At 38.3% G+C, this 72,089-nt stretch overlaps 1 long non-coding RNA gene across 1 annotated transcript; it reads left to right on the top strand.

Annotated features, from left to right (window-relative positions):
• Positions 1-23,745: 23,745 nt before the first annotated feature.
• LOC140010774 (uncharacterized) lies at positions 23,746-26,292 on the top strand. The gene is made up of 3 exons (XR_011817914.1): positions 23,746-23,940; positions 25,300-25,360; positions 26,085-26,292. It is a non-coding gene; the product is annotated as an uncharacterized lncRNA (long non-coding RNA).
• The last annotated feature ends 45,797 nt before the right edge of the window (positions 26,293-72,089 follow it).

Below are 72,089 nucleotides of genomic sequence, written 5' to 3'. Positions count from 1 at the left end.
CCTCCATGCCTTAGGCAAGCCTTGAAGGCTTGGCACTTGCATGGGGAAATGAGGTATTGGTCTACTAACGGTCCTAATTTTCTGCTAAAACATTATGTACAGTGATGCCTAATTGGTTGGCCGAGCACGGTCGCGAGCAATCATGCCCGCAGATAGGCACGGTCGCATGCGAATAGAGTGAGATCCATGTCACACTCCCCCACTCAACCATGGCTTCACCCCAATGCTTTAGCTAGCCTAATACGCCCGTATGAGCTCCTCAAATTGCCATAACGTTTTGGCCGGCTCCCAGCTTATCTCTGCTTTCAATAGCCCACACCATCGCACCAAGTACTCCTTTGACGATGCATGATTTTTGTGCTGAACAGTACGGTCAGTCATGATTTTCTCATCAATCTTGTCGTACTCGTCGCTCATGCTCGCGAGTGCTCTTATCGACACGTTTCTTGATAGATCGTGCGGATCTTGATAGAACGGTTTAAGCAAACTGACATGAAAAATTGGGTGGAGTTGGGATAGTGATTCGGACAACTCTACCTTGTACGTTACGTTTCCTACCTTCTTGAGCACGGTAAACGGCCTTTATCGTCACATCAAACCCCTGTGTACACCACGGACACGTCCGTGTTGGTAAAATTTAACCAACATTTGGTCCCCCTTCTTGAATTTGAGAAAAGTCCATTTACGGACGCCCCATTTCTCTATCTGCTACTGGGTCTTCTCTAAGTACAGTTTGGCCGTTTTCGCTCGTTCTTGCCAATCCTTGGCAAACTAATACATAGGAGGATTTGCACCCTTATAACCACCAACAATGTCCTTCGAGTTCGATAGTTGGAACCCAAGCACAATCTTGAATGGACTCTTGCCGGTGTTTTTGTTCCTTTGCAGATTAAAGCAAAATTGTGAACATCAAGCAACTTTGCCCAATCTCTTTGGTTAACTATCACATAGTGCCGCAAATAAACTTCTAACATACAGTTCACCCGTTTCTTCTACCCATCTTTTTATGGGTACATTGCCATTGATATATTGATCCCTAACCGAAACAAATAGAATAACTCCTGCCAGAACCTTCCAGTAAACCGCGAGCCGCGGTCACTCTCGATCGTTACTAGTAAACCCTAATACTTGACGACATTGTTCATAAAACGTTTAGCCATCACTTCAGCCATGCACATTGAGATAAACATTGCGTACTTGGATAGTCAGTCCAAAATGATAAGTATGCTCGTGCATCCCTCTAACTTTGGCAACCCCACAATGAAATTCATGGAAACACTCTCCCAAACGCGTCCTGGTATTTGCAGTGGTTGCAAAAGTCCAGTGGGCGATTCTTTCTTCACCTTGCCTTGTTGTCACACAAGACAAGTCCGTACGTATTCATCAACATCATCTCTTAATCTCGGCCAATAATACCGCTCACGCACAAGAGACAAAGTACGATATGTGTTGGGGTGGCCAGCATATCGGCTATTTTGATATTCCTTGAGGATGTCTCTCTTCAAGTGTCTCCAATCTAGCACATAAATACGTTGGCCTTTGATGTAGAGAACTCCGTCCTTAAGCCAGAATCATTTTATCTTTCCTTTGTCGGCTAACTCCATAAGCACTTGAGTTCGTTCGTCATGTTGTAGCCCTTCCTTGATGTGTTCCAAGAGAAGTCCTTTGGTCATATAAACGAGCGTGACGACGTTCTTGGAACTAAGAGTATCGGCCACGATATTTGTATTACCTGAGCTACACTCGAGTACATACTTGAACTCTGTCAAGTAGTCCAACCATCATGCCTACTTACTTGAAAGCTTCTTCTGTGATTGATGGTAGCTCACCGACCTATTGTCCGTTTTAATCTTAAACGGTGTGGCGACCTTTAGGTAGTGCTCCTAAACTCTTAAGTAGTGCACGACCGTTAACATATCCTTTTCGTGAGTTGGCCACTGTTTATCAACATCAGTAAGTTTGTGACTCATAAATAATAGGATAGTTTTCTTGCATCAAGACACCTCTAACGACCAAATTGGACAAGTCGGGTAGTGCCAACTGTCGCGCCCCATTTTTTGATAAATAAATAAATGGTTTAAAAAATGTATTTTTGTGATTGAAAAAATGAATTGTGATTTAAAAGAAAAGTGGGCCTAAATGGGGGTTTGAGAATGCGACGATTTGACCCAAAATTGTAGTTTAAAAAGGGTTTTTGAAATAATAAAATTGGAGTCGCCACTTGGTAATGAGTTAAGGTGTACCAAGTCACCTAAAAAATGAGCTTTTTAAAGGAAAAATAGGAAAAAGTAGTAAGAAACCCCTTTTAAACGACTCCTAGTCCACGTAAACCAACGGAAAAGGTTCGGGAGTCACATTTGACGAAGGGGAAGGCAAGGATAAAAATCCAAGGCACCTCTTCGACCTAGCCAAGGCTAGTTGCGTGATTTAATCAAAGTTTTTCTTGTTTTAACCAAAGAATTTATTACATTTGGATGCACTACATGAATGCAAAAGAAAAGAAAAAATGCAAACCTAAATTCTAAAATGTCTCTTGTAAGGTTTTTGGTCCCAACCACATGAATTGTGGCGGCCAATAAAGGAAAACCTTATAGAGGTCGATTAATGCAAATGATGGCTAAAGTACAAGTGTGCAAGTGTATAAAAAGGTGCACGTGTGAAATTGTATGAAAAGTTCAAGTGTTTGTGTGCAAGTGTATGGAAAGGTGCATGTGTGAATTTGTATGAAAAATCCAAGTGTTTGTGTGCAAGTGTATAAAATATAGTGATAAGTGCATATAGGTGTAATTAAGTGCAATTTTGTGAAGTAGAAATCAAAATGAACAATAAGGAAAGGAAAAGTGATGAGGGAATGTGAATTGAAAAATGAATAAGTGATAAAATGAGAATGAATGAACCTAAAGGAATGCATCAGGTCGGGTATGGGAATGACCCCTAACTTTTTCGACTTCGATTTTCCCTTTGATTAGAAAGCAAAACTAGCGTGCTAAGGCTATCGAGTAGCCACACTCGCTCGTTTCCCTTATCAAAAGGGGACTCTCACGCAAATGTACCCTATAACTAGTATGAGATGCAAAAATCCTAAAATGAGGGGAAAAGGGGTTCGAGGAGCATGCAAAGAGGATAAAACTAAAAAGAATGCATGACATGTAATGAACATGCAAACATGTACTAACGAGGGGAAATCCCTAAGGGTCTAGCGTTGGACTAGCCCATTCTATGAATTCCGACTAGCGTTGGACTAGTGGAAACGGAACAATGAACCACAACTAGCGTTGGACTAGTGGAAACGGAACAATGAACCACAACTAGCGTTGGACTAGTATGGTGACGGAAAGGGGGCCACAACTAGCATTGGACTAGTGTGGTGACGTCCATTCATCCATCACATTCATTCATGACTATAAAAAGCGAGTAGACATGCGAATCACTTATAAACACGTAGCACATAACACTTAGCATGCTTGACTAGATGCAAGGACTTAATAAAGCGATTAAACACGTAGCAACGAAAGCAAGCAATGAACTTATTACATTTGCTAACTAAAACAAAAGGGGGGGAAAGGGAAAATGGACAAGAAAGCTCGCCAAGCCCTATCTATTACAAGCCAAGAGGTGTACACATACCCCATAATGAATAACTTGAATAAAAGTAAAAGTAGATGAAATAAATGCAAGGAATTAAGGGAAGGCAAGAAAAGCGAAGTAGACATGCATATTCACTTAGCACGTTGGGTCACATAGGAGAGAAACAAAAGGGATAAAAGAAATTATACCGCCCCTTTGAATGGTGTCCAAATGAATGAAAAATGGCTTCAAAACAATAAAAAGGTCAAGGTACCTCAAATAGTAAAGTATAACAAAGTCATCAAAACTCTCTTAATTGCAATTTAAATGAAATCAAACTATACATAATTTCCAATAAAGGAATCCACCAAGGACCCAAATGCAAGCATTAATCAACCATTCAAAGCCAATGGAAACATTTTAGAAACTTTGAAAGTCTAAGAGCAAGAAAAAGGTCAAAGCCAATTTATTTCAGAAAAATTAAAGAAAATAGGCAAAGGCAAGCTCATTTAGATACAAAACTCACAAATTCATGCATTGGGTACCACCTAAACAAACATGGTAATTAGTGAAAGCAAATAAGAAATCAAGTTGAGAAATGGAGGCTACCAAGGACTCAATTGTGAACACTAATCAAGCACTCAAGCCTAATGAAACATTTTTAGGAACTTCAAGGGTCCAAAAGCAACGAAAAGGCCAAGTGATGATTGAAATTGCAAATATTTTAGGACCTAATTGCAAGATACTAGAACATGCTTGGGCTTTTGTGGAACAAAGAAAAACTTTGAGGGATCAACTTGATTAAATGTTTCAATTACTTGGGCCATAGCAGAATAAGAAGGGACTTGAGGGGTCAAAGTACAATTGTTGGAAGTCATTTCATGCATACATACGTAAAAGCTCAAGATTCTGCAATCTAAACAAAATCAAAGGTTGCTCCCTTTTGTTTTCCAAAACTTCAGCAAATTTCTAGTAACAAACTGTATCCATTTCATCACACAATCAAATTCCTCAAACCAGAAATTATTGACCCACAACAAAACATGAAATTTGGTTACAGGATTAAGATGGCAAATCTGGTTTGGATGGACAAAAAGAAGAAGGAAACTGCAGCAAGAACTTTCCTTTCGGCAACCATGAACCAAGCAAAACTGTTGGTTTCTTTTTGTTGCAATAGCATGCGCATGAAGACAGCTTATGACCCAAAATCATTATGTTTAAACATTAGAAAATTCAGACCAAAGATCATGTCAGCATTGAAATAGCATTCTGCAATTTCCAGCCACAGCTTTTACCCATTTCATAATGCAAGCAAGTTCTCCAAATTTCAGATTTCATACCTATCAAATATCGCCCAAACATACCATTTCATTGCACGATTGAATCAAGAAAGGGAGCTGATCATCAAGGGTAGAAACTAAACAGCAAAACAGCAATAAAAAGAGGAAAAAGTGCCGCAAGTTTTTGCAATATTCCTAGTCATGGCTTTCTACGTTTCCATCATACGAAACCAGATTTTGATTCAAACGCATGGCTTTGATTAGATATTTTCAATCCCAACAATACAACTTTGAACCAAGCTATCAACTACACCATCAATCATGATCCAAACAGCCAAGAAACTTAAAGCGATAACATGCACAATTCTGGAAAAACATGCGTGCAGCTCTTTGTCCATTGAGCTTGTATCGGCCAAACAGAAAATTTTCCATGACTTGCTTTCAAAACAAAACAGATTTTCAAACACAGTTGGATTTGGGCACACCATCTCTAACCAAACCTTTCCCCTAAAACATTTCTCAAAATATTTCAAATAACAAACAAGCGAAGTAATCCGAACACCCAACTTTAGAACCCAGAACAACCATGAACCCAGAAAGAGTCGAATGAAATGCAGCAACAAAACTTTGGACTGTGAAGTGCGGTAAGACATCAGATTATTTCTCATCTTTTAGAACACATCCGCATATTCTAGCTCATAACTTCCCTGTCAAGAGACCCAACCTAACACCAAACTTCCTACTCCAGCACACACAACACAATCATTCAACACAGGCCAACATAAATAAGAACTCAGAAATTCTAGTATATAGGCTAGATGTCATACGGACTAACGGAATAGAAAGCTACCTGTTCACAGCTTCGGACTAGACGCTTCAGCCTGGATTCAATGGAAGTATCAGCGGCCGATCTTGAGCCTTAAGTTTCAGCCCCGAATCTCCTTCTCCACTTGCTCTTTCCCAGATTGCTTGGCTATGTTTTCTGGTTCCTCTTCCTTGCCGTTTGTATCCTTTTTCTCTATCCCCCGTAACTCTCTCCTCTCCCCCCTTTTTTCTCCCTTTCTTGGTTACCCCTTTCCAGCCGTCACTAGACTCTCAGCCATTGTTACCAAAAACCTCCTTGCTTCCCTTGCCATCAGATACTCCCCCGTAGGCTCTCTTAATTTTTCCTTTTTTGCCGATCCTATCCCCTCTTCCAAATTTTTCCTGCCGTCACTTCTTTCTCTCTCCCCCCGACTCTCTCCCTTTTCTCTCTTGCTTTTTCTTTTCTTCCCCGTTGGCTCCTCTCTACAGCCGTTTCCCTTGGTTCAGATTTTTCCCCGTGGGTTTCTTTTGCTCAACCTTTGCTCCAATGCCCATCCCCCTTGCGGCTGTAGTTTTCCATTCTATTTATATGGGGCATCCAACCCTAAAACCCCCCAGCCACTTCTTTTGTATTTGCAGCCAAGGGCTGCCCGAAGCCCCTCCTTGCAAGCTGCAAAAAAAACGCAGCTTGCAGTCGCGTATCAATTTTTTTTTTTTTTTTTTTTTGGAACAACCTGATAATTACAGAAATGATAAAATAAAATAATAATAATAATAACAAATTGCCAAAACCATGTAATAAATAAAAAAAAACAAACTAAATAAATAAAAACAACAAAAATGTCCATTTTTCAAATTTTCTTCATTTTTCTTTTTTTCTCTTCTTTTTTTCAAAATAACTTAATAAAAATAACTAAAGTGCAAAAAGGTTGAATTTAAAGAAATAAACATATTTTTGTGAACAAATTTCCCTTTTTCTTTTTTATGACTTTTCTTTCTTTTCCTCTTTTTCTTTTTTTCTTTCAAGAAAGCATTGAATAAAAACAAAATGACTAAAACATATTTTTGATGCTTTTTCTTTTCTTTCTTTTCTTTTTCTTCAACAAATTCTATGATAAAACTTAAAAATAAAAATAAAACTGGAAACTAAAAACTAAAAATGAACACGACAAATAAATAAAAAAAACTAAAAATTACACCAAAAATTTGGTGTCTACAGTTTGCCCCTCTTTGTCTGAGTTTTGGAAAAACTTGAGACAAAGAAGTAGACACCAAAACTTACCTGTGTTATTCAGCTGCGAATGACTCAAACGATGGGGGACTGACCCCTGACGGGAAATTTTAAAAGCGGGACTGACCCGAGATAGAAATTTAAATGGGACTGATCCGAACAGAAATTTAAATTTGGGATAGACCCACAGGATAGACCCGGACAGAAATGTAAAATTGGGATAGACCCACGGGATAGACCCGGACTGGAATGTAAATTTGGGATAGACCCACGGGATAGACCTGAACAGAAACTTAACTTTGGGATAGACCCACGGGATAGACCCGGACAGAAATTTAACTTTGGGATAGACCCACGGGATAGACCCACGGGATAGACCCGGACAGAGATTTAAAATTGGGATAGACCCACGGGATAGACCCGGACAGAAATGTAAAATTGGAATAGACCCACGGGATAGACCCGGACAGAAATTTAAATTTGGGATAGACCCACGGGATAGACCCGGACAGAAATTTAAATTGGGATAGACCCGGACAGAAATGTAAATTTGGGATTGACTAGAGAAGGAAATTCAAATCATGGGACTGGCCCGAACAAGCTTTAATCGCGGGACTGACCCGAACAGGCTTTGAATTGTGGGACTGACCCGCATAAGTTTTGAATCGTGGGACTGACCCGAATAAGCTTTGAATCGTGGGACTGACCCGAATAAGCTTTGAATCGCGGGACTGACCCGAACAGGCTTTGAATCGTGGGACTGACCCGCATAAGTTTTGAATCGTGGGACTGACCCGAATAAGCTTTGAATCGTGGGACTGACCCGAAAATGCTTTTGATCGTGGGACTGACCCGAACAGGCTTTGAATTGTGGGACTGACCCGAAAATGCCTTTGATCGTGGGACTGACCCGAAAATGCTTTTGATCGTGGGACTGACCCGAATAAGCTTTTGATCATGGGACTGACCCGAATAAGCTTTTGATCATGGGACTGACCCGAAAATGCTTTTGATCATGGGACTGACCCGAATAAGCTTTGAATCGCGGGACTGACCCGAACAGGCTTTGAATCGTGGGACTGACCCGCATAAGTTTTGAATCGTGGGACTGACCCGAATAAGCTTTGAATCGTGGGACTGACCCGAAAATGCTTTTGATCGTGGGACTGACCCGAACAGGCTTTGAATTGTGGGACTGACCCGAAAATGCTCTTGATCATGGGACTGACCCGAAAATGCTTCTGATCATGGGACTGACCCGAAAATGCCTTTGATCGTGGGACTGACCCGAAAATGCTTTTGATCGTGGGACTGACCCGAATAAGCTTTTGATCATGGGACTGACCCGAATAAGCTTTTGATCGTGGGACTGACCCGAATAAGCTTTTGATCGTGGGACTGACCCGAAAATGCTTTTGATCGTGGGACTGACCCGAAAATGCTTTTGGTCATGGGACTGACCCGAAAATACTTTTGATCGTGGGACTGACCCGAAAAATGCTTTTGATCGTGGGACTGACCCGAATAAGCTTTTGATCGTGGGACTGACCCGAATAAGCTCTTGATCGTGGGACTGACCCGAAAATGCTTTGACAATCGGTCAGCGGGATTAAACCCGAGCCTGCCGTGATAAAATTTGTGTTGATTTTTGATTGATGATTTTTCTCTTTTGCTCTTCTTTTTTACTTTTGAAAATCTTTCCAAAAAAAATTAATTTGCCCCAGTTTGATGAATTTTTGCAATGTGAATCCAGAGTTGATTCTGTATCGCCATGCTGTAGCATTTTTGATGAAATTTGCTTGCAACATTTTCAATCTGCCTTTGTTCACCGGAGGACTCTTTCCGACACCGATTCCAGTGCAAAGTGTGCTTACTTTCATCTATGTATGCAATTTTCTGCAAAAAAGAGAAAAAACAAAGAAATTGCCACCATCATTTGATCCGTTTTCCTTTGAGAATCGTGTAAACATGAGTCTTTCAAGGCCTTTATCAACTTTTGTTGCGGCAGCCGATTGGGTTGGATTTTTCATCCTAAGGCCTTTCCGATTTACAAACTGATCAGGTATGTGCTTTGCCATATTGTGAAGTCTGCGTAACTGATTTTGTTGAATCTTAACCCTTTTTTTAAAAAATGACTGAACCCAAGTATGCTTCGAATAAACCACGGGGATTGTTATTCACCAAAATTCAAAGATAAAGAATGAAGTATGCAAGAAAATTCACATGTCATACAAGAATGCACACATAACCATTTGTGCTTAAATTCTACAAAAATGCCATGAATGCAAGTAATTTGGAAAAATGAGCTTTACAAAAGAATGTTTTACAAAATGACACAGTTTTGGCCAACAAATGTCATATTCAATTCTCTGGACATCTTTGTTCTGGAATTCAAAATTGACAGAAGTATGACAAAATGAGGAGAAATCTAAATGAATCAAATCACCAGCTGTTCTTCCTCGTGCTCGCTCGCTGCAAAATCCTATCTTGGTGCCCTTTCGGGTTCTTACCTAAGGAAGCAATGGAAGAGCTCAACCTTAATCGCCTCAGGAGTATGAGTTAAAGATTTCTGACATCAGTAAAATGCACTTCCCCTTGTAAGATTAAGCGAAGGCATTATGGACATCACTTGTCAGTTGATTAGCAAACTTTCCAATAGAAAATACGGCAAACGACGAAAGCCAGGACTTTGGGCTTTTGAAATGAAGTCAGGTGAGGTGTTTTTCAAGAAAAGTTGAGGCTTGAAAGCAAATTTTGATGAAAGGGGTGTGAAATAGCCTGAGATTGCATCATTTTGAAATTATTTCCCGTTTTGAACGAACCTGAGGAAAATTTTGCCTCAGTTTGATTGGATTTTCTTTCTTTGCATTTTCTTCATTGCATTCTTCTTACTTTTTGCATTTTTTTCAAAAACTAAATTTGCCCCAGCGTGGGGTTCTTTTTCCCTTTTCATCTCTTTCAAAGATAAATTTGCCCCAGTGTGGGGTTTTTCTTTCCTTTCTGATCATTTTCAAAATGAATTTGCCCCAGTGTGGGGTTTGCAGTTCTCAGGGGTTGCCAAACGAAAACTATTATTCTGATAGCTCAAAGGGGACGACTAGGGATGAAATGTTTTGATTGTAAAAGAAGATGGCCTGACTTTTGCCTCGTCCCTTGCGCGATTTCCAAAAAGAAATTTGCATAATCAAATAAAGAACTTCTTACACATGTCCGAGTTGATAGGTTGAGGGAACGTCTGTCCTTCCATCTTTACCAAAATGAATGCCCCGCCAGGTAACACTTTTTTAAAAAAACGAATGGCCCTGGCCAACTTGGAGTGAATTCGCCTTTGGCTTAATCTTGCATTGGCAAAACTCTTTGCCCTCCTTTTCTAAAGGACCGGTGGCGGACCTTTTTGTTATGAACACAGGCCATACGACATTCAACTGCTTTTCATTCATCAAAATCAATCGTCGGTGACGCTGCTTTAACCAATCAGCTTAGAACTTGGCAGAGGAGGGATTTCTCGATGAAAGGCTTTCTTAACGAAAGGATTTTCAATGAAAAGCTTTCTTAATGAAGGGATTTTTCAATGAAAGATTTTTAATGAAGGGACTTTTGGCCTTCTCAAAGAAGGGATTTTTAAATGAAGGATTTTTAATGAAGGGACTTTTGGATGAATGGTATTATCGGAATCCAGAACAGTGATATTCAAAGGGTCAAATAATTTCATCTTTGGCCATTTAAAAGATTTAAAATTCAGGACAATAAACAAATTGTGCATTTAATGGAAAAACTAATCCAAGCGGAAACAAGACAAAAATTTAATTGCGAAAGATGTTCTTATGAAGCTATTCACGTATGCAAGAAATGGGTTTTGTAAACTTTAGTAAATAACAACCCCTAGATTTATCGAAATTCCCTTCAAGAGGGAAGATACTCGGCCATCCAAATTGTGCGAAGCTCCTTCAGGATTTTCAAATTTCGTTGTTGGAGGTGGATGCCTCGAAGGTGTCCTGGTGTTCAGGAAAAGGATTTGTACTTATGATCGGCCCTTGTTCACCTCTTTTCCTTAGCACTATTTCTCCTGCCTCGATCATGTCTTGGACTTTGTGCTTAAGTGCCCTGCAATCGGCGGTTGAGTGGCCAGGTACTCCCGAATGATAGGCACAAATAGCATGTGGATTGTACCCAGCAGGCATGCCATGAAGGTAAGTTGGAGGGGGAATCACGCCTATTTTGTTGGCAACCTTCAATTGCTCATACAATTGGTCCAAAGGCCTGCCTAGGTTGGCGAAGGTTCGGGTACGGCTTTGATTGTAGGTTTCAGTGGGTCGGGGATAATTGTAGGTGGGTCTATTTGGTGGGGAAAATCTTTGGTGGTAAGGGAGTCGAGGACGAGTTTGTTGAAAGGTTGGTTGAAATATTTGGAAAGGAGTTGTAGGCGGGTTGGCATAATTTGGGCGAGGTCGAGGATGGGTGATATTGGTGTGGTAAACAGGATGAGGGCTTAAATAGTAAGAGTAAGGGTTTGAGTAGGTAGGGTATTGTTGAGGTCTGGGTCTTGGGACAGGGTTTTGACTCCAGGTGAAGGTAGTTTCCCCCTCTTGCTTTTTGAATTGTTGCTTCTTCCCATTACCTCCTTGGCTTTGCAAAGCTTCCACTTGAGTTTTTAGGGCAGACACATTAACAATTTTTCCAGCCTTCACGAAATCATCAAATTCCTCAAGCTTATTAACAATTGCGGCAAATGAGCATCCAGTCATACGAAAAATTTCTTCAAAGTACGGCGGATCATGTGCCTTAATGAAAGTACGTATGATTTCGTCTTCCGTCATTGGTGGCTCGACTTTTGCAGCTATTTTCCTCCACCTCTGGGCATAAGTCTTGTGATCTTCAGATGGCTTTCTCTTTGTCCCTTCCAACGTGGTTCGTGTTGGAGCCAGCTCGCAATTATACTCGTACTGCTTTACAAACGCATTGGACAGGTCCAGCCAGGTCTTTGCTTCTTCAGGTTTCAGCTTGGAATACCAGTCGAGTGCATCCCCCTCCAGACTTTCTGGGAATAGCCTCAAAGGCAGATTTTCATCATCTGTTGGCCTACCCAACTTGTTGGCGAACAGTCGGAGGTGTGTCTTGGGATTGCCCGTCCCATCATACTTGTTAAACTTCGGAGTTTTGAACCCCTCAGGCAATTGCACATTCGGGAAAAGGCAAAGCTCATCGTAATCCAGGACTCCTTGCTTGTTCACCCCCTGACTCTTCCTTATAAATTCATCAAACAATCAAGGCGCTTAAGCAGCTTCATATCAACGGGAGCGGAAGATTCCCCCATTTCTGGCTTGGTTTGAAAAGTATGGTCCGGCAGGAATGGCTCAGCAGCAGGGTAATAAAGGGTATGTGGCTCAGGTGGTATATTTGAAGTGATTTGGGGTTGTGGACCTCGCATGTGAGTAAGAAAAAATGAAGGATGAGGAGGGTAAGTGTATGGCAAATTTGTGGTGGGATAGGTGAAAGTTTCTTCAGGTGCAATAGGGAATAATGGAGTAACAGTGGCGTGGGCCGAAGGTAGGACAAATGTCTCTTGCTCAGGCTGTCTGGCGGGTACAGGTTCAGGTTGAACTCCGCTGCTAATTAGCTCATCATCCAACTTCCTTTGAGCGGCCATCTCAGACGCCATCTCTCCAAACTTGGTAAGCATCTCAGTCAACTGAATCCCCAAACTTGCAGTCTCGGGTTGAGCGGTAGTAGTAGACCTATCTGACTGTTCTGGTTGTGAACTCATGTTTACACGACTCCTTTGGACTTGACTACGGGATCGTGTTATGATGGGGCTTCGACGAGAAGCTACGTTTAAATATTACCTGAGAATTTTTGAAAAATTGCCTTTAGATTCAATCCTTGCTTAGTTATTCCAAAGAAAATAAAGAAAGGGAAAAGAAAAAGACAAGAGTTAGTAGATATCCAGAAAATTCGGATGCATGTCCTATGGGGGAACCCTTTTTTGTGCCAAGGGTAGGCCTAGAATGAGGATGCAATCCTCTAGGGTAGGCACTATACCATACCTGATGGATCCGATCAACTCATTGAGTGAGGAGTAATTTTGAAAAATTTGGTCAATTGAAGTGAGAAGAGACGTTTATCAAAATGAGGACAGCGTCCGAAGGGATTGATTGCTTTTGATTGATACTAGAATTTGCAAAAACGCACAGGTTTGACCTTGACGAACTTCCTATCGAAGAAATTGGAATTAGTTTTGACAACTTTTCTTAGTGGAGCACGGGTCAAAACTCCAACTGATCAAATGCAAAGGATGGTTTTCTCAAAATCGACTAAGTTTTCCATTTTGAAATTCGACATTGAAATCCTAATTGGTCAAATGAAATTAACAATTTATTAAAAATCGACCGGATTACCCTAAAAAGGGAAACATGTCAAATGAATTGAATGAAATTTAATTTATCCAAAATTAATCAGATCACCCTAAAAAAGGGTAAATTGATCAAATAGATTGAACGAAACTTGATTTATTCAAAATCGGCTCGGTTGCCCTAAAAATGGATAAATTGGCCAAATGAATGAAATTGAAATAGTGATTTATTCAAAAATCAGCCGAATGACCCTAAAAAGGGAAAATTGGTCAAATGAATTGACGATTTATTCAAAATCGACCAGATGACCCTAAAAAGGGTAAATTGATCAAAGGAATTGAATGGAATTGATGTATTCAAATATGGGTTGAATTGTCCACCCATTGGTAGTTTCAAAATTCTATTGCGATGCATTAGCCTATGAGTCTTCTAAAATCAAATTTTGGCCTCGATTTATTTATCGTCTCAATAGGATAAATCACTTGTGAATTTTCTTCAAATTAATGTCCTTTTATGCAAGGGAATTTTACCAATTTTGATAAAATGGCCAAAAAGTGATTATTAGATGCTCACATTCCAAAAATCACTCTTATGAAGATGATCGGATCCTACCTTACCTTGTGCACTACCCCTTTAGATGGTACAAAATGTAAACGTGCAAGTCTCACTGGATTAAATATCCGAGACACAAGGTGGCTTATTTCTAAACACGGAATTCCCTATGTGGCATTCCCTTTCTATGGTTTATGCATGATGCCATTTATTAAAGCGATATAAATATGCAATTCGAAATGAAACGTGACCTAAGGAACCCTTTATTTTCCAGGGTAGGCCTAAAATGGTATGGCATTATTAATTTATGAACAAAATGTACCACAATTTTCAAACGTGCAATAGCCTATCTACAAGGGTAGGTCCTAAAAGGAGGTCATGCCAGACCTCTTATTTCCTAACGTTTGTGAATGCAAAAGATAAGAAACAAGGAAACGTTAGTTCAACACATAATCACATAACACATTGGACAATTAGATGATACAAAAACAACAAAGAAATAAGGAAAGAGGGTGGGATCCTTCCCCTCGTGCATGGTGTCCCTAATAGGGTAAGGTCGACTCTACCCTAGGCAATTCTAAAATGGATGCATGAGGTTGGGGTTCACTAATGCATCTAGACTCAACAAGCTTAGGTCCCCAAGCCTTCAGACTTGGAAACCAAGGGTCATCACTCCCAAGGTTCCTTGTCGGTGGCTCGAGCGATTCCCCAGACGTTGCTACGCACACGTCGTGTTACGGCTACCCGTCTGGGCGAATCTAAAAAAAATCCTCAACCTTCGACTAAAAACTAATAGGTCATCAACCTAAAGTTTAAAGCGGAAGATCGAGTGACCCCTCGGATCATGCTACGCACACGTCGTGATACGATCACATGTCCAAGTGGGTCGCCTAAAATCCTAATAGGGTGGAGTGGCGTGACAAGCCACTAAAAGAAAAATAAATGAGGGGTAAAAATAATTAAAGCGTATGCGCGTATGCTAGTGCTCGTTTGGAGGGGAGGGATCAAGAACCAACGCGAGGCTCTAAGGTGACACACCCCCCCCAAAGGCAATGCGAGCGCGAGGTAAGCAAGTAAACATACATTCAATCAACCAATCATGCGAGCGAGGGAGTAGTTGGACACGCGTGAAATGCAAAATCCTAAAAAAAGAACAAATGCAACCCTAAAACACCCAAATATAATATATGAAAAGGTTAAAAGAAAAAAAAAGGTTGATTAAATCAAATTTGCTCGGACTCTCGAATGTCCCCAGTGGAGTCGCCAACTGTCGCGCCCCATTTTTTGATAAATAAATAAATGGTTTAAAAAATGTATTTTTGTGATTGAAAAAATGAATTGTGATTTAAAAGAAAAGTGGGCCTAAATGGGGGTTTGAGAATGCGACGATTTGACCCAAAATTGTAGTTTAAAAAGGGTTTTTGAAATAATAAAATTGGAGTCGCCACTTGGTAATGAGTTAAGGTGTACCAAGTCACCTAAAAAATGAGCTTTTTAAAGGAAAAATAGGAAAAAGTAGTAAGAAACCCCTTTTAAACGACTCCTAGTCCACGTAAACCAACGGAAAAGGTTCGGGAGTCACATTTGACGAAGGGGAAGGCAAGGATAAAAATCCAAGGCACCTCTTCGACCTAGCCAAGGCTAGTTGCGTGATTTAATCAAAGTTTTTCTTGTTTTAACCAAAGAATTTATTACATTTGGATGCACTACATGAATGCAAAAGAAAAGAAAAAATGCAAACCTAAATTCTAAAATGTCTCTTGTAAGGTTTTTAGTCCCAACCACATGAATTGTGGCGGCCAATAAAGGAAAACCTTATAGAGGTCGATTAATGCAAATGATGGCTAAAGTACAAGTGTGCAAGTGTATAAAAAGGTGCACGTGTGAAATTGTATGAAAAGTCCAAGTGTTTGTGTGCAAGTGTATGGAAAGGTGCATGTGTGAATTTGTATGAAAAATCCAAGTGTTTGTGTGCAAGTGTATAAAATATAGTGATAAGTGCATATAGGTGTAATTAAGTGCAATTTTGTGAAGTAGAAATCAAAATGAACAATAAGGAAAGGAAAAGTGATGAGGGAATGTGAATTGAAAAATGAATAAGTGATAAAATGAGAATGAATGAACCTAAAGGAATGCATCAGGTCGGGTATGGGAATGACCCCTAACTTTTTCGACTTCGATTTTCCCTTTGATTAGAAAGCAAAACTAGCGTGCTAAGGCTATCGAGTAGCCACACTCGCTCGTTTCCCTTATCAAAAGGGGACTCTCACGCAAATGTACCCTATAACTAGTATGAGATGCAAAAATCCTAAAATGAGGGGAAAAGGGGTTCGAGGAGCATGCAAAGAGGATAAAACTAAAAAGAATGCATGACATGTAATGAACATGCAAACATGTACTAACGAGGGGAAATCCCTAAGGGTCTAGCGTTGGACTAGCCCATTCTATGAATTCCGACTAGCGTTGGACTAGTGGAAACGGAACAATGAACCACAACTAGCGTTGGACTAGTATGGTGACGGAAAGGGGGCCACAACTAGCATTGGACTAGTGTGGTGACGTCCATTCATCCATCACATTCATTCATGACTATAAAAAGCGAGTAGACATGCGAATCACTTATAAACACGTAGCACATAACACTTAGCATGCTTGACTAGATGCAAGGACTTAATAAAGCGATTAAACACGTAGCAACGAAAGCAAGCAATGAACTTATTACATTTGCTAACTAAAACAAAAGGGGGGGAAAGGGAAAATGGACAAGAAAGCTCGCCAAGCCCTATCTATTACAAGACAAGAGGTGTACACATACCCCATAATGAATAACTTGAATAAAAGTAAAAGTAGATGAAATAAATGCAAGGAATTAAGGGAAGGCAAGAAAAGCGAAGTAGACATGCATATTCACTTAGCACGTTGGGTCACATAGGAGAGAAACAAAAGGGATAAAAGAAATTATACCGCCCCTTTGAATGGTGTCCAAATGAATGAAAAATGGCTTCAAAACAATAAAAAGGTCAAGGTACCTCAAATAGTAAAGTATAACAAAGTCATCAAAACTCTCTTAATTGCAATTTAAATGAAATCAAACTATACATAATTTCCAATAAAGGAATCCACCAAGGACCCAAATGCAAGCATTAATCAACCATTCAAAGCCAATGGAAACATTTTAGAAACTTTGAAAGTCTAAGAGCAAGAAAAAGGTCAAAGCCAATTTATTTCAGAAAAATTAAAGAAAATAGGCAAAGGCAAGCTCATTTAGATACAAAACTCACAAATTCATGCATTGGGTACCACCTAAACAAACATGGTAATTAGTGAAAGCAAATAAGAAATCAAGTTGAGAAATGGAGGCTACCAAGGACTCAATTGTGAACACTAATCAAGCACTCAAGCCTAATGAAACATTTTTAGGAACTTCAAGGGTCCAAAAGCAACGAAAAGGCCAAGTGATGATTGAAATTGCAAATATTTTAGGACCTAATTGCAAGATACTAGAACATGCTTGGGCTTTTGTGGAACAAAGAAAAACTTTGAGGGATCAACTTGATTAAATGTTTCAATTACTTGGGCCATAGCAGAATAAGAAGGGACTTGAGGGGTCAAAGTACAATTGTTGGAAGTCATTTCATGCATACATACGTAAAAGCTCAAGATTCTGCAATCTAAACAAAATCAAAGGTTGCTCCCTTTTGTTTTCCAAAACTTCAGCAAATTTCTAGTAACAAACTGTATCCATTTCATCACACAATCAAATTCCTCAAACCAGAAATTATTGACCCACAACAAAACATGAAATTTGGTTACAGGATTAAGATGGCAAATCTGGTTTGGATGGACAAAAAGAAGAAGGAAACTGCAGCAAGAACTTTCCTTTCGGCAACCATGAACCAAGCAAAACTGTTGGTTTCTTTTTGTTGCAATAGCATGCGCATGAAGACAGCTTATGACCCAAAATCATTATGTTTAAACATTAGAAAATTCAGACCAAAGATCATGTCAGCATTGAAATAGCATTCTGCAATTTCCAGCCACAGCTTTTACCCATTTCATAATGCAAGCAAGTTCTCCAAATTTCAGATTTCATACCTATCAAATATCGCCCAAACATACCATTTCATTGCACGATTGAATCAAGAAAGGGAGCTGATCATCAAGGGTAGAAACTAAACAGCAAAACAGCAATAAAAAGAGGAAAAAGTGCCGCAAGTTTTTGCAATATTCCTAGTCATGGCTTTCTACGTTTCCATCATACGAAACCAGATTTTGATTCAAACGCATGGCTTTGATTAGATATTTTCAATCCCAACAATACAACTTTGAACCAAGCTATCAACTACACCATCAATCATGATCCAAACAGCCAAGAAACTTAAAGCGATAACATGCACAATTCTGGAAAAACATGCGTGCAGCTCTTTGTCCATTGAGCTTGTATCGGCCAAACTGAAAATTTTCCATGACTTGCTTTCAAAACAAAACAGATTTTCAAACACAGTTGGATTTGGGCACACCATCTCTAACCAAACCTTTCCCCTAAAACATTTCTCAAAATATTTCAAATAACAAACAAGCGAAGTAATCCGAACACCCAACTTTAGAACCCAGAACAACCATGAACCCAGAAAGAGTCGAATGAAATGCAGCAACAAAACTTTGGACTGTGAAGTGCGGTAAGACATCAGATTATTTCTCATCTTTTAGAACACATCCGCATATTCTAGCTCATAACTTCCCTGTCAAGAGACCCAACCTAACACCAAACTTCCTACTCCAGCACACACAACACAATCATTCAACACAGGCCAACATAAATAAGAACTCAGAAATTCTAGTATATAGGCTAGATGTCATACGGACTAACGGAATAGAAAGCTACCTGTTCACAGCTTCGGACTAGACGCTTCAGCCTGGATTCAATGGAAGTATCAGCGGCCGATCTTGAGCCTTTAGTTTCAGCCCCGAATCTCCTTCTCCACTTGCTCTTTCCCAGATTGCTTGGCTATGTTTTCTGGTTCCTCTTCCTTGCCGTTTGTATCCTTTTTCTCTATCCCCCGTAACTCTCTCCTCTCCCCCCTTTTTTCTCCCTTTCTTGGTTACCCCTTTCCAGCCGTCACTAGACTCTCAGCCATTGTTACCAAAAACCTCCTTGCTTCCCTTGCCATCAGATACTCCCCCGTAGGCTCTCTTAATTTTTCCTTTTTTGCCGATCCTATCCCCTCTTCCAAATTTTTCCTGCCGTCACTTCTTTCTCTCTCCCCCCGACTCTCTTGCTTTTTCTTTTCTTCCCCGTTGGCTCCTCTCTACAGTCGTTTCCCTTGGTTCAGATTTTTCCCCGTGGGTTTCTTTTGCTCAACCTTTGCTCCAATGCCCATCCCCCTTGCGGCTGTAGTTTTCCATTCTATTTATATGGGGCATCCAACCCTAAAACCCCCCAGCCACTTCTTTTGTATTTGCAGCCAAGGGCTGCCCGAAGCCCCTCCTTGCAAGCTGCAAAAAAAACGCAGCTTGCAGTCGCGTATCAATTTTTTTTTTTTTTTTTTTTTTTAGGAACAACCTGATAATTATAGAAATGATAAAATAAAATAATAATAATAATAACAAATTGCCAAAACCATGTAATAAATAAAAAAACAAACTAAATAAATAAAAACAACAAAAATGTCCATTTTTCAAATTTTCTTCATTTTTCTTTTTTTCTCTTCTTTTTTTCAAAATAACTTAATAAAAATAACTAAAGTGCAAAAAGGTTGAATTTAAAGAAATAAACATATTTTTGTGAACAAATTTCCCTTTTTCTTTTTTATGACTTTTCTTTCTTTTCCTCTTTTTCTTTTTTTCTTTCAAGAAAGCATTGAATAAAAACAAAATGACTAAAACATATTTTTGATGCTTTTTCTTTTCTTTCTTTTCTTTTTCTTCAACAAATTCTATGATAAAACTTAAAAATAAAAATAAAACTGGAAACTAAAAACTAAAAATGAACACGACAAATAAATAAAAAAAACTAAAAATTACACCAAAAATTTGGTGTCTACACCAACATCAACTCCTTCGTTATCACATCTTTCAAGGTCTTGAATGCTGCCTAACATTCAGACATCCAGCTCCATATCTTACCTTTGTGCAGTAGATCGGTTAACGAAACAGCAATGGCCGAGTGCTCTACTATGAACCGTCGATAGTAATTTACTAATCCAAAGAACAACCATAGTTTCGTGAGCAATGTCGGTGCCTTCCATTCCGCAATTGCCTTAGTCTTCTGGAAGTACATATGAATTCTTTTGTTTCCCACAATGTGGTCTAAGAAGGAGATTTCACGTAAGTCAAATTCACATTTCTTCTTTCATACATATAACTAGTTAACCCTTAAGACAACAAACACTTGTCTTAAGTGCTCAACATGCTCCTCCATGTTGCTTCTATAAATGACGATGGCTGTCGTCAAGGTAAACCATGATGAACTTGTCCAAGAATTTCTTTCAGCATCTCTTGCATGAGCTTGCAAAATGTGACAGGTGTGTTGGTTAGCCCAAATGACATCATGTTGAACTTGTACGACCCATACCTCGTAATGATGGCCGTTTTGGACTCATCCCTCGCCTTGATTCTCAGTTGATAGTACCCCTTGCGTAAGTCAAATTTAGACAGAATTTTTTTCAGTTGAAAATGGTCGAACAAATCTGCGATGAAGAGCACAGGATACTTGTTCTTTATGATTATCTTGTTGAGTGTCCAATAATCATTACACATACACAAGGTGTCGTCTTTCTTATGTTGAAAGAGAACCGGCATACAAAAAGAACTTTTGAAGGGAGTGATGGATTTGGACTCCAAAAACTCCCCAAACTGTTTCCGTAATTTTTTTAACTCTTCGCGCGATATGCTGTACTATGGTCAGGGAGACTAGTTTCACGCTCTTTACCAATTCTATCGCGTGATCCACTACACACCTTGGAGGAAATTCCTTCGATAGGTTCTCAAGCAATACATCTTTAAATTTAGCTAGGACCTTCTCAATTTCATGCGAGATTGGTATCGTTTCGTTACAATTGCATGTCAGCAGGTCTTCTTTCCTAAGGATGACCGTAAATATTGGCTCACCCCTCCACAGTCCTTGCTCAAGCTGACAGGGAATGAGTTCCGTCTCATGACACACATTTACCATCCATGGTTTGCCCCTTTGCGTAATGAATATGGTGTCTTTATGTGACACCATAATTGATCTCAAATAATTGATGAAGCGCATCCCAAATTACACCTCATAATTGTTAATCAGGATGACAGAGAAATTGCCCATACCCGTCCATTGGCCCAACTTCATCGGTATTCCCTTGGTCTCTCCCACAAGCTGCATCCATTCATTGTTTATACCCTTAAAACAGTCCGATGCCGACTCCCACGTAAGCCCTATCCTATGTGCAGTGTTTTGATTTATATAATTGACATCCGCTCTAGTGTCCAGTGGTACCATGACTCAATGCCCATTAATATTGGTGTCCACATACATGCGACCCCTGTCATTTGTTGCCTGCATGACCTTGAGGTGTCTGATGCATGCAACCTTTCATCAGGCCAGCCTCTTATGCGACTGCTGCGAGATAGCCATGACTCGAATAATCACAAGCGTAGTACTCCTTACTTTTTCAAACGTAGCACCCTTCGAAATTTTTTCCCAACTTATGATTGTTAGGGCTCTTTTCCTTCTACCGCTAGTTCTTATCAGTCTCCGATTGTTAGGTTTGTTTTGGCTTGTCTTTCCTACTCTTTTCGTTGCTGGGTTTCTTGCCCTTGTTTTTGGCCAAATCCTTCTATTGAAATTCAATGAATCATTCGGTAACTTTCATGGCTTGAAAAATATTTTAAAGATCCTTGTCTTCCACTCATTGTTTAGCCTACAGTCGCAGGCTGAGCAATGCGTACTAGGGTACCATGTTGGAAATCTCTAACAACAAGTTGGAGAACTCGTTGATAGACTCTTCATATACTTGTCTTTGTACTGGAGATAGTGGACCCTGGCCTGTGCCTCATATTCAGCATTGGTCGGGTCAAATTTGTTATTAATCTCGATCTTGAATGCGTCCATCATCGTACTTTGTCCCCACCATATCAACGCAGAATCTTTAAAATATATTAGAACCGTCCTCAAACGAGCATCATCTCCCATGATGCCAAGAACATCGAAGTACCGTTTGAACCCATAGAGAAAATTCTCGATCTCTCTTGCATTCGTCGCTCCTTCGTAAGCTTCCAAATGCGGAACCTCTACTATTAGTGCGGTCACGGTCGCACCTACTATTTCTTGTGTCTGCAACGCATCAACCTCAACCTTATGTTTTGTAAGCTCTTTTCAAATGATTGACTGTTCTCCAACTTTTTCTTGAGTTGAACGACTTCTTTTCGCAGAGACTCGATCGAATCCCGAATAGCATTATTCCCTTTTACCAATTGATTTACGGCCTCATTGAGCGCCCCTTGCATGCTTTCGTGCAGCTCTTCAATGTCAAGCTGCTCCATGCATTGGTCCTGCCTATCCCATCGATCATGATGATCAGCTACGATTAGTTCTACCCTCACTAACCTCGACTCCAGGGTTGCTATCAGGTTCGGCACGGCCGACTTGTCTCGCTTTTCCTTGCCATGAGTAGGGACGACCCTTTCCGACTCGCTCCTCTTGCAGTTCTTTTGTTACGTCCGAAACTGTTGCCATCGTCACCAAGACCTTATGACAGTATCAAACTCTAATATCACTTGTCACGGGCTATTTAAATTTCTCTAAACCAACACACCGTGCAGCACTAGCGACTGTTCAAAATTTAATCTATGAATGGTTAGTTGGTTCAACCTTATGCCCACATGCAAGAAAATATGTGGTAGCTAAAATAGTGAGCAAAGAAGGAAAATGTTGAAGGATAAGGAAAGTTTGTATTGCACTTGTGAATATTTGCACAAGATTGGTTACAAATGAAGGGTTTGGCCTATTTATAAACAAGTCAAAAAAGCTATACAAATCTCTAGAACCATCTATATAAGACCATTCTTATGTGCAAAATTTTTAAGGTAATTCACAAGATTTTTAAACAACTTAGAACATTTTGGAAGACTCTAGGACCTACAACATACTTCTACCAACGTATGGTGTAGCTTTCATGCCTTAGATGTAACATCCCGAATATTAGGAGGTTGTTTGTGAAGAAAATATTAAAGTGTATTTCTTTGGGTTTGATTTAAAACCTAATTTTGTTTTAAAAAAAAAGACTAGAAACCCTAATATGGTAGCCAAAAACCCTAGTTTACTTGTGACTAACCGGTTTTCCTAAATCTCTCATATTTTAATTGAAACCCTAATTTTAATTACTGGAATTGGAAAATTCCTCACGTCTTCTTAAAAATTTCCTTTTATTTGAAAATTATTATTTATTAAAGCTCTACTATCCAATTGTTCAACTATAAGAGTAAATAAACCTAGAAAATAAGGTTTTACACTTCGGTTTCAAGATTTGAGCAAAATTAGGGTTTTGTGATTTTTCCGCCGAATGAATTTTCGGTACTGGCCAAGGATCAATTTGATGATTAAAAGTGACTTTTAAGTGAGAAATAATATGTGAGTAGTAGCAATGAGGTAAGGTTAGTGAATGGAAAGTAAAAACTCTAGTACGGGTGTTTTTAAGAAAAACGGCGCGAACCGGCGGGTCCCGCGCATTACCGATTGAACGCACCGCTTGACCACCATTTTTGCTTACCAAACAAATTTATTGAACTTGAACAAAATATCTTCCCCCTCATGATTATAGCTTGACCGAAATTGTGGCTCAAATACAAGGAAAGAAAGAGAAAAATTTTGTGGACAAGAATAGGCCAAGTGTTGGCCAAAAATTGTGGACACAATTACCCTTAACCTCTTACTTCCATATAAGACAAACCAAGCCTCATCTTCCTCCATATTTCTGCATAAGAACCGAGAGAGAGAGAGGGGAGGAACAACAAGAAGAAAAAAAAAAACTCCTTCATTTCATCTTCAATCCAACAACTTAGGGAGAAATCAAACAAAATAAACCGATTAAACTTGTTCTTGAGTGACTAGCTAGTGAGTTGTGGTGTGATTCTTGAAGGGGAGAGCTTGTGCTACTCTTGGTGACTTTTATTCAAGGTAAGAGAGTTTATCTCTCCAAGTTTTACTTCTAATCTTGTTATATTAAGCCTAGTAACTTGATTTTATGGTGAGATTATGGATGATGAGCATGTTTTAGTAGTTTTCCCCAATTTATTTGATGAACTAGGGTTCCTGATTTTCTGCTCAAGTTCATGTATGATGCATGAATGTTGCAATTAAAGTTATATAAGGTTGTTTAGTGGTGATTGGAACCAGAAATTTGAGGAAACTACACTTAGAGCTAAAAATTCCAGATTTCTGGAAAATTTCCCAAGCATTCTGTCCGAAATTGTATCTGTATGTTAGAGGCCGAATTGGCCTTTGGTCAAAGAAGGAAAGTTGTAGAAAATGGTGTTTTATAGGTGCCTACAAATTTTCAGCTCAATCGGAGCAACGCAGAACGTGAAAAGTCCAAAATACCCCTACTGCTTTAAGAATTTCCCAGTAGTCCGTTTCTTCAGTTCAGTCCAGTTTATCACGATTTTTGACCAGGATCCATTCTGATTTAGCTCTGAACCAAAACATTAAAGTTGTAGTGCTCTGAAGTAGCTTTAAAATGCCTCTAAGAACACCTGATTCGGACTTGTGTACACTGAGTTATGTCCATTACAGTGTTCTGCATTTAAACAGCCGGTGAATTGATTTCTGGTTTGGTAATTGGAGAATTTGACCAATTTACATTAGAAACTAGACTAAGTGACCTTCATGAACATTGTAGCTCTGTGTCTTAGCTTCGAAACGGCATAGGTTACACCTCAATCCGATAAGCGTAGCCTCGGATATGTTATTTCCGCATTTGTACGTCAAATCTGTTTTGTGCCACATTGAACTTCTGTACTTGCTACTGTTGTGAATCTTATTATTATGATATTGTGAGCCTATGGAACGGCTCTTGACATGAATGACTGAGATGTATAATGTTGGGTTGTGTTTGAGAAAAACAATGAAGCCTAAAAGGCTGGAAAATTAGGTAAACACAAAGGGCATGCTGCCCAAATTTACGCTCGAAAACTAGAGAACTACTTGCAACTTGAGTAAGGGTTAAGAGTGATTACTGCTTGAACCATCTAGGGTACTTGAGTATTCTTGTTCCGAGGTATATAAGGAAGGACTTGGCCGAGCTTGTACCCTTGAGAAATGAAATAATGACTATTTGAAATATGTTTCTCTTGTACTTTCGACTCGCATGGCATTTTCAAGTATAAATGTTACAAAGTTTTACCGTTTAAAAAAAGTGAGCAAGTGTTTTACGACTACTATCCGAGTGAATTTCAAATTCTTGATTTTATTGAACGAAACGTCTAAGTTTCGAACTCTAGTCATGTTTCAAAGTTCTCAAACTGAGTTTTATCGCAGATTTGGACTCCGAACTCGGAATATAACCTGAAAGTGACCAGTAAAGGCACTATATCTTTTGGTGAGTGCTTTCAAATACTGAATTGAACTTGATACTTGTATTTGATACGTGCCAATATGATTACATGCCACATGCGTGAATTGTTAGGGCAAGAGTGTATTTTATCGCACTTGCCCTTACGTGATATACTTGTTTATTGTTGCAATTGACTTGATATACTTGTTTATGATGCGCGCACTTCCTGGAATTCCAGAAACCCTGTGGCGAGTTACTCTAGTCGAGCCGGCAAGGGCTTGGTCGATTGGGTAACGAACCCTGGGTCTCTTGTATTGTCGAGTGGAGTGATATCTCCTCGACTAATCGGTATACTCGAGTATTACCACCCGTGTTCTTGAGGATTTTGGGCCCAGCTGGGGGTTGAACGGTGGACGGAGAGTCGTTTAAGTGGTGTTCTACTGGATCGGTTTCTTTACTTGAGAGTTGACGGAGTGTCAACTACTACGTGATCAAGCTCCTGATGATGAATGGAAGTTGGCTCCTGAGAGCTATCCGTATCCTTATGCTTGAAATGATTATTGTTTATTGGATGATTGTTTCTTATGAAAATTTTTTGTACTCGCTCATTTTGAGATTGCTACTTGAAGTGTTATTGCTCACTTTTATGAACTCTTCATGCTCGTTACCTTGCTAAATCGAAAACTTGTATTTATAAATAATGGTCAATTTGCTATTTGGAACCTCACTGGGCTTTTAGCTCATACCACGTCATTTGTTCTCCTTACAGGGGGTACGAGCGAGGCATAAGAGATGTAAAGGCTAGCGTAGTCTAGTTACTTTAGACTGTGTTTTGAATTTTGGTTTTGTACTCGCGCTATTCCTCGAATGGAACATTTGTACTTGGATTGTATATATTTTGAACTAGTTTAAGTATATCAAGACTTTGTACTTTGGTTTCTATCAATGTAAATTATAAGCTGGGATTGCGGATATTATTAATGGTGCTTGGGGTGTGTGCACATGATTTTAGTGAGTGAGTCCTGGCGAGAGATGGGCAGGCGGTCCGCCAAACCCTCTGGTACGCCTTAGGGGGAGGTGGGGTCGTCACATTAGACGCTTAGCACTTGCTTGTGGGAATGAGATGTCATCAACTAACGGTCCTGATTTTTCTACCAGAATCCTATGCACATTGTGTTTGACTGGCTAGTCGGGCACGATGGCGCGCAGTCACGCGCGCTGAAGAAAATCTCAAAATAAGCAAGTACAATGGTTGGACTATTTGGTGGAATTCAAGTATGAATTCGGGTATAACTCGGGTAAGATGAACGTTATGGCTAACGCTTTTATTTGCAAGAACGTCATTGCGCCTGTCTATAAGACTGAGGGGCTGCTCTTGGAATGCATCAACGAAGGGTTACAATATGACGAACGAGTTCAAACTCTCATAAAATTAGCTGACAAAGAAAAGACGAAACGGTTCTAACTTAAGGACGGGGTCTTCTATGCCAAAGACCAACGTATTTATGTGCCAAATTAGGAAAGCCTAAGGAGGAACATCCTCAAGGAATGTTACGGCAGCTGTTATGCTGGCCATCCCAACACATATTATTGGCCAAATTTAAGGGATGACGTTGATGGTACCTTACCATCCTATTACCCTTTTTAATCTTAAACGGTGTGACGGTCTTGATGTGGTACTGTCAGACTCTTAAGCAGTGCATGACTGCTTGCATCTTCTTTTTGTGAGTTGGCCACCGTTTCTTAATTTCACTAAACTTGTAACTCTCGTGAGCAATAGGATGACTTTCTTGCATCAAAACACTTTCAACGATCAAATCAGATGTGTCAGTGTACATTTTGAACAATTTGGTAAAGTTGGACAGTGCTAACATCGTACCTTTCATTAACGCATCCTTCAACATCTCGAACGCTACATGGCAATCAGACGTCCAACTCCACATCTTACCTTTGTGCAGCAAATCAATTAACAGAGTAGCAATTGCCAAGTGGCCTATCATGAATCGTCGGTAGTAATTTACTAACCCAAAGAACGACCATGGTTCCATGGGCAATGTCGGTGCCACCCACTATACAATTGTTTAGTTTTCTAGAGGTCCATACAATCCTTCCATCCCTTACAATGTGGCATAAGAAGGAAATTTCACGTAGGTTAAATTCGCATTTTTCTTTCGTATGTACAATTTGTTGGCCTTTAATATAGCAAACACTTGCATTAAGTGCTCAACATGCTCCTCCATATTGCTGCTATAAATGACGATATCGTCAAGGTAAATCACAATAAACTTGTCCAAAAATTCCTTCAACACCTCTTGCATGAAAATGGAAAATGTGGTAGGTGCATTGGATAGACCGAACGGCATTATGTTGAACTCGTACATTCCATACGTCGTGGTGATGGCAGTTTTGGGCTCGTCCCCCGCCTTGATCATCACTTGATAGTACCCCTTACATATATCAAGTTTAGATAGAATTTTACCAATTGAAAATGATTGAACAAGTTCATGATTAGGGGCACCTGATACTTGTTTTTCACACTTATTTTATTGAGTGCCCAATAATCGTTGCATTTATACAAGGTGTTTTCTTTCTTGCGTTGAAAAAGAACCGGCATACCAAAGGAAACCTTGGAGGGAGTGATGGATTTGAACTCCAAAAATTCTCCAAACTGCTTCTGTAACTCGTCCAATTCTTCGGATGACATGTGGTACAGTGGTCAAGAGACTGGGTAAATATCCTCCACCAACTCTATCGCATGATCCACGACACACCTTGAAGGAAACTCCTCCAATTGATCCTCAGAAAATACGTTTTCAAACTCCACTATGACCTTTTTAATTTCGTACAGGATTGGTATCGTTTCTTTAGATTTGCACGTTGGCAGATCTTCTTTACCAAGGATTGTCGTAAACATCGACTCATTCTTTCGCAGTCGCTTCTCAAGTTGACGGGGACTGAGTTTCATATTACGACATACATTCATCACATACGGTTTGCTCTCTTGCGTAATTAATATGATGTCTTCATGTATTATCATAATCGGTCTCAAATAATTGATGAAGTACATGCCGAAAAACACCTCATAATCGTCAATCGAGATGATGGAGAAGTTTGTCATACCCATCTATTAATTTAATTTCACGGGTACTCACTTCACCTCTCCCACAAGCTATATCTATTTATCGTTTATGCCCTTAAAACGCCAACGCCGATACCCACGTAAACCCCATTCTACGTACGTTGTCTTGACTAATGTAATTGACATCTGCTCCTATGTCCAGTAGTGCAATGATGCAATACCTATTAATATTGATGTTCACATACATGAAATCCATATCATTCGTTGTCTGCATGATCTCGAGGTATCGGATGCATGTGACCTTCCGTCGTGTTAGCCTCTTGTGTGATTGTTGTGAGGCTATCATGACTAGGACAATAGCGAGTGTAGCACTCTTTGCTTTTGCAAATGGCACTAGGGTTCTTTCCCTTCTGTTGCTTGTTGTTGTCGGTCTTTGATTGCTGGGTTTGTTTCGACTTGTCTTTCCCATTCTTTTCGTTATCAGGTTTCTTGCTCTTATCCTTGGTCGAATCCTTCTGTTGAAACTCGATAAATCTTCGGACAGCCTTCATGGCTTGGAAAATGTTTTGTGGATCCTTATCTTCCACTCGTTCCTTAGCCCACGTCGTAGGCCGTCAAAAAATATGAACAATGCGTCCTTGGGTGCCATATTGAAAATCTCCCGTAACAAGTTGGAAAACTCGTCGATGTACTTCTTTATATACTCGTTTCTATGTTAGAGAAGGCGTAACCTGACCTGCGCCTCATGTTCGACATTGGCTGGCTCAAATTCGACCTTAGACTCGGCCTTGAATGCGTCTATTATCGCACTTTGGTCTCCACCGTATCAATATTGAGTCTTTAAAATAGAATAGAGCCTTCCACAAATGAACATCATCTCCCACGATGCTAAGGGCGTTGAAATATCGTTTGAGCCCAAAGAGAAAATTCTTGATCTCTCATGCTTTTCTCGCTTCTCCATAAGCTTCCAGACGCGAAATTTCTACTCTTGGTATGGTCACGGTTGAACCTACTGTCCCTTGTATCCACAATACATTAACCTCAATTTTAAGTTTCGCAAGTTCCTCCAGAACTGCTGATGGTTCTCCAGCGGTCATCCTAACACCCTGTGCTAGTTGGGCCTTGCACGTCTCCAATTTTCACTTGAGTTGAACAACTTTTTTCCGTAAAGACTCGACCAAGTCTCGAACAGTATCGTTCTCTTTTACTAGCTGATCCACAACCTCATTGAGTGTCCTTTGCATGCTTTCGCGCAGCTTTTCACCATTAAGCTGCTCTATGCGTCGGTCCTGCTCATCCCACCGATCGTGATGATCGGTTGCGGTTAGTTCCACCCTCGCTAGCCTCGACTCTAGGGCTGTCATCGGGTCTAACAGGATCGACTTGTCTCGCTTGTCCTTGCCATGAGTAGGAATGCCCTCTCCAACTCTCTCGTGACTTGCTCCTCTTGTAGTTCGTTTGTTACGTTCGAAACTATTGCCATCGTCACCAAGGCTTTATGACGGTATTAAACTCTGATACCACTTGTCACGAACTACTTAAATTCCTATAAGCCAATACACCGTCCGATGCTAACGATCGTTCAAAACTTATTAGTACAACCTTATGCCCACGTGCATGAAAATGTAAGGTAACTAAAGTAATGAATAAAGAAGGAGAATGTCAGAGGCTAAGAAAATCTTATATTGGACTTGTCAATACTTGTACAAGATTGGTTACAAATGAGGAGGCTTGACCTATTTATAAGCGAGTCAAGAAAGCTATACAAGCCTTTAGAAAATTCTACACAGTGTTCCTACACCTAATTTCTAGAAACTCATAAACAAGCAGTCATGATAGTTGGACTACTTGATGGAGCCAAATATGAATTTGAATATAGTTCGGGCAAGATGGACATCATGGTTGAGATTTTTAGCCGCAATCACAACGTCGCGTCTGTCCATACGACTGAGGGACTGGTCTTAGAGTACATCAAGGAAGGGTTACAATATGACGAACAAACTCAAACGTTCATAGAGTTAGCCGACGAAGGAAAGATGAAATGGCTCTGGCTCGAGAACGGTATTCTCTATGCAAAAGGCCAACGTATTTATGTACCAAATTGGGGACACCTGAGAAGGGACATCATTAAGGATTATCACGACAAACGTTATGCTGGCCAACCCGAGACATACCACACGTTGTCTCTCGTGAGTAAGCGGTAATATTGGCTGAATTTAAAGAATGACGTTGGTGATAGCTCACCGCCTTGTTCGTTTTAATCTTAAAAGATGTGGCGGTCTTGAGTTAATGCTTCTAGACCCTTAACTAGTGCACAACCACTAGCATTTTTTTTCGTGAGTTGGCCATCATTTCTCCACATCAGTAAACTTGTGATTCTCATAAGTAATAGAATGGCTTTCTTGCATCAAGACATCTCCAATGGCCAAATCGAATGTGTCGGTGTACACTTCGAACGGTTTGGTGAAGTCGAGCAGTGTCAACATCGGCTCTTTTGTTACTGTATCCTTTAAGGACTCGAACGCTGTCGGGCATTCAGATGTCCGGCTCCACGTCTTGTCTTTGCGCTGCAAATCGGTTAACAGAGCAGCAATGGTTGAATGCCTTATTATGAACCATCAATAGTATTTCATTAACTAAAGAAACGATTGTAGTTTCGTGGACGATGTCGGTGTCCCCCACTCCACATTGCCTTAATCTTTTGGATATCTGTACGAATCCTTCCGTCCCCCACAATGTGGCCTAAGAAAGATATTTCACATAGGTCAAATTCGCATTTCTCCTTCTGGAAGTACAACTTGTTGGCCCTCAAGACAACAAACACTTGTCTCAAATACTCAACATTCTCTTCCATTTTACTGCTATAAATAATGATGTCGTCGACATAAATCACGATGAGTTTGTGTAAGAATTCTTTCAGCATCTCTTGTATGAGTGTGTAAAACGTGATTGGTGCGTTGGTTAGCCTAAATGACATCACGTTAAACTTTACGTCAACCCATACCTTATGGTGATGGCCATCTTGGCCTCTTCCCCCAGTTTGACCCTCACTTGATAGTACCCCTTACATAGGTCAAATTTAGATAAAATTTTTACTAGTTGAAGATGATCAAACAAGTCCACGATGAGGAGTATGAGATACTTGTTCTTCATATATGCAAAGTTTCATGTTTCTTATGTTGAAAGACAACCAGTGCACCAAAGGGACTCTTCGAGGGAGTGATGGATTTGGACTCAAAAAACTCTTCAAACCGCTTTCGTAACTCCTCCAACTCTTTGAGAGACATACGGTATGATGGTTGGGAGGCTGGTTTCGTACACTCTACTAGTTCTATCGCGTGATCCATGACACGCCTTGGATGAAACTCCTTTGATAGTAATTAGTCTCAAATAATCAATTAAACGGATGCCAAAGAACACTTCATAATCATCAATCGGGGCGACAAAGAAGTTAGTCGTGCCCATCCATTGGCCCAAGTTCATAGTTACTTCCTTGGCCTCTCCCATAAGCTGCGTCCATTTATCGTTTATGCTTTTGAAAAGCTCCGATGTCGACATCTACGTAAGTCCCATCCAACGTGCGGTGTTTTGACTCATGTAATTGATATCCACTCCTGTGTCCAGTAGTGCCATGACTCGATGTCCATTAATGTTAGTGTCCACGTATATGTAACCTGTCATTTGTTGCCTGCTGGATGTCGAGGTACTAGATGCATGTAATCTTTCGTTGGGCCAGTCTCTTATGCGATTGCTGCAAGCTGTTACAACTCGAGTAATTACGAGCGTAGTACTCCTTACTCTTGCAAACGTGGCACTATTCAAAATTTTTTCCTGGCTTACGGTCATCGGGGCTCTTTTCCTTATGCTGCTTGTTCTTGTCGGTCTCTGATTGTTGGGCTTGTTTCGACTTGTCACCCCTACTCTTTTCGTTGCTCGATTTCTTGCCCTTGTCCTTGGCCGAATCCTTTCATTAAAAGTCAATGAACCTTTGGGCAACTTTCATGGTTTGAAAAACATTTTGAAGATCATTATTTTCTACTCAGTATTTAGCCCACGATAATAGATCGTCAAGAAATGTGAACAATGCGTACTCGGATGCCATTTTAAGAATCTCCAACAACAAGTTGGAGAACTCGTTGATGTACCCTTCATATACCCGTCTTTATGTTGGAGACGGTGGAGTCTGGCTTGTGCCTCACGTCTTTCAAATTCGGCTTTAATCTCGGTCTTGAATGCATTCTTTATCGCACTTTAGTCACTATCATATCAACATTGAATTTTGAAAATATAGTGGAACCATCCTCAAACGAGTATTGTTTCCCACAATGTTAAGAGTGTCGAAATACCATTCGAATCTATAGAGAAATTCTCGATCTCCCTTACTTTTCTCGCTCCTCCGTAAGCGTTCGGACTCGAAACCTCAACTCTTGGTGCGGTCACGGTCGCACCTGCTGTCCCTTATGCCCAAAACGCATCAACCTCAGTTTTAAGCTTCGCAAGCTCCTCCAGAATGGCTGACGGTTCTCCAATGGTCACCCTAGAACCCTATGCTAGTTGGACTTTGTATGTCTCCAACTTTCCTTTGAGTTGAACATCTTCTTCCTGCAGAGATTTGACCAAATCCTGAATAGCATCGTTCCCTTTTATCAGTTGATCCATGGCCTCATGGAGCGCCCCTTACATGCCCTAACACAGTTCTTTACTATTAAACTACTCCATATGTTGGTCCTACTCATCCCATCGGTTGTGATGATCGGCTACGATTAGCTCCACCCTTGCTAATCTCGACTCTAGGGCTGCTATTGGCTCCGACACGACCAACTTGTCTCGCTTACTCTTGTCATGAGTATGGACGGCCCTTTCCAGCTTCTCGCGACTTACTTCTCTTGCAGTTTCTTTGTTACGTTCAAAATTGTTACTATCGTCATCAAGACCTTATGATGGTATTAAGTTCTGATACTATTTGTCACGAGTTATTTAAATTTTTATAAACCAACACACCGTGAGGTGCTAGCGATCGTTCAAAATTTAGACTATGAACGGTTAGTTGGTTCAATCTTATGCCTACGTGCACGAAAATGTGCGGTAGCTAAAGTAGTGAGCAAAGAAGCAGAATGTTAGAGGTTAAGAAAAACTTGTATTGCACTTGTGAATACTTGCACAAAATTGGTTACGAATGAAGGGGTTTGGCCTATTTATAGGCAAGTCAAGAAAGCTATACAAGTATTGAGAAAATACTGCATAAAGTAGTTCTACACTTAATCTTTATAACCATCTACACAAGACCACTCCTATGTACAAAACTTTCAGACAATTCCACAAGACTCTTGAATAACCTAAAATATTTTGAATGCCTCTAGGGTTTACTACATACTTCTGCTAACATCTGGTGTAACCTCTATGCCTTATGCAAGCCTCCAAGATTTTGCACTCATTTGGGAGAATAAGGTATGTGTCTACTAACGGTCCTGATTTTTCTACCAGAACACTATGTGTCGCGCGTAGTCGCGTGCACGAAAGAAACTCTCAAATAAACAGGCATGATGGTTGGACTACTTAACTCTCAAATGGCTGACGTTTTTAGTCGCAAAAACATCGTCACGCCTGTCTATACGACCGAGGTGTTACTCTTGAAACACATCAGGGAAGGATTACAGCATAGCGAATAAGTTCAAACGCTTACGGAATTAGCCAATGAAGGAAAGATGAAATAATTCTGGCTCGAGGATGGGGTCCTCTGTGCCAAAGGGCAATATATTTATGTACCAGATTGGAGACACATGAGGTGGGACATCTTCAAAGAATGTTATAATAGCCGCTATGCAGGCAATCCCAACACACATTGCATGTTGTCCCCCGTGCCTGAGCAATATTATTAGTAGAACTTAAGGGACAACATTTATGGTAGTTTACTACCCTATTGTCCATTTTAATTTTAAACAGTGTGACAGCCTTGAGGTAGTGCTGCCAGATTATGTCGCACCCCATTTTTTATAAATAAAGAAAAATAAATTAAATTAGTTTAGAAAAATGATTTTTTGATTCATTTTTGAGTGAAAAATGAGTTTTTTGATTTAAAAGAAAATTAAAGAATATAGGTCTAAATGGGACTAAAAAATGCAACGATTTGACCCAAAATAATAGTTTAAAAAGGATTTTTGAATGAAAAAATCGGAATCACCACTTGGTATTGAGTTGAGGTGTACCAAGTCACCTAAAAAATGAATTTAAAAAAAAAAGTAGAAAACCCTTTTTAAACGACTTCAAGTCTACGAAAATCAGAGAAAAGATTCGGGAGATACATTTGAAGAAAGGGAAGGCAAGGATAAGAATCCAAGACACCCTTTCAACCTAGCCAAGGCTAGTTGCACGATTTAGTCAAAGATTTTCTTATTTTAACCTAAAGATTTATCACATTTGCATGTACTATATGAATGCAAACCCTAGACCTAAGAGGGTATCGGAGTCGAAATTTCTCTTCAAAGCTCAATTGGTGCCAATCACATTAATTGTAATGCCCAATGTGGACTGTTTGGAGAGGTCACGAATAATGCAAAAATATAAGACTCTAAGAAAAGAAAATGAAAATAAAATAATTATACAAATATAAGTGACCTAAAGGAATGCATCATGTCGGGTACGAGGAACTCATGTTCGTGACTCAATTTTTCCTTTAATAGAGGGAATACGAGCGTGTTAAGATTAGAAAGTCAAACGCGCCCATATCCCATATCCCATATCCAAGGGGTTTCCCCTAATCTAATCAAGCAGATGACCCTAATGACTAGAATGAAATGCAAAGTCCTAAAATTGTATTTCAATTGCGGGAAAAGGGGTGAAGGTTCATGTAAAAATGTAAAACTAAAAAGGAAAAATGAATGAAGATATAATGAAGGCATGCAAGTATGTGCTAGCGCGCGAGACGGCCCTATTGGGTTTAGCATTGGACTAGCCCTTTACTAATGCTCTCCCACAAGCATTGGACTTGTAAGGGCTCGAGGGGAAATCCATGACTAGCATTGGACTAACCACGGTAACGTGCATTCCATCCACATAATCATATATACTAATAAAAGCAAATAAACATGCAAAAGCACATAGTTTCACCGAGCACGTAGCACATAATCATGCTCATCTAGATGCAAAAACCTAGGAAAAGCAATTAAACACATAGACAGACAAACACGCAAGCAAAATGAAGCAAGTAAACAAATGAGCCCTAACTATTACATTGGGGAACCCAACTACAATCTAAAAGGGGAAATAAATAAATAAATGATTAAAAAAATACCTAACTATTACAATTGTGGCATTTAATTGCCTTCCCCAAATAATTACAAATTAAATTAAAATAAATAAACAAAATTGAAACAAATAAAGCGAATAAATAAATAGATAAAATAAAATATTTAAAAGGCATGCAACACGTAAAGTCACGTAGGGCACGTAGGGTCAAATAAAGTGAGAAATAAGGGATAGAGGTTACCTCCCTTACAAATGGTAATCAAATGAAGGAAATATTAGTTTCAAAACAATAAAAAAGTTCAAGACACCAATTAAATAGTAAAATATAAACAAAATCACCAAATCCCTCCCAATTTCAACTTGAATGTAATCAAATAATGCATAATTGCAAAGAAGGTAAATTATCAATCAAAACACTAAAATAAAAACTACTCAAGACCCAATAGCATATATTAACCAATCATTCAAGTCCAATTAAAATATTTTGGGAACTTCCAAAGTCCATAAGTAATAAAAAGGTCGAGTAATGGTTCAAATTGAAATTACTCTAGAACCTAATTGCAAGAAATTAGAACATAATTGGGCCTTTATAGCATAGATAGAAGCTAAGGGGAGTAAAGTGCAACTTTTGGAAGCTATTTTTCATGTAAAGCATGCAAAACACCATGAAATGTTCTGCAACAAGAAAACAAGAATTGTTGAAGCATGTGATGAAGGCTTTCTGCGATCCAAAAAACACAGCCGCAACTTTCATTTTTCACTTGCGGATTTAAACCTCAAAACACCACTTTGAGCAAAAAACCTTTTCAACCAAACATCAAAGCTTTATTCTAAACAACAATCGCATAACTACTACAAGCCAAACAAGCAAAAAAACTTGGAAAAGATGTCATGCAAATCTGGATAACAGAAGCTTCACTCTTTGGCAGCTAATGAAGCTTCTTTTCTGCAATTTTTTGTTGCGAGTTTTGCAGCTTCAACTCACGCAAATGAAATGCCAAACTCACACATCTTCAAACATCAACCTTAACATTGATCAAACATGGTTGCCTACCCCTAACTACTCCCAACCGAGAATAACAAAAAAAAATGCAGCAAAAGAAACTCAGCCGCAACATATGTTCATGCCACTTTCACTCAGCCAAAACAGACTTAAGACTCGACCAGAAAACAAGGAAAGAACAGGTTCTGCACACATTCTTGCAATATCTCAGCCCAGCCAAAACTTCAGCAATTCAAGAGGAAAAGGAATCTATTCGCACGGCTGCATCATGATCAAGAGCGACTCTCGGCTCCTCTAAACTCTGATATACTAACCTAGAAATGACCCAATACAAATTCTAATATATTCCAGCACAAAAACCTGGGATGAAGGGGAGAGGGAAGATTCAACCAGGCTCCTAAACATGAAATGCAACAAGGCCATGGAACGGGTTCAACCAAATCCCAACCGAAATGAGGGAACAATGCAAGATGATGTAAGCATCTACTTACCCCCGACTCAGGACTTCGAGAAAATATTCTAAAGCCCAACCGAGACAACAAGCAAGATACTAAGAATAATATGGAAGGGAAAACAGCAAGAAATCAGCAATAAAACCTTACTACACGTAAACAGCAAAGAGGAGATATCGATCAGAATTGCCCAAAAAGTTTTATGCCATTTTTGTGGATTTGCTTGTTCAAATACACAAAGATCAGCCATAAACATCAAACGAAAGCTTCATGGATTCATCAAAATACCCCCATAGAAAAGAAAAGGCATTCTAACATAGAACAGCAACTCCCAAACAACTACAGAGGAAAAAACGTTACCTTTAGCTTTTCACTGAAACTTGATGTGACCAAAACATGACGGCTTTGTTCTCCTTCTTTCTCCGCCGTCACTCTACTATCTCTCAGTTGTTACCTCCTCTGGTTACTCCCCTTTCTCCCTCTCACACGGTGGTTCTCGTCCGATTTCTTTTCGCTCTGCTATCCCGCCGTCAACTAGAGCCTCGTCCTGTTTTTCTCTCTACCTCAGCTCTCTCTTACTCTCCTCTGCTTTTTCTTATCAAGCCCAGCCGTCGTATTCTCTCAGTCGCCCCCCTTATTTTCATCAGCCGTCTCAAACTCCCTCTATCTATCAAACTCAGCCGCCTCACCAGATCCTTTCCTCTCCTCTAGCTAACCCTCTTGTAGCCGTCCCCTTTCACTCCCTCCTTCACGTTCTCCTTTTTTTTTTCAGCCGCTGCTCTCCTCTCCGTTTTTTTTCCTTTGCTGTTTTCTTTTGGCTCCGGCACACACACACTCCCTCTCGCTCACTCTTTTCTTTTCTCAACTCTCTCGATTTTCTCTCACTTTCCCTCAACCCTCAGCCATCACCAAAAAGTCCTCCTCCTCTCCAGCCGTTAAAAAGCCTCTCCTCCCTCACGCACTCCTTAGCTTTCCTTTTATAGCTACAAAGATCTCTTAGCCCTAACATCCGATGGTTCCCCTTACTTGATGTCTTCCTCCTGGTTTATAAACCCTTAGATGGTTTGTTGTCCTATGATGCTCTTAGGACAGCGATTAAAGCCAAGTGGACTGATCAAACGGATCAGCAAAATAAAAAGGAAAAATCGTGGAAAAGGAGTTGAAAAATTGTTTTGTATCTGCGTTTTTGCAGATGAAAAATGAGAAGGGGTTTTGATCGTACGCATCTCAGGTCCGTGAGCTTGCCCTCCTTTTTTTTAATTAACAATAATAATAAGGAAATGATTAAAATGACTTTTCTTTTTTTGTGGAAATTTTCTTTTCTTTTTTTAAATTTAATAATGAAAATGTCTTAAAAATAAAAAATAAAAATAAGAGACTGAAAATAAATAATAACTAAAAATAAAAATAAGAGTAAATAAATTAAATTAAAAATTTGGTGTCTATAGTTTGCCCCTCTTTGTCTGAGTTTCTAAGAAACTCAAGACAAAGACGTAGACACCAAATGCTCACCTGTGGTTGTTCTGCCTTGAACTGAAAATAGATAAATGTAAAAGTTCAGTTGGTGGGATAAAACCCGATCCCAACGAGGTACTAACGGTCACGGGATAAAATTCGGCCCTACCGAGGTTAGAAAACACGTTAGTGGATTGGACCCAATGCTAACGGATATGAACAAAACACACGTTAGTGAATTGTACTCAATGCTAACGGTGATAAAAGATAAAACACACGTTAGTGAGTCAATACTCGATGCTAATGGATATGAATAAAACAAAATGACACGTTAGTGAGTTGTACTCGATGCTTATGGTGGACACATTAGTGGGTTGAACCCAGTGCTAGCGGATATGAATAAAACACACGTTAGTGAGTCAATACTCGATGCTAATGGTGGACACGTTAGTGGGTTGAACCCAATGCTAACGGATATAAAAAAATAAAACACACGTTAGTGCATGAAATGGTTCTTGAATACTTACCTGAAAAATCTTTTCAGAAATTGCCCCAGTTCGAATCAATTTTTGTGCAACCAATCATTTGCTTTGCGTTGTGGTATTGTTGCTCCTCTTTAAGGCACTAGTTCGCACTTCCTCTTCTATTTAAACCCTGAATGTTTAATTTTTCCCAGTTTTGCTATGTGAAATAATTAAAATAATGTCACCACCATTTAATCCGTCTGACTTTCGAGAAATGTGTAAACATGAGTATTTTGATGCTTTTCCCTCAATGCTACAAAACTCCACTTTGCCCTGTGAATTATATCAAATTTCGTTGACTTCCAACACTGACGAAGTATAACATTTGGTGTCTAGGGACTTTCAATAAATCAAAGGGATTGCCATTTGATAAACCCAAAGAGATAAAAAAGACTATGAAATAGAAGAAAAATATTTTATTTACACAAAAATGATGAACATCTCAGTAACATAAATACAATGACTTATTTTTATTGAAAGAAAACTAATTTTTGAAGAATGAACCTGTAAAATCAACAATTTATGTTGGAAAAACCAAAACACTTTGATCTCGAACCAATTGCCACATTTGACCCCTTGGATATCATTTTTTCGGAATTCAATGGTGGCAACCGAGCCACAAGAAATAGCAAGTCCAATGAACTGAGTCTCCAGCCATTTCATTCCAAGCTCGCCTTTCATCATAAAACCCTGCCTTAGCGCCCTTTTGGGTTTTCACTAAGTTTATCACGTCACCTTTTATTTTCTTTTTTTTTCATTTTTCATTTTTCATTTTTTTGCTCTTCTTCTTTTCTTTTCTTTCTCTTTCTTCGTCTTTTACCCCTTTTCCTAAAGATGCCCTTTCGAGTTTTCACCTGAAGAACAAAGCCTACCAATAGCCTTTATCAATTCAGAAATATGCTTTAAGAAATGATGGCATCAGTTCGACAATTCTTCCCTTGCAAAATTGGTGAAGGCGTATTGACATCATTTACCATATGATTTAAAAAATTTTCTAAAGGAGGTGATGCAAAGAACGGATGCCAGGACTTTTAGTTTTTTGTAATGTGGTCAGGTGAGGTGTTAAGAAAAGTTAAGGTTTGAAAGCGGATTTTAAAAATGGTTTAAATGATCTGAGATCGCATTATTGTACCAAACCTATTTTAGGATTAAATCAAAACTTGTTTCAGTTTATTCTCAACTAAGGTTCTCTTCTCTTTCATTTTCCTTTTTTTCTTCTGTCATTCCCTTCATCCTTTGAAATTTTCAAATTTGCCCCAGTTTTTTTTTTTAACTGAGATTTTCTTTTGCTCATTTCTTTTTCTTTCAGCTTTCCTTCAAAATATTGAATTTGCCCCAGTGTGGGGTTTGCGATTCTCAGGGGCTGCCAAACAAAATGATTTATTCTGAATGTTCAAAAGGGATAACTAGAGATACAATGTCTTAATGGGAAATGAAGAGGGTCTGACTTTCATTCCATTTTTCGCATTAACCCTAAAAAGAAAACTTTCATTTATCAGATAAAGCATTTCTTACATATATCCGAATTGATTGGCTAAGGAAAAACTTGTCCATCCTGTTCTGAGAGAACAAGTGCTCCACCAGGCAATATCTTCTTGACAATAAAAGGGCGCACCAATTTGGTACAAATTTGCCCTTAGCCCTCTCTTGCACTGGCAACATATGTTTCAACACTTTATCTCCTTCTGTAAATAGTCATGGCTTGCTCTTCTTATTGTGCCATTCTTTCTACTTCTCATTCAAGTGAATGCTAATTTTATTCCCTTGACATTGACCCTAGCCCGGCTCAAGTTTCTCTTTATACCATTCGGGCCGCTTTGAAACATTTTCAAATGTCCCCTTACTGCTTCCTTCATTTTGAAATTCAAATTCACATTCATGAGATATTGCTACCATCAAACTTCGAAACAATGATATCCAAAAAGGCCAGAGAATTTTATTCTTTGCCATTCGAAAAGAATACGTAAGTAACACGGTATCCATAAGACTGTACATTTTATTGCATTTTAAGAAAGAACCAAAACCAAACTTAATATCATGTTACTTGCGAAACGAAACACGTCTTCAAAAACCAGTTGATTGAAAACTGTTAAAAAATATAGTTAAATAAAAGACACATGTATGAATGATTTTTCATTGGCTTTAACCAAAACAATTCCCCAGACTTATCGAAACTTCTCTTCCAGAGAGAGGAATCTCATTAATTCAGCCCCTTGCAGGATTTTCAAATTTCTTCATTTGGGATCCTTGTCTTCGGGAAGAGGATTCGCACTTGTGTTCGGTCCTTGTTCTTCCCTTTTCCTGAGCACTATATCTCCTGCATCGATCATAGTCTGGATTTTATGCTTTAGTACCCAACAGTTGCTGGTCGAGTGACCGGGCGCTCCAGAATGATAGGCACAAGCAGCTAGAGGGTCGTACCCAACAGAGAAGCCTCAACGAGGGTAGTTTGGAGGAGGTATGTCATCAATTTTACCGGCGGTCTTGAGCTGTTCGTACAGTTGGTTAATGGGCCTGTCTAAGTTGGTAAAACTTCGAGATCGGCTAGGATTTTGCATTTTATTAGTTTGAGGATGATTGTAGGTCTGTTTGTTTGGTGGAGCAGGTCTGGGATTATAAGGTAGACGAGGTCGAATTTGAGGGTTAGTTTGAGATATTGGGAAAGGCATTGTACGTGGGTTTGCATAGTTTGGCCAAGCGCGAGGGTGATTGACAGTAGTATGATAAACAGGGTGTGGGTTTGGGTAGTATGTGTAGGATGATGAATATGTGGGGTATTGCTGAAATCTGGGTAGAGAAGAAGGGCCTTGGCCCCACACCAAAACATTTTTTCTTTCATTCTTCTTGAATTGGGGCTCCTTTCCATTTTTATGACCTTGCAAGGCGTCCAACTGTGATTTTAAAGCCGATACATTGACGATTTTCCCTGCTTTGACATATTCATCATACTCCTCCAACTTATTGATAATTGCTGCAAATGAACACCCTGTCATTCGAAAAATCTCCTCAAAATATGGTGGATCGTGAGCTTTAATGAAAATACGGACAATTTCCTCTTCAGTCATTGGAGGTTCCACCTTGGCAGCCAATTTCCTCCATCTCTTTGCATATATCTTGTGGTCCTCAGATGGTTTCCTCTTAGTTCCCTCCAATGTGGTCCTCGTCGGAGCGAGCTCGCAATTATTTTCGTACTGCCTCACAAAAGTGGTTGATAGATCAAGCCAAGATCTCATATCCTCAGGTTTCAAGTTCGAATACCAATCCAATGCGTCGCCTTCTAGACTCTCGGGAAATAGGCGCACAGGCAGATTTTCATCATCTATCAGCCTCTCTAGTTTGTTTGCAAACATCCGAAGGTGTGTTTTAGGATTGCCAGTTCCGTCATACTTGCTAAATTTGGGCGCTTTGAAACCCACTGGCAATTGCATATCCGGAAATAGGCACAGCTCGTCGTAGTCCAGACCTCTTTGTTTGCTCAAACCTTGATTTTTCCTTATGAGCTCCTCAAACAGTTCCAATCTCTTTAGCAAATTCTTTTCAATTGGTGCGGAAGATTTTCCAGCTTCAACTTTTCCTTGGGCAGTGGTGTCTAGTGTGAATGGTTTTGTAGTGGGATGGTAATGTGGTCCTTGAGGTTCGAATGACATGTTCATACCAACCGTCGGATAATTTTGGAGAATTTGGGCGTACGAAAAGTTGATTTGAATGTTAGGTGCGTAGGTAGGTGGTGGGCCATGGATGGGATAGGTGAAAGCTTCTTCAAGTGAATGTGGAGAAAAAAGGGTTTGAGTATGAGATATGGATAATGGTTGTGGTTTAGTTTGACTAACAGGTACAGGCTTATGTTGAGTACCGCTGTCACGTCCAGCAACTAATTGGTCGATCATGTGCCGTTGTGTGGTCATTTCCATATTCAGCTCATTGAATTTATTCAAAACTTCACTCAGTTGAGCTCCTAGGTTTGCCAAATCAGCTAATGGGGACGTTACAGGCCTGTCGGATGATTCCGGGTGTGTACTCATGTTTACACAGTTTCTCAAAGCCCGACTGCGAGATCGTGTAACGATGGGACTTTTTGTGTAGCTATATTTGCAAAACACCTGAAAATTTAGGAAAATCCCTATTTAGACTCCTTTTCTAGCTTAACTGCTGTTAAAAGAAAGAAAAAGAAAGAGAAAAAGACACGAGTTAGTAAAAATTAAAGTAATTCAGATGCATGTCTTATGGGGGAACCCTTTTTGTGCCAAGGGTAGGCCTAGAATGAGAATGCAATCCTCCAGAGTAGGCACTATACAATACCTGATGGATACGATCAACTTATTGAATGAAAAATAATTTGAAAAAATTTGTCCAATTGGAGTGAAAAAGGGACATTTGTCCAAAAAATGAAAACAAAATCCGAATGGATTGCTTATTTTGATCGATACACAAAATGATGTGTGAAAAAAAGTCTACTCTTAAAAGGATTACACGTCTCAACTAGTTTATTCAGTGAACCTTAGACTTAGACCCTAAAAGGGAAAAAACAGGTCAAAGGGATTGGATGAAATTGATGATTTATTTAAAATTGACTAGATCACCCCAAAAATAGGTAAACTGGTCAAATGAATTGAATGGAATTGATGATTTATTCAAAATTGATCAGATCACCCTAAAAAGGGTAAATTGGTCGAATAAAATTGATGATTTATTCAAAATTGACCGGATCATCCTGAAAGGGGTAAATTGGTCAAATGAATGAAAATGATGATTTATTCAAAATTGACCGAATTGTCGTAAAAATGAATGAATTGACCAAATAGATTGGATGAATTTGATGAATAATTTGATCAAATGAATTGAATGGAAATGATGGTTTATTGAATTGTCTATCTATTGGTAGTTTCAAAAATTTATTGTGATACATATCAATCTATGAGCTTTCTAAAATCAAGATTTGGTCTCAATATATTTATCATCTCAACAATGAGGAATTATTTATGAATTTCTTCAAATTAATATCCTTTACGCAAGGAATTTTTTTACCAACTAGGTCTAAAATGGCCAAAAAGTGATTATTAAATGCTCATATTCTAATGTGAGAAAGTTGTCCTATTATCATGGGGAAGATCGGATCCTACCTTACCTTGTGCACTACCCCTTTGGATGATACAAAAAATATAAACGTGCAAGTCCCTTTGGATTAAGTATCCGAGACACAAGGCGGTTTGTTTCTAACACGGGATTTTCTAAATGGCATTCCCTTTTAAGATGGATGCATGATGCCAGTTTATCAAAGCGACTAAATATGCAGTACACCAATGAAACGTGTCCTAAAGGAACCTCTTTTTGTATGTCGGGGTGAACCTAAAATGAAATGTATTTATGCTGCCAATGCGAAATATTGAATTTAAACGTGTCATATCAAATAGGGTAGGCTCCTAGAGAGTACCATGCCAGGACTCTTATTTTCTAGGGCTTATGAATGCAATTGAGACAAAAACCAAGAAAATTTAGTTCAATCAGACAAATACACATAACACATTGTAGCAAAGCAATACAAAGAGAGAAAGCAATAAAAAGGAAGAGAGGGGTTGGATCCTTCCCCTCGTGAATAGAGTCCCTAATAGGGTAAGGCAGACTCTACCCTAGGTAAACTATCATGAATGCATGAGGTATTGATTCACTAATGCATCTAGACTCGATAGGTTTTAGCTCCCCGAACCTTCAGACTTGGAAACCAAAGGTCATCAATCCCAAGGTTCTTTGTCGGCGGTTCGAACGATTCCCCAGACACTGCTACGCATACGTCGTGTCACGACTACATGTCTGAGTGAATCTATTAAAAATCCTCAACTTTCGACTAAAAGCTAAAAGCTATTAACCCATAGGTTAAAGCGGAAGATTGAATGATCTCTCGGATCATGCTACGCACACGTCGTGTCGCGATCACACGTCCAAGTGGGTCGTCTAATCCTAATAGGGTGGAGTGGCGTGACAATCCACTAAAAGAAAAATAAATGAGGGATAAATAATAAAACGTATGCACGTATGCTAGTGCTCCTTTTGGAAGGGAGGGATCGAGAACCAACGCGAGACTCTAGGGTATTATCCCTACCCAAATGCAATGCAAAGCGCGGAATAAACATAAAAAAATCATCCATCCATCAAAATCAATCGTACGCAAAGGGTGAGGGAATGAGTTGATACGCGCGAAATGCAAAAATCCTAGAAAGGAAAAAATGCAACCCTAAACATCCAAATGCGATACATGAAAAAGATTAATAGAAGAAAAAGATTGACTAAATCAAATTTGCTCGAATTCTCTAGATCCCCAGTGGAGTCGCCAATTGTCGCGCCTCATTTTTTATAAATAAAGAAAAATAAATTAAATTAGTTTAGAAAAATGATTTTTTGATTTATTTTTGAGTGAAAAATGAGTTTTTTTATTTAAAAGAAAAATAAAGAACATGGGTCTAAATGGGACTTGAAAATACGACGATTTGACCCAAAATAATAGTTTAAAAAGGGTTTTTGAATGAAAAAATCGGAGTCGCTACTTGGTATTGAGTTGAGATGTACCAAATCACCTAAAAAATAAATTTTTAAAGAAAAAAATAGAAAACCCTTTTTAAACGACTTCAAATCTATAAAAATCAGAGAAAAAATTCGGGAGTCACATTTGAACAAAGGGAAGGCAAGGATAAGAATTCAAGGCACCCTTTCAACCTATCCAAGATTAGTTGCGCGATTTAGTCAAAGATTTTCTTATTTTAATCTAAAAATTTATCACATTTGGATGTACTATATGAATGCAAACCCTAGACCTAAGAAGGTATTGGGGTCGAAATTTCTCTTCAAAACTCAATTGGTACCAATCACATTAATTGTGATGCCTAATGTGGACTCTTTGAAGAGGTCACGAATAATGCAAAAATATAAGACTCTAAGAAAAGAAAATGAAAATAAAATAATTATACAAATATAAGTGATCTAAAGGAATGCATCATGTCGGGTGCGAGGAACTCATGTTCGTGACTCAATTTTCCCTTTAATAGTGGGAATACGAGCGTGCTAAGGGTAGAAAGCTAAATTCGTCCATATCCCATATCCAAGGGGTTTTCCCTAATCTAATCAAGCAGATGACCCTAATGACTAGAATGAAATGCAAAGTCCTAAAATTGTATGTCAATTGCGGGAAAGGGGGTGAAGGTTCATGTAAAAATGTAAAACTAAAAAGGAAAAATGAATGAAGATGTAATGAAGACATGCAAGTATATGCTAGCGCGCGAGACGGCCCTATTGGGTCTAGCATTGGACTAGCCCTTTACTAATGCTCTCCCACAAGCATTGGACTTGTAAGGGCTCGAGGGGAAATCCATGACTAGCATTGGACTAGTCACGGTAACGTGCATTCCATCTACATAATCATATATACTAATAAAAGCAAATAGACATGCAAAAGCACATAGTTTCACCTAGCACGTAGCACATAATCATGCTCATCTAGATGCAAAAACCTAGGGAAAACAATTAAACACATAGGCAGACAAACACGCAAGCAAAATGAAGCAAGCAAACAAATGAGCCCTAACTATTACATTGGGGAACTCTACTACAATCTAAAAGGGGAAATAAATAAATAAATGATTAAAGAAATACCTAACTATTACAATTGTGGCATTTAATTGCCTTCCCCAAATAATTACAAATTAAATTAAAATAAATAAATAAAATTGAAACAAATAAAGCGAATAAATAATAGATAAAATAAAACATTTAAAAGGCATGCAACACGTAAAGTCACGTACGGCACGTAGGGTCAAATAAAGTGAGAAATAAGGGATAGAGGTTACCTCCCTTACAAATGGTAATCAAATGAAGGAAATATTAGTTTCAAAACAGTAAAAAAGGTCAAGGCACCAATTAAATAGTAAAATATAAACAAAATCACCAAATCCCTGTAACTTGAATGTAATCAAATAATGCATAATTGCAAAGAAGGTAAATTATCAATCAAAACACTAAAATAAAAACTACTCAAGACCCAATAGCAAATATTAACCAATCATTCAAGTCCAATTAAAATATTTTGGGAACTTCCAAGGTCCATAAGTAATGAAAAGGTCGAGTAATGGTTCAAATTGAAATTACTCTAGAACCTAATTGCAAGAAATTAGAACATAATTGGGCCTTTATAGCATAGATAGAAGTTAAGGGGAGTAAAGTGCAACTTTTGGAAGCTATTTTTCATGCAAAGCATGCAAAACATCATGAAATGTTTTGCAACAAGAAAACAAGAATCGTTGAAGCATGTGATGAAGGCTTTCTGCGATCCAAAAAACACAGCCGCAACTTTCATTTTTCACTTGCGGATTTAAACCTCAAAACACCACTTTGAGCAAAAAACCTTTTGAACCAAATATCAAAGCTTTACTCTAAACAACAATCGCATAACTACTACAAGCCAAACAAGCAAAAAAACTTGGAAAAGATGTCAGGCAAATCTGGATAACAGAAGCTTCACTCTTTGGTAGCTAATGAAGCTTCTTTTCTGCAATTTTCTGTTGCGAGCTTTGCAGCTTCAACTCACGCAAATGAAATGCCAAACTCACACATCTTCAAACATCAACCTTAACATTGATCAAACATGATTGCCTACCCCTAACTACTCCCAACCGAGAATAAAAAAAAAATGCAGCAAAAGAAACTCAGCCGCAACATATGTTCATGTCACTTTCACTCAGCTAAAACAAACTTAAGACTCGACCAGAAAACAAGGAAAGAACAAGTTCTGCACACATTGTTGCAATATCTCAGCCCAGCCAAAACTTCAGCAATTCAAGAGGAAAAGGAATCTGTTCGCACGGCTGCATCATGATCAAGAGCGACTCTCGGCTCCTCTAAACTCTGATATACTAACCTAGAAATGACCCAATACAAATCCAAATATATTCCAGCACAAAAACCTGGGATGAAGGGGAGAGGGAAGATTCAACCAGGCTCCTAAACATGAAATGCAACAAGGCCATGGAACGGGTTCAACCAAATCCCAACCGAAATGCGGCAACAATGCAAGATGATATAAACATCTACTTACCCCCGACTCAGGACTTCGAGAAACTATTCTAAAGCTCAACCGAGACAACAAGCAAGATACTAAGAATAATATGGAAGGGAAAACAGCAAGAAATCAGCAATAAAACCTTACTACACGTAAACAGCAAAGAGGAGATATCGATCAGAATTGCCCAAAAAGTTTTATGCCATTTTTCTGGATTTGCTTGTTCAAATACACAAAGATTAGCCATAAACATCAAACGAAAGCTTCATAGATTCATCAAAATACCCCCATAGAAAAGAAAAGGCATTCTAACATAGAACAGCAACTCCCAAACAACTACAGAGGAAAAAAACGTTACCTTTAGCTTTTCACTGAATCTTGATGTGACCAAAAGATGACGGCTTTGTTCTCTTTCTTTCTCCGCCGTCACTCTACTATCTCTCAGTTGTTACCTCCTCTGGTTACTCCCTTTTCTCCTCTCACACGATGGTTCTCGTCTAGTTTCTTTTCGCTCTGCTATCCCGTCGTCAACTAGAGCCTCGTCCTGTTTTTCTCTCTACCTTAGCTCTCTCTTACTCTTCTCTACTTTTTCTTATCAAGCCCAGCTGTCGTATTCTCTCAATTGCCTCCCTTATTTTCATTTGCCGTCATCAACTGCCCAGCCGTCCTCTCCTCTTGCTTCATCAGCCGTGTCAAGCTCCCTCTATCTATCAAACTCAGCCGCCTCACCAGATCCTTTCCTCTCCTCTAGTTAACCCTCCTATAACCGTCCCCTTTCACTCCCTCCTTCACGTTCTCCTTTTTTGTTTCAGCCGCTGCTCTCCTCTCCGTTTTTCTTCTTTTGCTGTTTTCTTTTGGCTCTGGCACACACACACTCCCTCTCGCTCACTCTTTTCTTTTCTCAACTCTCTCGATTTTCTCTCACTTTCCCTCAACCATCAGCTGTCACTAAAAAGTCCTCCTCAGACCTCACCTCCTCTCCAGCCGTTAAAAAATCTCTCCTCCCTCACGCACTCCTTAGCTTTCCTTTTATAGCTACAAAGATCTCTTAGCCCTAACATCCGACGGTTCCCCTTACTTGATGTCTTCCTCCTGGTTTATAAACCCTTAGATGGTTTGTTGTCCTATGATGCTCTTAGGACAGGGATTAAAGCCAAGTGGAATGATCAAACGCAGCACCAAAATAAAAAGGAAAAACCGTGGAAAAGGAGCTGAAAAATTGTTTTGTATCTGCGTTTTTGCAGATGAAAAATGAGAAGGGGTTTTGATCGTACACATCTCAGGTCCGTGAGCTTGCCCCCCCCTTTTTTTTAATTAACAATAATAATAAGGAAATGATTAAAATGACTTTTCTTTTTTTTTGTGGAAATTTTCTTTTTTTTTTTGAAATTTAATAATAAAAATGTCTTAAAAATAAAAAATAAAAATAGGAGACTGAAAATAAATAATAACTCAAAATAAAAATAAGAGTAAATAAAACTAAATTAAAAATTTGGTGTCTACAGATTCTTAAGCAGTGCACAACCGCTAGCATGTCCCTTTTATGAGTTGGCCATCATTTATCAACATCACTAAATTTGTGACTCTCATAAGCAATATGATGGTCTTCTTGCATCAAGACATCTCCAACGGCCAAATTAAATGCGTCGGTGTATATTTCGAACGATTTGATGAAATCGGGCACTGCCAACACCGGCTCCTTCATTACCACATCCTTCAAAGTTTTGAACGCTATCTGACATTCAGATGTCCCGTTTCACTTTATGCCGTTGCACAGCAGATTGATTAATGGAGTAGCAATTGTCGATGCCCTGCTATGAAATATCGGTATTAATTTATTAACCCAAGGAACAATCATAATTTTGTAGGCGATTTCGATGCCTCCTACTCCACAATTGCCTTAGTTTTCTAGGGATCCATAAGAATCCTTCCATTCCCCACAATGTGGCTTAGGAAGGAGATTTCACGTAGATCAAATTCGCATTTCTCCTTTCATACATACAACTTGTTGGCCTTTAAGACAGTAAACACTTGCCTCACATGCTCAACATGCTCCTCTATTGCTATAAATGACGATATCGTCGAGGTAAATCACAACGAACTTATACAAGAATTCCTTCAACACTTTTTGTTGAGTGCCCGATCATCGTTGCATATACAAAGGTGACGTCTTTCTTGCTTTAAAAAAGAACCAGCACACGAAAGGGACTCTTGGAGGGAGTGATGGATTTGGACTCCAAAAGCTCCCTAAGTTGCTTTTGGAACACTTCCATCTCTTCGGGCGACATGGGGTATGGCGATCGAGAAACTGGTTCGTGCCCTCCACCAATTCTATAGTGTGATCCACGACACGCCTTAGAGGAAACTTTTTCGATAGGTTCTCAGGCAGTATGTTTTCAAATTCTTCTAGATATTTCTTAATTTTATGTGAGATTAGTATCGTTTCTTTACACTCGCACGTCGGCGGGTTTTCTTCACTAAGGATGGCTGTACATGTCAGCTCAACCTTCCCCAGTTCCTTCTCAAGCTGACGGGGACTGAGTTTCGTCTCACGACACACATTCTTCACTAATGATTTGCCCCCCTTGCGTAATGATTATGGTGTGTTCTTGTAGCACCATAATCGATCTCAAATAATCAATGAAACGTATGCTAAAGAATATCTTATAATCATCAATCGAGACGACGAAGAAGTTAGCCATACCCGTCCATTGGCCCAAATTCACGGGTGCTCCCTTGGTCTCTCCCACAAGTTGTGTCCATTTATCGTTTACGTCATTGAAACGCTCCAACTCCATCACCCACGTAAACCCCATTTTACGTGCAGTGTTTTGATTCAAGTAATTGATATCCGCTCCCATATCCAGTAGTGCCATGATTCGGTGCCCATTAGTGTTGGTGTCTATATACATGCGATCCTTATCATTCGTTGCTTGAAAGACCTCGAGATGTCGAACACACGCAACCTTCCGTCCTTCCATCAAGCCAGTCTCTTGTATGACTATTCTGAAGTTGCTAGTCTCTTGAATTCTTAACCTTTCACATCCCAAAAATTTAACTCTTTTGTGGTGGCCAATAGCTCAAGAGTGAAAATGTTTCTTTTCACTTTTTCCATGTAAGTATAAATGGATCTAGTAACAAGTCACCAAAAAGGATACTTTCATTTCTTAAATAGGTTATTACACAGAAAATGCTTGGGGACATATAACTAAAAGAGTTATATGGTACTATATCCAATAGGAAGAATACAATTTTAGTCCTCAATGTTTGACCAGTGAGGTATACTAGTCCCTAATGTTTCGTCCAAAACAATTATGATCCCCAAAATTTCTAATTTTATGCAGATTTATGACAATGGAAAACTACAATATCCAACAGTCAAAATAAAATTGGAATTAGTTGAAAGTATTGACTTTGTATTTTTTGTTCTTAATGTTTGAAATTTTGATTAATATGGTCCCTTATGTTTTAAATAGTTATATTTCAAATGAATTAAAATATGAGTTAGATTAAATGAATAGCAAATGTGTTCTCAAATCACTATAAAAATATATAAAAGCACGACCACATCAAGCCAGTCGCGAATTTAGTGTTTCTTTTTCTTGCAAATGTAACACCCTTCAAAATTTTTTTCTAACTTGCAGTCGTTGGGGTTCTTTCCTATTTGCTGCTTATTCTTGTAGGTCTCCGATCGCTAGGCTTATTTCTGCTGGTCTCCCCCACTATATCCGTTGCCCTGCTTCTTACCCTTATCCTTGACCAAATCCTTCTGTTGAAACTCGATGAAGCTTTGGGCAGCCTTCATGGATTGAAAAATATTTTGGGGATCCTTATCTTCCACTCGTTGTTTAGCCCATAGTCTAAAAGTTGTCAGAAACATGAATAATATGTCATCGGGTGCCGTGTTGGGAATCTCCAGCAACAAGTTGGAGAACTCATCGATGTATTTCTTCATATACCCGTCTTTATGTTGGAGACAATGAAACCTAAGCCGTGCCTCATGTTCGGCAGTAGCCAACTCAAATTCGACCTTAATCTCGGATTTGAATACGTCCCTCATCACATTTTCGTCTCTACTATATCAATGTTGAATCTTTAAAATATAGTGAAACCGTCTTCAAATGAGCATTGTCTCCCACGATGCCAAGGGAGTCGAAGTATCGTTCGAGTCCATGGAGAAAATTCTCGATCGAACTTGCTATCCTCGCTCCTCCGCAAGCTTCCTAACGTAGAACTTCTAATCTTGGTACGGTTATGATCACACCTACTGTCAACCTCAGCCTTAAGTTTTGCAAACTTCTCCTGAACGACTAAGGTTCTCCAGCGGTCAAGATTTAAATTATGAACGGTTAGTTGATTCAACCTTATGCCTACATGCGCGAAAATGTGAAGCTACAGTAGTTAGTAAAAAAGGAGAATATTGAAGGTTAAGAAAAGCTTGTATTGCACTTGTGAATACTTGCACAAAATTGGTTACAAATGAGGGGGTTTGGTCCATTTATGAGCAAGTCAAGAAAGTTATACAAGTCTCTAGAAAATTCTACACAAAGTGTCCCTACACTTAGTCTCTAGAATTATCTACACAAGACCACTCTTATGTACAAAGCTCTTATGTCATTCCACAAGACTCTTAAATAATCTAGAACATTCCAGAAACCTCTAAGATTTACTATATACTTCTAGTAACATTTGATGTAGCCTTCATGTTTTAGGTAAACTTATAAGGGTTGGCACTTACTTGGAAGAATGAGATGAGGGCCTACTAAAGGTCCTGATTTTTCTGTCAGAACACTATGTACAGTGGTACCTGACTGGCTAGTTAGGCATGATCGCGGGTGGACAAAGTGCGATCTGTATCACTAGGAAGTCATAGATATGATCAATGATATTCTCAAACTCATTATTGGGATGGAATGATATATGTGGCATAGTAATGAACGGTGTCGCAGCAGATGTATAGCCAAATACAAGTATGGGAGTAGATGTCGCATTGAAATGACCTTCGAAAGTTGGAATAGTTGAAGGTATGAAGACTGTGAGAAAAGTATGTGCCAATAGATGGATGGTATCCAACATGTAATGAAGTCTACATAACCTCTATGTCAGGCGCATCAACAGCATGTGTAGAGGTGCCTCCTCCGCGACCCCTACCTGTTTGTTTCCTACCATGCACCACTCTAAGTAGATGCTCAAAAGGCATCTTAAAAGAGGCAATACGAGAGGTAGATGGGCCATCATCTTGACGGTCAAATAGACCAACTGCCATCCATGTTCCTTAGTTTAAGTACTGTAATGTTCCAAAAACCTCTTCTCGTATCACGACTAGATTAGAATGAGTATACTATGTAGGATTGAAGGGATCGAGGTACATATTATAGATCGAACCAATCTGAGCCAGAGAATCAACTTAAAAAAAAAGGATTTTGTGTATTATAGTCATTTCATAAGTTATTTTGCAAAAAGTAAGCATATGGTCAAACAAAAAGATAAGTATTAAATAATTTACCAAGTTGTCGAATTATCTCCCATCTCCTTGATAACGTCATGTCGGGCTTACTATGAAATAGAAGGTGTAATATAGCAGACAGTATCATTTTGTACCATATCAAATATTGTTTCGTAGGCCTTTTTCGATCGTGTTGATTGCCTCCAATAATCGATTCTACATGACGTTCCCAATCTTGTACCCAATAACTATGGTAACAGGCCCAATCCTTTCTGAAACGGTCTGAGCGACACAGACAATGTAATTTCTTGTCTGTATCTGTGTGAACAAATTCAGGTATCAACAAATGCATCCTAAACTGTCGTAGTACCTGTTGTAGAAGGTGGAATTTGACAATGTCCCAATGTATCAATGGAACTACTGATTGCCATACGTGGTACTTAGCTGAACAATAGGTAGGAAGGAGTGCAATAAGGTCAACAGAGTAAAACTCTCAAATAAACTATGACAATGAGAAAGTGGAGTTAGCTACTATAGTAAATATATAATGACAGTATGATAGCAATGCTCATCAGTTGCGTACCTCATCAACAACCATCTTGGTTAGTGCATCACGAAATATGGATACAACATGCGATGACAAGCATTTTGTCGTATGATCGCCTATCCAGCGATCGCTTTTAGGAAAATCATTTTCTTATGTAGTTGGAACCACCACGGTCGAGCGAATCCTGGGCATCCTATTTCACACCCATAACTATTAAAAATATAAATATTGTAAATGTCATATTAATTATGCATTCAACTGAAATAAGGATGCTCAAGTATCCCAATGTTGTTACATTTGTACCTGTAGAAGCATATATGGGCCAACAATACAACTTGTGATCGCGTATAACACTTTATAAAATCGGGAGTACAAACAAACAAGTATTGTGCTACCCTAAATGAAATGACTCATACCTTCTATATGTCGTAAGTAATCCAACCAATGATAACTTATAATATTCCCACAGGTATCGGTAAACAACTGCCTAGCAAATAAGATCAAAATGTAGCACCAAACATGCTGTCATACTAATTCCTATTATCTAGAAGAAATTTATATAAAAAGTCAAATATGAACACAAGTTTCAACATTCAATCCTTAAAATGCCGATTCTCTGGCCTAAAGTCTAAAAGCTCCTCGATTAAATCCTTCTTTCGTGTAATATTTCTATTTCGATTGACCAACATCACTGGTAATCCATCAACATGTAAACTCGATAATACCTTCACGTCCTGTAAAGTGGCGATAGCTCACCCACGAGAAGATGAAATGTATAGGTCTCCTGCCTCTAGCACTCAATATGCGCAATAATCAATCCATGATCAAATTCAAAGTAGCTTGCTTGTACGATTCCCCAAAAACCTACAGCACAAAGATAGTTTGATATTTGTTGGTTCAACTGATTCCTCACAAGTTTTCAAAAAAAATCCATCAACTCACTTTATATGCAGCTGAGTCTCGTGGCTCAAAAAAACTGCCATTGATCTATGTGTACCCTGCAAATATAACAACTCAGTAATGTGTGGACCCTGTATAAGATCGGGGGTCTGCCTGGGCCAATGATCCATGTCTACGAAAATTTGGATATAAAAAAAATGAACAAAATGAAATTGAAAGATATTTAAATTTATAAATTGGGACCAAAGATAAAAACAATGCACGAATACATTGAAAAGGTGTGAAAAGACTTGATGACCAGATAAAACTTCAACAAATATTATCAAACATAGATTTTGACAACCACATAACTTCTCATACATATTTTTTACTTCTAATATTTTTACATATGAAAATGATTAGAATAATGACAATTGGAGGCATTATGTCCTGTCTATGAACAATGGCTGCAGCGATGAGGAGTATCGAGGTATTGATGATCCATCTGGTTATGTATTCTAACTATGATCTTAAGATCGGGTTTCTTTTCTTTAATCCTTTCTATATTGTAATTCAGTCGCAACTCTAAGGGGACCCAATAAGCTGTATCTTACAGCGGTTAAAATTATCCCTGAAGAAAAGCTTGTCAAATTGGAAATGAATGCACGTGACCAATTAGATGGTATGCATCAGTGCCCGATAGATAACAAATGGCAAAAACATGAGAGTATGGAAATCTGAGTTTAGTCCACTTACCATATATACATGTGTCATTCCTAAAGTGGACAACCTATGCGTTGGCACCCTTTCTATTATTGCACTGGCCAGTGGTAATGCGGTAGATTCCCCTTTGTAATCATACACTTGTACTAAGTGCATCCTTACCTTTAACTCATTTGTTAAGAATTCTTTCATATTTCTTTGGAAAAAAAATATGTCGTATGGAAGGCCAGCTTCCGCCTTTTTGTGAAAAATTCAACAGTTTGGTTGAAAGTGAACTGGACGCATGCTGTGATTGGTAATAATCAAACATTACGCAATAAGTTATTAAAACACTTAACTATGTTTGTGGATGTGTAACTCCAGCGATTTCCCCCATTCTTGCATAATGCCACTGCTCTGGTTTGACAGAGTCGCCATTCAATTATTTATAAGCCTCTTCATTTAACAGCCAAATCAATTCCATAAATATTTCGTACTTCTTGGCTTGATTTATAGCCCCGATAGCTCACATAAGATCCTTAAATCTAGACAAAGATAATTGTGCATGTTTAAACTCACATATGACTATTCGCGTATAATGTATTAGTTTTGCATTACAAAATCTAATTCGTATCTTTGATTCCAAAATTTTTACTTAAAATGCTTTACACATGTACTAAATAGTATTGGTGCGCAGCCATTAGTTTCTTTCATTCTGATAAAGTATTTATAACGTGTGTTATGTCCTTGTGCCGATCCAAAACAATGCATATATTCTCAACCTCTTGACACATGTGACGTCGTAATTGTGACATTAACCATGTATAACTCCGATTTGTCTCCTCATCCACAAGTGCGAATGCAATTGGAAACTACCAATTGGAGGCATCAAATCCAACTACAACTAATAATTTTGCCTTGTACGTGCTCTTAATAAATGTGTCATTAACACAAATGATTAGTTTAAAATGTCGAAATGAATCAATCATAGAACCAAAAGCCCAAAATATGCAATGCAAAATTATGCATCCAACAATGCTTTGCGGATGATGCTCCCACACGAGAGCTATTTCCGAATTGGCTATCACCAACTCCTATATGTACGTAGGTCATAGGGCTATTGAAGTTAGCCAATCACCATACATAATATCAATTGCACGTCACCTAGCATATCATACTATTTTGTACGAAACATCCGTATCAAACGCATGCTTAATGATAGTCTCTATTTCCTTGATGGCATAAAGTGATCTGTTCTCGACATGATGTATAATATGCTCCACTATGAGTTCAGAAGTCAACTGTCAGTGGTAATTACTATTCAAAACTCACACACATATGTGATCTTTCACAAATGTTACAATCTTTTACATATAATATGTGCATCTCAAAGTGGCACTTAACTACCAATTACATGGTGAAGAAGCATTGTGGGACTTGCAGCGAATATACCATGTTGCCAATTTATTTTCTCTCATTTTATACTCCCTATTGTACTTGATTACCCAGAGTTTAACAACTCGCTACACTTGTTTCTTTGTTTCAAACACCATTCCCAATCTAAACTTCTTGGTATGCCTATCCCTTACATTGTACTTCTCCACAACTACCTTGTTAAAGGGGTCGAAATTCAGTGAAGCATCAACTCCATTAAGGTCATGTAGATGGGGTAATATATGACACAAGGTCGACGGACCAAGACCGAAAAGGCCTACCAGATTGCCGACTTCTTTATCGACTCGATCCTACTTATAACAACTATCGTTAGAGTCATTACCGTCAGGTTCTAGTTTCGTGTCATGACTAACATCAATGCCCTAACTTTCCAGTATGTTCGGTAGGAAGGATGTCGAGGAAATTTTCATTTGAGGAAATTCAGCAAGGAAACTATTATCAAACATGCATTTACTTCTACCATCCTTGAACTTTCAATTTATACGGCCTTCCCTATAACTTGACTTATCATGCAACATTCCTCCATACTCCGATTCTACTACTATTTTTTTACTTTCACATGCAAAAGTAGGAAGCATGTTGTCTGACTCTGTTTCAAAGCCAAATTGGACAAATAATATTTGTCCGGAATCGTGATCATTGTGAATATAGCGGCTTTGTGGCTCCAACTCCACATATATCTCACATGTCGTGTGCGGCGATATCAATTTCATATTTCATATGGTATAGCATGTGAATATTATCTTCGTACCCCAATTGCACTCCAACAAATGTACTTAACCCAACAGAATTCCTAAATCATAGATTTAAGTTGAAAACATTCCGATCTAACTCCATGTAGGTGTACACTATCCACCAACTCATCTTAACTTATTCGATGTTTTATTAATATGATTTTTTTCCACCTTGGAAGGTCATATACAAATGATTTTCCGGCCTTTACTATTTTGCCTCCCCAATAAAATTGAATCACCAATGCTATGTTCATTGACATTTTTTCCTAATTTTATGAATATTTTTAATTCAACTTATATTCCTCGATAATTTGTCGTAATTAATAATGTTAATTCAACAAACGTTATTATTAGTAATAACATCAGTAATAAAACAATCATGAATTACAAATAAATAAGCAAAGATAAAGTTATCAAAAAAAAGTATTAATTAAATGATGATTAATGGTTCTTCTTTAGTATTAATCAAATAATTATTACTAAATCCTTTTAAATACAATTTAAAAATAACTTATAACCACTAAATATTACTTATTATTTACTATTATTTATTACTCACCAATCATATTTACTATTAAACTGCTGACTACTAATGAACAATACTACAACTTATTTCTTTTTACTATTGGTATTAGTTACTATTACCATTACTTACCAATTACTAGTACCAATACTATTAATTACCAATTACTACCTCAGATTACATTTTACTATTGCTATTTGCTATTTACTATTAGTATTTAATTTTTACTATCAATATTAGTATTTAATTTTACTATTTCAAATTAATATTACTTTTACTATTTATTGTTAGCTCATTACTATTACAATTAACTGTTAATATTAACATTTACAATTACAGTTTGTCATTTACTATTTATTGTTACTATTTACTATATACTATGTATTATTTGCTATTTATTATTTACTATTTACCATTTACTTTTACTATTTACTGTTACAATTTACTATTTACCATTTACCGTTTACCATTTAGTATTTACTATTTTTTATTTTATATTTACCATATAAACCCACTTTTTCTCTAAGTTCCTCCAAGGCATAATATTCATTAAAACGAAAACACAAACAATCCAGACATTTAACCAATTGAACGAAGCAACAAGAAAAACACAAATTAGGCATTTAACCTAAAAAGCAAACTGGCATTTCATCTACTAAGGACTACTGACCACTAGATTGAATAAAGAAAAAGCTAATGCTACTATTTACTCAAAACTTAAAACAATTGCCAATATTATAAAACAATTACTAATAAAACAATTAACTAAACATACCTTATAATGACAGACAGTCCCAGTATTCTACACTTCTTCAAGAACCCTTTTATTGATCCACCACCCTTTTCTTTCACCTATGACCTGAAATGACAACGCCGCTAAACAGACATTGACAGTAGCTGTGAGGGCTCGAAAATTTTCATGTCTTATTTATAATTTAGTCCATGTTGCATTTTTTCATTTAATTATTTGTTCATTCACACGTTTGTTACTCCTCAATAAACAAACCTTTGGAGAAATTACATCATCCTTACCATAAACCATTAATACTAGTCGGATTTTGTTTTAAAAAAATGAAACAACAATAGCAATGTGGAGGACACTTATCCTCACCAGCTGCCCAAGGAGCATGCAAATGCATTACTCATCTTATATTTCAGTTGGTCAAAGAGCTAAATAGGTAGTAGTTAGCTTAGTTTTCCCCTTTCTTAGTTTAATTACCCGAGAGACCACCAAGAGGAAAAGGAGAGAAAGACCAAAGCAACCAGGAAACCATTTCTTACCTTTCTTCCACCATGAGAGCCTACTAGGAATCAAGAAGGAATTTAGCCTATCTAGCTAAGAATCGTGGAGAGAGAGATCAGAAATTTTTCCTAGCTTAAAGCCATTAAGAACCAGAGATAATCTACTGAATTTCTTTCCATTTCTTTTTTTTTTTTTTTTGCATTTAGTTAGCAATCTCTTAGGATGAGTCAGAACCAAGAAAAGAAGAAAATTGCTGGGAAACAAAGTTCAACAAATCTGGAAAATTTCATTTAAAGTTGCTACAGGTTACCCGATGAACTAAGCTACAAATTCCTAGTTATTTTCTTCAAAAACCTGTTAAAATTATGTTTGCATGTCTTATATGTACTCTCTAGATTACACATCTTGACATGCATGCAGCTTATAACTTAAAATGAAGCCTGATAAGAATAGATTGTAAAGAAACTCTTGCTGGAATTCTTGATAGGATGAAGTGTGACTGCCAATATGTTAAACCTGGAAAATTTTAGACTCTTGCTAAGAGTTTTTGTTGATCCTGGTTAGGATTTATTTTAAGCAACACCAGTGGCTTTAATCTGGTCAAGCATGTGATATTTGAAATGTTAAAAGCAAGAAAAGATGAACTTTTACAGCAACACCGAAGCTGGAATTCCAAGACAGCAAATCTGGAGGAAAAAAACGCTGCAACTTTGGTCATGTTCTTTGAAAACTTTGGTAGATTGTAACTGGAATTCATGTTTTAGGCTCTATATAACGTTTAAAGGCTGATGCATGTGAGTTTTATGGTGAAAATTTAAGTTTTACGGCCGAATTCTTGCTAGAACATCTAGCTTGGTCGAGAGGAAAGAAAATTTGATTTAGTAACCCTTTATTCAAATTTCCAAGAGATTAGCTAGGAAATTCTTGATATATGTTTAGTACAGCCTTTATTTCGTGTTGCATGTTTATTTTCCTTGTGAAAACTCAAGTAATGGGGCTGTAATGACTAAACTACATCGCTGACTTTGCTGATTTTAAGCCAAGGGAGTGGTTGTGTTTCTTTCCAGTTGATTTCTATTATGTGAACTAAAATTATGCAAATATTGGTCAAGAATACTCTATAATCCTCCATTTTGTGCAGAATGTTATGTTTTCCTCGACTAGAACAAGAAACATTGAGTTTGAGGAAAGAAAACCTGAACTGGTCAGCTAGCTAGACCCTTTTGAGCCGATTGGAATGGTTGAGGATTCCAAGCTAATTTCTAAACTTTCTCTGGAAATTTTGACCAAACTTGGAATTAAGAACAACCTATTAGGTATAATGATAAAATGTAGGTTGGATTTTAGGAGGTTTGAACTAAGGAAATAGTGAACTTTGGACCAAAAACATGGAACATGAACAATCCTAACTTAGTACTTCGATTGTAGCTTTTAACTTTAAATTTCTAAGGTGGAGACGAACCAAAACTAATCAAACTCCTCTAAATTACCTTATAAAAGTTTTACCTATAAAACTTATCCAAAAATCTAGGGTAAAATCAAGGAAATTCATAGGATCCCTGAACTACCAAATCCTAGAAAACTTACTTTACACCTCGATTCTAAATGACCCTCAGAACCTAAATCCCAACTTTTATTGCCATTTAACCACCTTAAACATCTTCAATTATACACACACACACACACACACATATACTTTAGTCAAAATAATCATGTGAGCTTAACTTCATCATTTGGGGAATTAATAAGTCTATAAATATCTCAGGAGCCGAGGGAGTTTCGGTGAAGAATCCAAGTACCGAGGTGTGAACTCAAAATATTTTAGGTGAGTGTTTCCACATTGGTGTGTTTAAATTGCCTACATGTTTCCGTATTTGTGTGTTAATTGTTTGTGTTTCTTAAGTGACATTATGTGATAAATTGTTTATTATTAAAATACTACTAGCGATTGTGAGAACTCGAAAATTTTCACATTTTCTAGGCATTATTTTAATTCTTTGCCTACTTTTCTATATTTTCCTTTAATATGTTATTTCCCTATACATTTTTATAAGTAAAAATAGTTTTCAAATATTTTCTTGGTACAAGTTAGTCCACGTTAAATTTGAAGTGCGTTATGGACGTGGGACCCGCTAGTGCGCTGAATGCGATATATATATATTTTTGATAATTTATTGGAGTTTTGTATTAAGTGATATTATTTTACAAGGTGCTAGGAGACAATTAGAGGTTAGTTAGATTAATTAGTATGGAGAGACAAGAAGATAAGTTTAAACATTAAAGGAGCCAAGTGTCATGAACCTATTGGGTGTGGACTTTGACCAAACTTTCTTTACCTTTACTAAACATCAAAATTTACCAAAATTTCCTTCATTCTTCTTGCTTGCTTGGCCGAACCATGGAGAGGAGAGAAGAGAGAAAATCCATCATCTTGCACTTCAATTTCTTTCTCCAATCTTGAGTTCTAACCGATTAAATTGCAAACTACTCCATAAAACTTGTTAGCTAAGGAGATTCTAAGGTATTGGTGGAGTTGTTGTGGGAGGAAAGATACTAAACTACCATTTTTCTTGAGTTTTCAAGGTATTTTGCCAAGAACCTCTTCTTTACTTCAATTAATTGTTAATTAGTGGTTTAAAGTTGTAGTTTTGGTAGTTTATGAGTATATTTCATAGTTGGAAGTAGTATTATGGAAATTTCAGGTTAGGGTTTTGAATGACCCTGTTCTGTCCGATTTTATTTGAGCATGTTAGAGGCTGAATCAGGCTTAGATTAAAACATGAAAGTTGTACCAAATGGTGTTAACTAGTTGCCTGTAAATGTTTAGCTCAATCAGAGTACTGTAGCATGTGAAATGACCGAAATACCCCTACTACCCTGTTTCTGTCAAAAATTGTAATCAGCCTCTGTAAGTGGTTAATTTAACCAGGAATACTACCGAATTGGTTGTCAATGTCTTCTTAAGAATTATAGCCTTGTATCTTAGCTGTCAAATGGCTTTGGGATTACCTGAATTAGAGTTGTGTGTGCTGAGATATGATTGAGTGAATCAGGACTGCTAGTTGAATTTCACAGTGAGCTTCGAACTGGAAAATCTGGGGTTGTTTTGGTAAATTTGACCTAGTTAGGGTAAGAACTGGACTAAGTAGTCTTCATCAAAGTTAGAGCTCTCTGTCTTAGCTTCGAAACAATTAACTTGGACTTCAATCCAATAAGCGTAGTTTCGGTTATGTCCGATATGCTAAGTAGCGGTGAATCTGCCTTTCTGGTTTCTTAGCTTAAAGCTCATCTCCGGTCATTTTCCTAACTAAATCTTGTACTTGAATGACTTTGAGCCTATTGAACGGCTGTGGTGATGAATTTATATTGTGTATAACTTTGGAATTGATTGAGGAAAATAATGAAGCCATAAATGGCTGGAAAATAGGTAAATACAAAGGGCGTGCTGCCCAAATTTACACTCGAGAATTAGGTAACGATTTGAGAGCGAATACCATATGAACCATCTAGGATAGTTGCATCTTCTTTTATCGAGGTATATAAGTTCGAATCTGGCCGAAACTTGTACACTAGGAAAAATGAAATTTACGACTAATAGAAATACGTTTTTTTCATTTCTTCGACTTAAATGGATATTTCAAACTTTTACGAGCGAGCATAAGTTTTCCAAATATGTTACTTATGTTCTTTGGTTTAAATGTACTCTTTTCACTTCCAAAATCATAATTATACTTTGTACGAGTAGTATTTGAATTATTTTCGATTCACCTAACTTTTGCTGGAGGAACTGTAATATTTTCTCTTGATTAACCTTAGGATTCATCGGTGATTGAGGGTGTTATCCGGAAGGATATTTTGGACGTTGTTTTGCGTAAATAGGTGAGTGTTCCTTGTTTGTTATATTTTCATTGACTATGTGGCTTGTTCTTGATTATATGACTTGTTATGAACGAATGACAACATGTTAAATGTTTTCAATGATTGCTTAAAATGAGTTTTCTAGGTGAGTGTGTACTTTATCGCACTCGACCTAAATGAAATGTGAAATTTTCAATGATTAAATAATTAAATGCTAGTTGCGCATGAATGTAAGCCGTTTGGCTGAATTGGGCCCTTGCCCTTCGTTGCCCGTCGACTCGAGCCAGAAGCGGATTCGGTCGGGAGATTTGGTGACCCTGGGTGAATGTTTGGTATAGTCGAGTATTATCTTGTAGTCTGGTGGAGCCTGGCCAACGTCCAGGAGGGGGTAAATGAAATAAATAAACGAATGTCAATGCAAATGAGGGGTTTTACTTACAAAAATGCATTTTCAAATGATTGGAGGAATAAGGGAATGAAAGGAGAATGAATGAACGAATGAATGAATGGCTCCCTGTGAGCATGTATCCTTTTAATGAATGTTATTATCGCTTTATATTGTCATGTTTCTTGAATTAATTGCTATCTATGGTTAATGTATTGAACTTATTGTTTGTTTATGTGTTTGGATCCTCACTGAGTTTCTAGCTCATTCCGTTAGTTTTGTTTTCCTTAACAGGGGATGCGAGCAAGGGCGAGAGCTTTGTATATACTAGTTTGGTCTAGCTCTTGGTTTCTGTAATGGTTCTCGCCCTAGTGCTTGGCACGGGTTGGTTGTATGGTGAATTGAGAACCTTTGTATATTCGACGGTTATACTTCCTTTTGAGATAGCAATGTATATAAGTTTCGTTTAAGTTTTGGATCGTTGTTATGTTTATTCTTATGGGTTTGTTCTGGTTTTGATTGAGGATGGAAGTGAACGACTGAGTCCCAGCGAGAGTTGAGCAGGCGGTCCGCCGAACCCTTGGGTTCGCCTTAGGGGGAGGTGGGGCTGTCACAGCGATTCATTGTAAAGTGTATTGTAAAGTTTTCAATTGTCTCTCGCCTTCTAAATCGGAGGTATACTTTATAACACAGTTGTTAATTGACCAAGTATTACTGTAAGTGTGCATGATTGTTAGCTGTGTGTGTACTTTACCACACCGATTGAATTGGGACCCAAAACCCTTTGTTCAACCGACTATTCGAGCCAACAAAAGGTTTGCTCAGATAGGACGGTAGCTTTGGATATGTGTTTCGGTATGTTTGAGTATTACCACGGAGTAGTAGAATACTGATACGGTCATCTAAGTGAGAGAAGTGTTTATTATTTAGAAGTTATAAGAGGAGGTATGGTGGAGTGTGTACTGTATTGAAATGACTCTTATACGAGCATTGTATCCTTTTAACAGTGATTACTCAGTGAAGTGTTTCTATTTGTTTAGTTTTGCTACTTGTTTAAGTGTTTAATTGATTGCTGCTTGTGTGGAACCTCACTAGGTTTCGCTCAACCCATTAGTTATTTTTCTTTACAGGAGTGAAGGATAGCTGTGAAGATTACCCAAAAATTTAAACCCGAGACTTGAATTGTACTTGGATAAATCTCTTTGTATATAATGTTATGGTTTTGCCAACTTTGTTATCTTTAAGGGTTGTACATATTAAATATTATAGGTTAAGACAACTTTTCTTTTGTTTTGATATGTATCTAAGTGTGATGGACTGCTAATGGCTTTAGTTAGTGAAATGTTATCTCTGAAGTTAATGTGAGTCCTGGTGAGAGTCAAGCAGACGACCCACTTACCCCTTTGGTTTGCCTTAGGGTGTAGTGGTATCAAAGTCTATATTTGAAATGAACTAGAAAAAAATGAAATAAGTAGGTAACTATAAAGATTTAGAACTAATTGAGTAGGGTGTCGAGTGTAAGACTTTATGTGATATTTAGTAAGACTTTAACCTTGATTGAAACTTGTAGGCATGGAACAAAATCATGGAAATGAGGGGCCTCAGAGGCCACGTAGAACTATAATGTTCCAGGAAAGACCAAGCAACCCCTTTCGGTAGTATGTCCCAGCGCGGCGAATGACTAGTCAATGTGTCCGTTGGAGAAGATATTCTTATCCTAATTATATGGTCTTAGCAGTGAAGGCTAGAAAGGGAGAACATCCAAGCCTATGAACGAATGCAGGAAATGAGGGATGCTATGAGGGCCCAAGGTGCCCGAATTCGGGAATTAGAGGCTAAGGTTATAGATGAACAGCACCGAACTGATGCAATGAGGCCGTAATTGCAGGAAGTAAACGGGCACCTTACTTGAGTGCTAAGGCAGGTTAGGGATCGAACTGAGGAATTCTTAGCAGGGTGCGAGGTGTTAAGGGAGACTAATTGTCGAGGAGACTCTACATGGAGACGTGCACCAAGATCAAGAGCAACCCCCAGGAGAAGTACCTAAGAATGAAATAGAGGAAGATCCTGAGGAGGATCTAGAGGAGGAGGAACCTGAGGAGGCAGAACCGGGAGAAGCGGTGGGATTGACTGGGACTATTTTGGATTAGACTAATGGAGTTTTAAATTGAACTTAATAACTACGATTTGAGCTACCTAGCATGTTTGTTATGTTAATTGCACTGTACTATTGAACTGCTTACTTTTATGCATATTTGAACTACTTGTACTGTACTTGACTTTAATTGTCGTTTTCTATGAATTGTTGAGATGTAACTTAACCATTTATGATGTGATGAGTGGATTTATATGTTAAATGCATTTTAATTTCTAAAACTAAATACTATCTTGTATATATATATATATATGTAGAGATAGAGATATACCTAATCTATTCATGATTTCTAAATACATATAGCATATTTACGCATAGAATGGAGAGCGAGAGACAATGACCTGGGTGACCACGAAGGATTAGACAACCTGAAAACAAGAATGGGGACCGTGAATCCGCGGCAGATCAGAGCCAAGAAAAGAAGTCAATAGAGACGATCAAGTGGCTATGCCCTTGAATAGGATGACCGATTTATTAGAAAGAGTAGTAAATCAATCTGGTTCTGGAGTCAAACCTACACACCAACATAGGGATTCAGAAATAGGGGAAGATAGGGTCTTAAAAAGGTTTCAAAAGTTTGCCCCACCTAAGTTTACTGGAGAACCAAATTTCGAAGTAGCGAAAAATTGGTTAGAAACTATGGTTAACATATTTGAGGCATCAAGATACCCTGAGGAGAGACAAGTTACCTTTCTATATTCCAATTTGAGGGGGTAGCAGTTCATGATGGAACATGATTAAAACTAAATGGGAAAGAGAGCAAACTCCGTGGATTTGGGCTAACTTTGCCTATGAGTTTAAAGAGAAATATATTCCTCCTTTAGTTCAAGAGAAAAGGGAGGATGAATTCATTAGACTTTGGCAGGAGATCTCCAGTGTTGCCGAATACGAAGCCCAATTCATAAAATTATCCAAATTCTTCCCCGAATTAGTACCCACCGAACAAAAGAGAGTAAGGCAGTTTGTTCAAGGGTTAAATTGGAGATTTAGTGATACGAATCCTAAGAGCTGCCTGTGCCTTATTTCAAGATCCGCTCATGGTTTGTTGGGGTCCAATGAAGAGTTAAAAACAAGTGCCCGACTTGAGTAAGAACCATGGGAATCGTGGCTTAAGACCTAGCTAAGGGTCATGAATTGGTTATGTTTATGTTTTCTAAATTTTGGTTCGTGTTTAGTTAGTCATTAGTTATTTAAGTACACGGCTAGATCATGTGGACCAATGTTGTTAGCCTAACTCGAGTTAGTTGTTTAGTTGAATTAGGTTTAATTTAGTTAATTCCTAATTCTAGTTAAGTTAGGAGTTGAGTCTTGTGAGTCTATAAAAGGCATCACTTCCCTTCAATTAAGAGGGAAGACGATTTTATAAAAATGTGAGAGTTTAACTCTTTTTTTTTGTTTCTTTGTGAACGCCCCTTGATACAAAGTGAATCGTGTCTCCTTTGTTCAAGTTTTGGCATATCAATTCAAGATCTCTTTGAATTGTGGCACATTTCTACCCTTCTAAACAATCTCGAGCTGCCCTTGATTATTTTAGAATCCATCTTTTGTATCCATAACCTGATCAAGATAAATCCTTCCGCTGCCTGATCGACTTGGTTCGTCAAGATTGATTCTTGCTGGGTCAAGTTCACATCAATTGGTATCAGAGCTTTGACTCTTGATCCAGGTCAATATCCTTTTCTTTTCTTGTTTTACTCATTGTTCTCCAACCAAACCCTACCCAATTTAAAAAAAATAAAAATTTTCACCTTAGGATTTGAATCTCCACAGTTTTATTCATGTCTAGTTTCTTGTTGTTCATCGTGTTTGTTTCTTGTGCAATCTATCCATGTCAGTTTGTAGTTGTTTCTTGTTAGTTTTTGTCCAGAATTTCATGTTAAATTGTGTTGTTTTTCGTTGGTATTTATTCCAAAAAATTTGGCCAAAAAAAATGGCTGCTAAGGCTTCTTAGTCATCGCATATTCACTTTTGCTTCTAATAGTTTGATTGCAATCTGCCTAGAAACTCCAGTTGTTATTCCCATTGGTTTATGTCCAGATTATAGTGTCAAATTTGTGTCATTTTGGTCGTAAAACAGTCTGGGAAAACTCGAAAAATTTTTCAGCCATTAGGTCTCCCTGATCGCGACCAAATTTAGGGTTTCATTTTAGTCCTTGCTGTCCGAATTAAGTGATGATTGTTTACCTTCATTTTTTGTTTCCAGCACTTGTGTGACTGTTGTTTCATGATTTCATTGATGTTTGAGTCAAGAAAACAACATACCAGTCGTTAGTTTTTCAAACAAAATGCTGTTCGTGTGTCTTCTTAAGGAATCCGAAGTTGTGTTTAGAGTTCTTGATAGAGTTTTATTGTGATTCTGGAATTGTGCTAAAAGTGGACTTACCTTGCAAAATTTCTTGGAACTTGATTCATAACTTCAACAATTCTTGAAGTTCTTGATTGTCTAAAACACATTCTTGAGGTTGTTGAAGTTGTAGAATCGAATCTTGAAACTTTGTCCCACCCTAAAATTGCCTTTGTTTATGCCGAGGGATTGTGAGCTGTTTGGGGGAATAAATTCATCAAATTATTGTTGTTTCTTGATTCTGGAAATATCCACATACGTTCTTGATCAGAATCTTGAAGTTTCTGGGTTTTTTTTGGGAACTGAAGTCTTGAACATTCAAAGCTGCAAAAAAAAAAAAATTCCAGCAGCAAGTTACTTATTTCTTGAAGTTCTTGGCTGTTGTTCATAAAAAAAACCAACAACACAACCATGAATTTGATTCTTGAAAAAAAGCCAGAATTGAGTATCAAACCTGTTTTGGGAAATACCAAATTCGGCTAGACACATATAATAAAAAACACCCGCGAGTATTTTCCAATTCCCATTCGGATTTGACTTGAGTGGTACAATTCGAAACGAGCTATCATTCTTGAAAAAAGCCAGAATTGAGTATCAAACCTATTTTGGGAAATACCAAATTCAGCTGGACAAATATAATAACAAACAACCGGAAGTCTTTTCCAATTCCTATTCGAATTTGACTAGACCGGTACAATCTGAAATGAGTTGTCCAGATTTCCTTGAAAGTCATTGACTATAGCTTGTTTAATCCTTGTGCCATTGGGAAAAGGGTGTTAAATTCCAGTTCTCCAAGATAAATCAGTCCAACAAAATTTTCCAGATTGTACACATGAAGAACTAGAACTAAGTAGCTTCAAGTCAACTTATTCTTGTGTCGATTCACACCAAAATTTTTGTGTCGATAGCTAGGTTCACATTTTCAATTCGTAAAGTCCATCCCTGAAAGTCCAGGAACCACGTCCAAGTTGCAGTGGTTTAGATCCTAAATTTGCCACCAAAAATTCCAGATTTCTTTTCGAAGTGTCAAATTCCAAATTTTCCTTCGAAGAGTCAAACTTTCCAGCCTTGTTCGAGTTGATTTCCTAGCTTTCTTATGTCGCTATTTTCATTCTTTTCCAGTAGCTTTTGCTCATAAATTCCAGTTGTTCCAGCCCCAAATACATCCTCAAAACTCTAGTTGTTGAGTGTCACGCAATTTCCAGATTTTAAGTCAAGTCTTATCAAGTCTATTGTCTTGAATTTCTAGTCCTTACTATTGTGCTAATTGAATTGTTGAGCCATCTTGCTCAAATTGTGAGCAATTCATATTGTCTTGAGGATTGTGATCAAGGACTTGAAAGAGTTGGTGAGGTCAATACAGTGTGATATACTTGAGTGATACACGAGACGAGCGCAAACACGTGAGCTTGTATGTTGTGAGGAATTTCTTTTCTTTGCTAACCAATTTTGCAGGTCATTTAACCATGCCTTGTTGAGCTGTATCTTATTCGTATCATCAAGAATTCTTGGAGTACGAACCTTCTAAAAGGAGGGGTTTTGATCATTATGGTTCCAAAACTTCTTCGAGATTGTTGCATTCATAACATGAGTTTTGTTCACTTCGGGAGGAAATGGATCATTTCCATGCTTTGTATGCATATAAAAGATATAAGTGTACTTGTGATGAGTATGAGGAGAAGCAAAGAAGTTGCATCGAGAATCTAAGTCGAGGTCATCCTCAAGCAAATGAGATTCATCTAAGGAATGTCGTGACAATCAAGTCATGGAGCCTAAGAATTCTTGGATTGAGTCAAAGTTTCATGTACCAAAGTATGATTTCCTAAGTTGGACTAAAGACTGGGTTGATTCTATGAAGGAGGAATTTAGACAAGTGATGAATCCATACTTCAAGCAACTTAATCACATGTCAACCAATGTTAATAAAGGAGATGTTTCTTCTAGTCCACCAGGGAGATATGAGGACATTGTTGTAACACATGAGAGTGTGAGTAATGTCGTAGAGTTTGAACATGAGGTAAAAATCGAGGGCAATGAGTTAGAACAAGAGATGGGAAATTCTGATAAGTTGAGTGAAAATCAAGTGAGTTACTTTTGAGTGAGAATGTGCGATCTTGTTGCTTTCCTAAACCTTTGCTTTGTTTAGTATTTCTTCTTTTGTGCAAATTAAGCGAAGCCAAGTGGAGTTAGTCATGCAATATTCCATTTTGAAGTCACTTGTACACTTTGACAGCTTCCACGGAGTTTGTCATCAAGGAATTAAGTCCGTTTGGTATCACTTCATGGAACAATTCCAATTCAAAACTGTCTGCACCAATAAAGAGTCCATTAGAGCTCATTTTGGCGGAAAAATTCCAGATTTTGATTTTTGTTCATTAACTTTGGGTCCTTCATCATTTTTACCATAATTTGGGCATAATTTCAGTCCTAACTCTTATAGTTCTTATGCAGATTTTGAGGAAGAGTGTGACAAACCAGCAATGACTAAACTAGATGAATTGGTTGCTGGAAGGAACCATGAATTGTCCAAGGGAGTTTTAACATTTAACCCTTGTTCTAAACCTTCTTGCCATATAGCTAATAATGTTCCATTGTTTATATATTCAATTTTTTGTTCAAGTCAAACTAAGGGTTATTTTGTTTTTGTAGGTTGTAAAGCTGTTCGTGAACTTCCAGCTTTGATTAAAGGAGTGCAACCTAATTTTCTACTTGTTCCTGTAGCAAATGAGGATCCAAAACAAGCTGCGATCCATGATTTTTTCAATCTCAATCAGCTCGTGGATTTGAGTAGTCTTTCTGCACGCTTGATGTCTTCATCATTCCCTTGTTCACATGAAGATGAAGCTGCCGAATTCATCATGTTGCTACCAATAAAAGTTGAGTTTTATGCGCAATTTGAGTTTGAGTATCAAGAGTTTGTCTAGACATCATGCTACTAAGATTATCTTCATTCACGTGATTCCATCGTTATTGCATCTTAAGCGATCCATCACTTTGAGGGCAAATCTTTTCAAAAGGAGGGGAATGATATGAGTGCTAAGAGCTACCCGTGCCTTACTTCAAGATTCGCTCATGATTCGTTGGGATGCAATGAATAGAGTTAACAACAAGTGCCCGACTTGAGTAAGAACTATGGGAACCATGGCTTAAGACCTAGCTAAGGGTCACGGATTGGTTATGTTTATGTTTTCTAATTTTTGGTCTGTGTTTAGTTAGTCATTAGTTGGTTAAGTACACGGTTAGATCATGTGGACCAATGTTGTTAGCCGAACTCGAGTTAGTTTTTGTTTAGCCAAATTTAGGTTTAGTTTAGTTAATTCCTAGTTCCAGTTAAGTTAGGAGTTGAGTCTTGTAAGCCTATAAAAGGCATCACTTCCCTTTAATTAAGGGGGAAAACGATTTTATGAAAATGTGAGAGTTTAACTCTTTTCTTTGTTCTTTTGTGAACACCCCTTGATACAAAATGAGTTGTGCCTCCTTTGTTCAAGTTTTGGTTTATCAATTCAAAACCATGTTGAATTGTGGCACCTTTCTACTCTTCTAAACAATCTCAAGCTGTCCTTGATTATTTTAGAATCCATATTTTGTATCCATAATCAGATCCAAGACTGGTTCTTGCTAGGTCAAGTTCACATCATTTAGGAATCATTAGCGCTAGTCACCCTGGATACTTTCGCTGGGGCTCTTGAGAAAGCCAAGAGA

This window comes from Coffea arabica, chromosome 7c (assembly GCF_036785885.1).
Source record: "Coffea arabica cultivar ET-39 chromosome 7c, Coffea Arabica ET-39 HiFi, whole genome shotgun sequence".
Lineage (NCBI taxonomy): Eukaryota > Viridiplantae > Streptophyta > Magnoliopsida > Gentianales > Rubiaceae > Coffea > Coffea arabica.
This window is presented reverse-complemented; position numbering and strand designations above follow the sequence as displayed.